General features: G+C 33.4%; 7 protein-coding genes, 1 non-coding gene and 1 pseudogene across 23 annotated transcripts; 5 read left to right on the top strand and 4 right to left on the bottom strand.

Moving 5' to 3' along the window:
* The first annotated feature begins 2,826 nt into the window (after positions 1-2,826).
* On the top strand, positions 2,827-12,996 carry LOC100809979 (polygalacturonase At1g48100). 4 transcript variants are annotated; one of them, XM_041005337.1, is made up of 8 exons: positions 2,828-2,981; positions 7,021-7,204; positions 9,947-10,443; positions 10,733-10,900; positions 11,017-11,061; positions 11,147-11,354; positions 11,461-11,542; positions 12,251-12,996. In XM_041005337.1, exons 3-8 carry the CDS (start codon positions 10,030-10,032, stop codon positions 12,756-12,758), a joined length of 1,425 nt encoding a protein of 474 aa, XP_040861271.1. In that variant the 5' UTR covers positions 2,828-2,981; positions 7,021-7,204; positions 9,947-10,029; the 3' UTR covers positions 12,759-12,996. The 4 variants fall into 4 exon arrangements, with proteins under 4 accessions (XP_014617367.1, XP_040861271.1, XP_003534803.1 ...); XM_014761881.3 differs by lacking the exon at positions 7,021-7,204 and having other exon boundaries at positions 2,827-2,981; XM_003534755.5 differs by lacking the exons at positions 2,828-2,981; positions 7,021-7,204 and adding an exon at positions 7,211-7,561.
* Positions 12,997-14,752: 1,756 nt separating this feature from the next.
* LOC100809442 (uncharacterized) lies at positions 14,753-17,316 on the top strand. 5 transcript variants are annotated; one of them, XM_026123662.2, is made up of 6 exons: positions 14,753-14,898; positions 14,995-15,070; positions 15,189-15,233; positions 16,031-16,128; positions 16,278-16,330; positions 17,053-17,316. In XM_026123662.2, exons 2-6 carry the CDS (start codon positions 15,017-15,019, stop codon positions 17,127-17,129), a joined length of 327 nt encoding a protein of 108 aa, XP_025979447.1. In that variant the 5' UTR covers positions 14,753-14,898; positions 14,995-15,016; the 3' UTR covers positions 17,130-17,316. The 5 variants fall into 5 exon arrangements, 3 of the variants coding, with proteins under 3 accessions (XP_025979447.1, XP_003534802.1, XP_040861270.1); XR_415835.3 differs by having other exon boundaries at positions 14,754-14,898; positions 16,278-16,421; XR_005886493.1 differs by having other exon boundaries at positions 14,754-14,898; positions 16,278-16,441.
* A 1,401-nt stretch (positions 17,317-18,717) lies between these two features.
* Positions 18,718-24,039, bottom strand: LOC100795777 (probable boron transporter 2). Of its 4 annotated transcripts, none has more exons than XM_014761878.3 (13): positions 23,976-24,039; positions 23,234-23,522; positions 22,896-23,023; positions 22,600-22,792; positions 22,324-22,462; positions 21,999-22,164; positions 21,515-21,681; positions 21,214-21,387; positions 20,927-21,022; positions 20,593-20,730; positions 20,007-20,326; positions 19,625-19,892; positions 18,718-19,235 (listed from the first exon to the last, which is right to left on the bottom strand). In XM_014761878.3, exons 2-13 carry the CDS (start codon positions 23,335-23,337, stop codon positions 18,957-18,959), a joined length of 2,172 nt encoding a protein of 723 aa, XP_014617364.1. In that variant the 5' UTR covers positions 23,338-23,522; positions 23,976-24,039; the 3' UTR covers positions 18,718-18,956. The 4 variants fall into 4 exon arrangements, with proteins under 4 accessions (XP_014617364.1, XP_014617363.1, XP_014617365.1 ...); XM_014761877.3 differs by lacking the exon at positions 23,976-24,039 and adding an exon at positions 23,728-23,969; XM_014761879.3 differs by having other exon boundaries at positions 22,941-23,023; positions 23,234-23,985.
* Positions 24,040-32,058: 8,019 nt separating this feature from the next.
* On the bottom strand, positions 32,059-35,442 carry LOC100808895 (YTH domain-containing protein ECT2-like; annotated as a pseudogene). The gene is made up of 6 exons (XR_415833.4): positions 35,307-35,442; positions 35,155-35,228; positions 34,642-35,070; positions 33,753-34,160; positions 33,400-33,612; positions 32,059-32,822 (listed from the first exon to the last, which is right to left on the bottom strand). The product of XR_415833.4 is annotated as a YTH domain-containing protein ECT2-like (transcript).
* Positions 35,307-41,242, bottom strand: LOC100808365 (protein WHAT'S THIS FACTOR 9, mitochondrial). Of its 3 annotated transcripts, none has more exons than XM_041005333.1 (5): positions 40,241-41,242; positions 38,555-38,629; positions 37,606-37,814; positions 35,992-37,464; positions 35,307-35,416 (listed from the first exon to the last, which is right to left on the bottom strand). In XM_041005333.1, the coding sequence occupies exon 4, from the start codon at positions 37,330-37,332 to the stop codon at positions 36,115-36,117; it is 1,218 nt and encodes a 405-aa protein (XP_040861267.1). In that variant the 5' UTR covers positions 37,333-37,464; positions 37,606-37,814; positions 38,555-38,629; positions 40,241-41,242; the 3' UTR covers positions 35,307-35,416; positions 35,992-36,114. The 3 variants fall into 3 exon arrangements, with proteins under 3 accessions (XP_040861267.1, XP_014617361.1, XP_040861268.1); XM_014761875.3 differs by having other exon boundaries at positions 35,320-35,451; XM_041005334.1 differs by having other exon boundaries at positions 35,359-35,489.
* Positions 41,243-42,089: 847 nt separating this feature from the next.
* Positions 42,090-49,137, bottom strand: LOC100807830 (DEAD-box ATP-dependent RNA helicase 40). 2 transcript variants are annotated; one of them, XM_006586803.3, is made up of 8 exons: positions 48,974-49,137; positions 47,574-48,802; positions 46,285-46,506; positions 45,859-45,927; positions 45,054-45,323; positions 44,603-44,953; positions 43,796-44,073; positions 42,090-43,600 (listed from the first exon to the last, which is right to left on the bottom strand). In XM_006586803.3, exons 2-8 carry the CDS (start codon positions 48,774-48,776, stop codon positions 42,496-42,498), a joined length of 3,498 nt encoding a protein of 1,165 aa, XP_006586866.1. In that variant the 5' UTR covers positions 48,777-48,802; positions 48,974-49,137; the 3' UTR covers positions 42,090-42,495. The 2 variants fall into 2 exon arrangements, with proteins under 2 accessions (XP_006586866.1, XP_006586867.1); XM_006586804.3 differs by having other exon boundaries at positions 47,574-48,797.
* Positions 49,138-53,285: 4,148 nt separating this feature from the next.
* Positions 53,286-56,764, top strand: LOC112997745 (solute carrier family 25 member 44). Of its 2 annotated transcripts, none has more exons than XM_041005332.1 (6): positions 53,286-53,556; positions 53,843-54,212; positions 54,698-54,870; positions 55,324-55,465; positions 55,634-55,793; positions 56,274-56,764. In XM_041005332.1, the coding sequence occupies exons 1-6, from the start codon at positions 53,489-53,491 to the stop codon at positions 56,312-56,314; spliced, it is 954 nt and encodes a 317-aa protein (XP_040861266.1). In that variant the 5' UTR covers positions 53,286-53,488; the 3' UTR covers positions 56,315-56,764. The 2 variants fall into 2 exon arrangements, with proteins under 2 accessions (XP_040861266.1, XP_025979445.2); XM_026123660.2 differs by having other exon boundaries at positions 53,287-53,556; positions 54,674-54,870.
* MIR1516B (microRNA MIR1516b) lies at positions 56,541-56,691 on the top strand. Its single transcript, NR_048822.1, has one exon. It is a non-coding gene; the product is annotated as a microRNA MIR1516b (primary transcript).
* Positions 56,765-57,486: 722 nt separating the features above from the next.
* LOC100789436 (ADP-ribosylation factor 2-B) lies at positions 57,487-60,444 on the top strand. Its single transcript, XM_003533063.5, has 6 exons — positions 57,487-57,752; positions 58,632-58,782; positions 58,931-59,001; positions 59,743-59,862; positions 59,935-60,053; positions 60,166-60,444. The coding sequence occupies exons 2-6, from the start codon at positions 58,635-58,637 to the stop codon at positions 60,260-60,262; spliced, it is 555 nt and encodes a 184-aa protein (XP_003533111.1). The 5' UTR covers positions 57,487-57,752; positions 58,632-58,634; the 3' UTR covers positions 60,263-60,444.
* Positions 60,445-70,370: the final 9,926 nt, after the last annotated feature.

Genomic DNA, 70,370 nt, shown 5'->3' with positions numbered 1-70,370 from the left:
CCATATATATTCTTATTAGAGAAGGAATCCACATTTAGCGGTCAAATACATGTGTCTCAAATAGATATGTGTTTGAAGGAGGATACGCTTGTAAATAAAAAGTAAGAAAATCCATAATCATGATCTTAATGAGATAGTGACAATTCAATAAATATTCCTAACCTAAAGTATCACAATATATCTCAACTCCCATAACACATTCATACACCAAATATTCATTCAACTTAATTAAAAATCATTTTAAAAAATCAAAATCAAATAAGGAACCAAAATGAATTAATAAATCAAATCAAGAATATATATATATATATATATATATATATATATATATATATATATATATATATATATATATATATATATATATATATAAAAGATCAAACAAAATCCTCTCAACTCCTAAAGAGAGGGGTTTAATTGAACATTTAAAAAACAAAGAAACAATAAAGAGAGAAAAATGAAAAAGGATTGAATAAATAAAAAATTAAAACTGATCCATCATATCTTTTCATTTGATTATTAAACTATTATGTATATTTATCATACACATGGCACATTTTTCACAACCAATTCAGCACCCACCCATGCGTTATGCTTTCCATTTCGATATTATTATATTATTCTATATGATATGATTAATGTATGAAGGTGCCCTCCTAGGAATGCTATGCATGTTCATGCATAACCTGATTACTTTCGGCCCTTATTCGACACCTGGCTTAGTGTCTAAAATGGCTATGGCCACTATGATCAAGTATCGAGAGCTAATATTGTTGATGATTACAACATGTTATCCTTCATTCATTCGAAAAAAATATAAGATTGACTTAATCATAAAAAATGATAAAAGAAAAAAGAAAGAAAGAGAGATTATATGTTCAAATATCTTAAGTGACATTTCTAATATAAGTAATAAATTAATAGTTGTCAATAAAAAAATTATTTTCCATTTGATAGTCTAAACTTTGAAGCCAAATACAATAAGCCAAGCAACATGTATATCAAGTTTTTATTTTCTAATATTTTTTATTAATTATAGTATTGGTCCGTATTAATTTTCGTCAAAAATAATAATTAATCTTCATTAAGCGCACATAATTAAGGTAGACAGTTTTAGTTAGTATTTGAACTCATATCATTTGATTAAAAAACACAAACTACTACTAATTGTGTCAATGTTGATTTTCTTTTTATCAATACTATTTAATTTAATAACTAATAAAAGTGAAAAACGGAGCAGTTTTCTTTTTGTCCCACAGGATAACCATCAATCAGGATGTATGACTTTATGACAATAAAAAATGCAAAGAATATAATGTTGCCAAAATATATCCAACACAAGTCGTGTCATGGAATTTATGGATCCCATTCACGCAACATAACAATAACAATAAAATAAAAAATGGGGTTACCTAAATTCTGGTTGGATTCTTAATTTTGTTTTCAAGAGGTGGGAACGGATCGATCGGTATAAAATTTCTTTCATGGGAATTGTGGTGCTGTTTTCTGTACGTACGAGGCATGCATGTGTGAAAGAAGCATTTCATCGACCCAGTTCTTCTGGGCTGTTAGGTGGCACCTTTTAAACATGCATGTTTAACAGGGGATGTGCATATTCCTTGGCTTTTATATTTTGTTTTCAGACTTTACCCTTGTTTTCTATTGAGATAAATCATTAAAGAGTTTTCTTCTAAAGGTTTCATTAAAAAATGAAATAAATAATCTAAACGTGGATTTATTCATGTAATCAATCACGACTGGTGAAATAAACTTCAATCATATGAGTATTTTGTCAACATGAAGAATAGTAGATTCAATTCATTCAAATTCGACTGTTTCACTTGTTTAGTCTTGCTTTGCATCAGCCTACAAATTTAAATGGGTTTCCTTTTCTATGTCCACATTCATCTCGCGTAGTCTGTAATTAAACAAGCCAACCCATGGATCAATGATAAGAAGAAGAAAAAACTAACTAAGTGCATTTACATGGTGCAACCTGACAAAAAATAAAACATGTTTGAATATTGTAAAGTTTGAAGAACTTTTGAGAGCTTTTCTAATAAGAATTTTCTCGATTTTCAATAGAAAAATTCTTAAAAACTCTTTTAGCTTATATTCAAATAGGCCCAATATATTTTGTTCCCGGTCCTGGGCCAATTGCATTGGCATAGAGTTGATGACACTAGTACTAATTGCATTTAGATAGTTTTCATTAAAAAATTCCATCCAATTCCTTACTTAATATATTATTTTTATACAGCGACACTCATTAATTTTTAAGAACTACGTGTGCCTCTTTTATTTGTGTATGTTTCTTAATAAAAAAAATAATGTAAATATAATAATGTTAACTCCAACGGAAGGTCGGCATAACTATTTTTAAGATTTAGTTTCACAATTAGGCCAATTTAAATGATGCAAATGTTTTTTTAAGCAAATGCAAATGTTAAGATACTAACTATTATACAAATTATTAATTCATCGTATCATAAATTTTAATATGTTTCGGACATAATGTTTAATAAAAATAAAACTCATTATTAATTTCTTTTAGCAGTACACATTAAATAAAAGCTGTACTTAATTTAAAATACTACCGAATAATTGATTCTACATGCCAATCCGCACAAGGTTTGCGAGTCACTGTCCTACAAAATACAAATGCTTAGTAAAAAAATTAAGTTACTACCACTCATCACTTAATTAGAATATTATCATTGATAAAAGGATTAATGCCTACTAAAAGCATGGACGAGACATCACGTCAAGTATTCTGCCTCTTATGTGATCCAAAACTATACATCTTTCACATATATATGAAATAACACTTCATGCAGTTCATAATTAGTACTACAAATGATGTTTAAAAAATGAATCGAAACACAGAAACATTGAGTCATTGATATGTTGATTCTGCAGCTTCTCCCAGAGGTATATATAACAATATAACACCATCCTTGGGCTTGGATAATGACTAACTGGTACGTCTGAGTGACTATTTTTCCTATTTTTGGTGAAACAAATATATATATGATTGACCATGATGAGCATTTTCCCTTTGAAAGCATATATAGTGATCTTCATAAGCATCTGAAAATTAAGCTATCATCGTAAAGTATGACATTTGTTCAGAAACAAAATACACCCATAAGAAAGTTATTAATTACTACAAAAGAACCGAAAATGAGAGGAAAAACTTCTATTAGATAAGAGATTTCTTATATATTTTGTGTACCCTATTTGAATGCACTAAATTTAATACGCATCATCAACACACCCGTGTTAACAGAAGTTTTCTGGTAGGGCAAAATAATCCACTACCAATAACGGGCAATGTTGCTAATGGTATTAGCAATAATGTCCTCAAGTTATAACATTTTAAACTTTTCGAATAGTTTTGTCTACATACATGATAATATCCTCCACTAATTATTGTGTTGCTAATTTGAAGATTTTATATTATTTTTATCTGCAGCTATAATGGTTTGTATGTAATATAGGTGCAATGAAAAGAAACAAAAAATAAATTTTAAAAAATCACATTTTAAGATAGTTATGTTGAAAATCGTCTTTGAATGCGACTTATTCTAAGATGGTTTTGAAAAAAACGGTCTTAGAATGTGGTATATTCAAAGACGATTTTTACAACAGAATTGTCTTAGAATAGACCTCATTCAAAGATAATTTTAGAGTCATAACCGTCTTAGAATGACTTAGTTCGAAAATGATTATAACATCTAAACCGTCTTAAAATATGTCACATTTTAAGATGATTGTGAAATCGAAACTGTCTTAGAATATGTCTCATTCTAAAATGGTTTGGATGTCGTAACCGTCTTCAAACTAGACCCATTTTAAGACAGGCCGGTGGGAAATCGTCGTTGTAGGTATTATAACATTCAAAATATTAATTGCGATGACGGTCCAAAACCGATGTAGTATACGTAAAATAACCTTCATAGAAAATAACTTTTTTAGTAGTGACACCACAACTCAAATGTTATTGTGATGAAATCCACAACTCATATGGAGTATATAAATAACATGATTATAAGTTATTAGTTATATATAACCATATGTTAACTTTAATTTCATAATTTGAGTGATGATGATAGCTGGATTTGTTTTTGGGCTTTAGTTAAGGCCCACCCATTTTGAACTACTTTCATTGTCCAATCTATCAAAGTACCAACACATTAGGGGATTTTCTTCCTATACCCATTATTTTTCCAATACACCTAGCAATGAGAGGGAAAAATAAAAAATATCCTTATATATAACCACATATGGATTGAGGCTTACGAATTTATGAATCCGTAAGAGGACCTGTGACTTTTACGTTATTGGTATAACGCTCTACTAAGTTAATAGGTCAATTATGTTAAAAAATAATTAACGTCGTTATATATAACACTAAAATTTCTATTATATATTTAATACACATATAAGTTTACATAATAAATTTTCTAATAATTAATCTTGATCTAATAATGTATTTTTTACACATAAATTGTTATTAAGCCTATGATTTTTATTTAAAATTTATATATGTAAAAAGATCAAAATTAATTGTTATAAAATTTATTATGTAAACTTATATGTGTATTAAATATACATTAGAAATTTTAGTGTTATATATAGCGACGTTAATTATTTTTTAACATAATTAATCTATTAGTTCAGTTAGTTAGAGTATCATGCTAATAACATAATTATCTTTTAACATAATGGGTCATATGAATTGTCAAATCGTAAGGTCAATTGGCAATCCACATGGGTATAGATTATCCAATCCGTATGTGTCCATATAGATCGGCCTCACGGATTATCAATCTGTAGGCTATATGAAGAAAAGAAAAAAAAAAGAAACGAATAAGAAAAAGTAAAAAAGGATAAAATTAAATTTTTTTAAAATATGTTAGGTGTAAAAAAAATTTGAATGATGTATGAAGAATCACCAAACATGAGAGCAGCTCATGTAATCCCCTAGAAAGTATTTCCTATATTTTAGATAGTGTATTTGACAAGTCATTTTAATATTTTATAAACTGATTTGATTAAAATAAATTTATTTAGTCCAAAAGTTTATTTAAGTAGCTTCTGATTTATTTTTAGAAGTTTTTTCAATTAGCTTATAACGTATAAGTTAATTTTTTCTATTTTTATATTGGCTATGATTTATTTAAAATTCTTTTTTATTTTTTTCAATATAGAAACCATTTTATTTATCATGTTACTCTTGGTGGTGTCATGTTCTATCTTTCATGCCTTTTACTCTCACACCAACATATATAGTGTCATTCTTGGGTGGCGAGATTCACGACCAACTTGTTAATTGCTACTCACAATGTTAAGTATATACATGCAGTATTCTTTTAATCAAAACACTTTTATGAAAACCCTAACACTATGTTTGGATGAAAGATAAGATCAGAAAAAGAAAAAAAAAAGAGAGGAGAGACATCAAGAGGACGGGAAATTAGAGTAAAAATAATGTGAAAAACGATGTATAATTTGAATGAGTAAAAATACGAGAGAACAAGTTTTTGGTAGAGGCACACGTATTTGGACACAACAAAGAGTAAATTGAAACATATAAAATGTTAAGTAAAAAAAACTCTAATTTTCCTTCTCTTAGTATGCTACGACCTCTTCCATCAACAAAATTGGCATCTTACAATATAGTTTGACATGTTGTTTCCAAATTTTCAAAGAGTGCAGTCGCCACAACTGTTTCAAGGCTCCTTTGAATTGCCTAGAGACTATTGAGCATAATTTTTTAGCCAAAACATGCCTTACCCTGAGAAGAATAAAATCAATATTTATTATTTTAACTACTTAAAAAATGTAAGTATATATTTCAACTAGTTTTTAGCTTTTTTATTAATTAAAAACTTGTTTGACAGTATAACAAACACATTTTTTTAATAACTTTTAACGTTTTAAAAACATTACATGAAACTGTGTTTTTTTAAATGGTAATTTTTAATTTATAGTTTTTTTTTATATTTTTTCTTTTTTTATTCTTAATATATTTATTAAATTTTTTAATTATCTTTTTTAAATAAATCATGATTTTATTACTTTTATGTCATTTTATATTTTTCTGTTACTTACAATTAGTTTTATTTAACAATCATAATTTAATAAGTTAATTTTTTAATTTTTAAGTAACTTTTCAATTAATTTTGTATAACGATAATTATTTATTTATTTATAATTGTTTTAAACACAGATGTTGACAAAACTCATCAAAGAAAAATAGATATCCTTCGTGTGCTTGCTGGATTTGTTCATTAGAGAAGGCAAAAACCCCAGTAAACTTGGAACACGTAACATTCCAGCAGCATTTCCTCTAGCTGGTCCATCTCGATCAGCCTCTTGGTGCTTGTGTTTAATTAATTAAAACTCTGATATGAAAGCAAATGCAAACAAGACTAACATTAAACTAATGGGTTTATACTTAACAGGTCACGGAATCAGACACCAGAATGCAGTGTTTTATTGCTGATCTTCATATGCTGTCCACATCACTGTCTCAAAATTACAGCCTCAAAAACAAAGCCATATGAAAAAACAATTAATCTCATTAATTAACTTTTTAATTAGTCCCTCTCTTCCATTCGCCCGTGACACAAACTACAAACTCCACCCCGTGAATTCCCACCTAACACGTGTCCCCTCTTCCTTTCTCCTCCTCATATTGTGATCTCAAACTAAGTGAGAGCTAGCAAAAAAAAAAGAACACACACATGCACTCTTTCTTGGATTTCTGCAGAATCTGCATGTGATCATAACATTGTGTTGGAACTGTGAATATGATACATAAAGGATTGATATAAGACCTAAAATAAAATTAAGATATAATTTTTATTTTAAATGTAGGTTATATATTAGTTCTTTTTTAAAAATATATAACTTTTTTATTAATATATGAGATATTTTTGCCTAATAAAAAGTAATAATAAATAAATTTTTTTGATAGACCTAAAATTTAAATTTTATTTGTTTTACTCTTAGATGGCTTAATAATATATTAACACACTCTCCCTGGTGTCCTGTCAATCATGGTGGCATTGGACCCACGCTTTGAAGCAATGAACCACTAAGTTGGCGAGTGAGGCGCGTGAGTTAGACCCTTTGCCACGTGGCGTGAAAGAGAGCCACAAACTATGCTGTCACCTCATCAGAGCATCATAAAAAAGTGCACCCCCAGAATCTCTCTATCTAGTCACAAACTTTTGCTGTGTTGAAAAAATTGCTATGGTTGATTTGTTTTTGAACTCTCACCTGTGATTGTACACACGTGACAGGTTAAGACAAACGTGAATGCATGCACAGCATTATTATTTCTTTACAGTTTACACATCGCTAGTCTTCTATCTCTTCTATATAAAACCCCACTCATACACATATTTTACATATAGCAACTCATATTTACTTAGACATACACAATTACACATAGTTACAACTTCATATTGTTATGTAACTTCACTACCTAATTGGATGGTTATTACAGCTAAGAAATAGAAGAAAAAAAAACTGCACCATTCTTCATCAGGTGAATCACTAAGTCTAGTTGATTTTTCAATGTTGTTTTGTTTGCTTAAATGGTCACGTATAAGAGATATTGATATAAGGGGATATTGGTATATCTTGGTTTTTATGAGGTCACTTTCTGTGTCCTAACTTTTTATCTCTTCGTGTGTCTGTATAATTATCTTGGTTTTTCTTTTTGCATTAAATCATATGGGGTTTGATTCCACCCGTGAATGCCTTAATTCTGTTGTCGCGTACCAAATGTGTGCTCCTTGCTAATTCATAGCCACAATGAGCTAAACAACAACAAAGAGTCACGATATGGATTGGTTTTAAATCAAAATCACATTCCTCCGATCTATACACACTTCTAGCTTTTTCTTTTTCTTTTACATTTTTTAATCAAACTATTAATTGTTCTTTTTGATTTAAAGGACGAGAAGGAAAAGGAGCAATAAATATATTATTTAGTTTATATTGGAGCTAAATAAAATTATTATATCCTTACAATAGACAAATAAAATCTTTTAAGTTATGGATAATTTAGTTCAATTAATTTTAAAAAAATAAAGCTTCCTTTCAAATCTCACATAAAACAGAGAAAGATTTTAGCCTCTTCCATTTCCCTCCCTTTCTTTTCAAAATTTTAAACCAAACAAAATAAGTTCATAAGAATCTTTCTCATCCTATCCATTCCTCTACAATTAAAAATGTTACAAAAGGATCTTTCTCTCACACACACTATGGTCTACGTGTGCATTTTTGAGCTGGTGATCAGAATCAAACAGCAAATAATTTGGTAATAAGCAATATAAATGGGTGTAGCAGTACATTGATTAGTATATCTGTGATATCTGAATTGCCTTAATTAGAAGTAGAAATCATCAAGGGTGAGAAAATACAACATCTTAATCAGAGAGTTATTAGTTGATTAATTTAGCAAGCAAGAGAAAGTTTCTAATTCATAATTAAAATGGAAAGATAAATTTTGTTTGACTCAAACTAGAATGGTGGTTGTGATTCATTATGTAAGTTCAATTGTTTTTTGTGTCTTCCTATGTGGCTTCATATATTCACAATTCCCACGTACGATGCTTAGCTTTATTCTTATTTACTATCTGCTGCTCTGTTATTTACAGATCTTGTTCTAACTTATAGCTATAATTCACATGGAATATCTCATAGTGTTATTTATGTGTCGGTTAGGTCACTTCCAAGGTAAAAACCTACAAAAGAAATATGTCATATAACCGGACAAAATATGCTAAAAAAAAATCAAATTTTCATAATTAGTTTGACAATTTTCTTGAAGAGTATATATATATATATATATATATATATATATATATATATATATATATATATATATATATATATATATATATCACATTGGCTTCTATTTCTTCTTTATTCTAATTTAACATATGTTCAGATTACACTAAAAATACTCTCTTTTCTTAAAGGGTCAAATATTTTGATCTAGTTAATTATTAGAAAAGAACTTATTAATCTTGTGTTTTGACCTAAGCTCTAATCTAATCTGTCAATAATAGCTTGTAGCATTTTCTATAAATAAAATTACAAAAGACGTTAAACTTATAGGCAGACAAGTAGTCAAGAAAGTTTAACTCAATTAGTTGATTATAAAGTGCATGAGTTATTGAAAATTTCTTGATACCTATTTTTTATTCCTACTAATAAAAAAATAGTTAGTTCAAGTAATTCAAAATGCCATGTACCTTGATGTATTACAAGTAAGACATTTCTATCTTTGAGAGCTTAATTAGAGGAAATACTGGTAAACAGAAATGGAATTAAAAAAAAATAAGGAAGAAAAAGTAATAGAAGTGTGGACTGTGGTTAGTGCTACCACGATTTTCTAGAGAACTTGAGCCTCAAAGGAGCTGAAAATATACACTTTTTTGAAAATTGTCCAGATTGCAGTAGTTTCTGAAAACAAATTCACAAAATACAAAAGAGAAACTAGTGGTGGTAAACTAGGTCCAAGAAGCAAGAAGAGAGTGAAGGAGGTATCATGTCACGGACCACAAAACACTGAACAGATACAAATAAAAATAAGAAGCTTAGCTAGCTGATCATAAAAATGAGGTTGGAGAACAAAGAGACCGTGGCAGGGTTACTACAGAACATTGACTCCAAGGCCTCTAAAAATTGTACAACTGTTTCCTTGAGACAGTGAATCAACCATGATTCAACACGTGTCCATCTCTTGCTATAGAATTTATAATATTCATGAACTATATCTATCTTCAATGTTTTGAGTATAAATAACAACCTTTGCTTCAGGATAGTTCTTACTAGGCCAATCTGCTTCCAACCCTCTACATTTATCTTTGTCAATATAACATTTCTGAAGCTGGACTTTTTTTGTATTTTCCATCCACAGATATCATATTTGAGGTTTCACCTTTCACATTGGTGGAGACATTGTTAGTTAGTGTCAGAAACTCATAGACTTGAGACTAAACAATGAGTCTCATTCACTGGTCTTTAATCTTATGGATCACCATGATGATGCTTATTATCCATAATTTGGATAACGTGGAAGGAAGATACCACTATCACAGGGGGAAGAAGAAAATTTCCCCTGCTCCTACACCACCAGAGGACTCTCCTTCTCCACCCCCTTCAAATTCCCCAAGTGTTCCCTCTGACCCTTATCCCAATGATCCTCCTGGGGACTCCCCTTCAGGCTGCATTTTCGATGTCAGATCCTTTGGTGCAGTTGGAGATGGTTCAGCTGATGACACTGATGCATTCGTGGCAGCGTGGAAAGAAGCTTGTGCAGTTGAGTCAGGGGTTGTTCTTGTTCCAGAAGATCACTGCTTCAAGATCACTTCAACTATCTTTACAGGTCCATGCAAGCCAGGACTAGTATTTCAAGTAAGAATGCTTGTTCAATTTCATCCTTCTTCACATCATTTTCCTTTTGCTATTTGTTATTGTTTTATAACATATAATATGGTTGAATGCAAATGTGAGTAAAAAGTTCCACATTGTATAAAGATGGACATATTGAGTAACATATAAGTAGCAAGGACTCGCATACATAATGCCTTAAGATTTTGAGTTGGATGTGGTGTGAGGTTCACTTGTGTGATTGACCTGTGTTCTATTTCTATATTACTAGTAGTACTAATGTAGCTCACTAACAAGGTTGTAATGTAAATAGGTGGATGGTACTCTAATGGCACCAGATGGACCAGAATCTTGGCCTAAGGAAGATAGCCACAGCCAATGGCTTGTGTTCTATAGACTTGATCAAATGACTCTTACTGGGAAAGGAACCATAGAAGGCAATGGAGAACAATGGTGGGATCTTCCTTGCAAACCTCATAGGGTAATTAATCATTTCACCAAGCATATAATAACATTTAAACCATGACATTTATTGTTGTATTTATTTAATGCTGAATGAACTCAAACTAAGTGCTAATGTAAAAATTGGCATTTCAGGGTCCCGATGGAAAAACTGTATCAGGACCATGTGATAGCCCTACAGTGAGTGAAGTACTCAGAACTCTTCATACATTTTTTTTCCAACCCCGTGAAACTGTCTTAGAATTGTCTCTCTTTTCAATTATAGATGATACGGTTCTTCATGAGCTCCAATTTGGTGCTGAGTGGGGTGAAAATTCAGAACAGTCCTATGTTCCACGTGAAATTCGATGGTTGCCAAGGAGTACTCATTGATAAGTTGTCAATTTCTTCGCCTAAACTCAGTCCCAATACTGATGGAATCCACTTAGGGAACACAAGGGGTGTTGGGATATATAACTCCATGATAAGCAATGGTAAAAAAACTAAAGAACAATGTCTCACTTTCTCAATATAGTAGTTTGCTTCTGTTTTTATAAATGTCAGAAAAATTGTTTAGAATAATCTAATTTTTTTGAACAGGTGATGATTGCATTTCCATTGGACCCGGGTGCTCAGATGTGGACATAGAGGGTGTAACTTGTGCTCCTACCCATGGTATTAGGTATGCTACATAAATGTTACATGATTAATCTTAATGAAGTTAAATTGAGTTGTTAATTATTTGTATTAACTACAAACTAATGATGATTAATGTATAAATAAAATCAATAAATAAATAAACCCAATTGGCGCTTGTTATTAGTATGATATAGTGATTACTGATTCTAGAACCATTTCTAAAAGCAAAACGAATGAAAAGTGACTTCCACCAATGGCATGAGGGTAGTAACTCTCCAAGTTGTACCCCAAGATTCCAACTAATCTTCAACAACAAATATTAAAAGGCTTTACCTTTCAAAAATGATCCCAACTGAAAGGCAGGATCACAGGAGTTATTTTTATATTTTTTTCTTCTTTTAGTGATCTATATAACTATATTACTTTAACAGTTGGAACAGTTGAAAGTTCAAACTGCCCATCATTAATATGACAACAAATTCTTCATTTCTGTCCCCTCATGACTATAGATCAGAACATTTTTTTATCCGCATTAGAATGTTAGTTTTGTCGGAGATCGAAGCGACCTTTCTTTCCTTTTCTTCTCTCTGAACCATCTAACTCATCTTATATCTTCTCCCCAGAGCAGAACATTTTATTCCTTTGCTTTAATTAGACATACCAAAGCCAATTTGGACTGTACCAAGTTTCTACAAAGCTAATTTCAGCATTTTTTCACCAAATTCTTACACTGTTCATTTCATTTCCACAGCATTGGAAGCCTAGGAGTGCACAATTCTCAGGCATGTGTCTCAAACTTAACCGTTCGCAACACCATCATAAAGGAATCAGACAATGGCCTGAGGATCAAGACATGGCAAGGAGGAACGGGCTCAGTGACAGGCCTGAGATTTGAGAATATCCAAATGGAGAATGTGAGGAACTGCATCATCATTGACCAGTACTATTGCATGTCCAAGGAGTGTCTCAACCAGACATCAGCTGTGCATGTAAACGATGTGACATATAGGAACATAAAGGGTACATATGATGTGAGAACACCTCCTATACACTTTGCATGCAGTGACACTGTGGCTTGCACTAACATAACACTCTCTGAGATTGAGCTTTTGCCATACGAAGGGGAGCTACTAGATGACCCTTTTTGCTGGAATGCTTATGGAACTCAAGAGACCATGACTATTCCTCCACTTGATTGCTTAAGAGAAGGTGAGCCTGATACAGTTGTGGAGCTCTCAGCATATGATTGTAGGAGTTAACATGTCACATTAAATTCATATATCATATAGTACAGTTATAGAGCAGAGAGTTAGAGACACATTGTTGTGGGTTGTGATTGTGGTCTTATGTTTTGTTACTTAGGATTCGTCCCTATTTGGGGTTTCCCCTAGTGTGTGATGAGTTACGAGATATAGAGTTTAGTCTCTTTTTTGGGACCTACATTGTAATAGCTTGATTGTAATAGCTACATTTATATATGATGATAGGTTTTAAATATCATATTAGGTTTCATTTCAAACGAGTTTAAATTTAAGAAATGAAGTTCATAGCAGAGTCATTACAAATAAATTTAGCTTGAATTAAAGAGAGAAAATTTTAAACCAATTAATTATTGAAATAATTTAATTCTCACATAAAATAGTTGGATTTTCCATTTTTTTTAAAACCTGAATTAAACCAACTTAATAAAAAAGATTTAGTTTGATTTGATAAATGATATTACAAACAAAAATAAAATAAATTTGTAGTGTAAGTTCAAGTTAAGTGATTCTAGTAACCATCTTTTCTTACTCAAATGTATGATTTGGATTAATTGTGATTATAAAAAGGAAAATAATTTAGAATAATTGGTTTGAGTAACATGTCAGCATACTCTCTTTTTTTCTGAATAACAAATCACGAAATTGATACTTGAATAAATGGCCCGCTTGTTTAAATTTTAAGAAAATCATTTTTTCAGGATGCAAATAGAATTTTTTTTTCAACAAATAAATTTAAAAAACTACCCAAAAAAATATTTGAATTTCATTAGATGGATTTGGTTTGAATCCAAGAATATACTAGTATTAACTAAACCGGATCTATGCAAATAGTTTAGTTAAATTTTAAAACTCAATCACATTAGAGACATCAGGCAGTAAATAGCAAGAAAGACAAGCCATGTCTTATTCAGAGCATCCACAATGGAATGGAAGTAACTTAACGAGTTGCTTGTTAAAAAAATATTATTTTGTCATGCACACGTATCATTTTGAGTTATTTATAGAAATAATTATTATTCATGAGTTGTTTAACAAGAAAGAAAAAGAATATTTGTGAGTTAAACATTTTTTTAATAAAAACTCTCATTGGAGAGAAAATTAATTTGATTGTTTAAGATAAAAACTCACAATGTTCTTTTTATTCTAGAATCATGACCCATTTTATAGTAGATTTTTATTATTGACAAATGTTAGTTGGGTTAACAAATAAGAATCAATTTTACCTTATAAAATTATAATACAATAAAAAAATAGATATCAATTATTAATTATTTTATCTTCACAATGAAAAAAAAATAGTTATTTCTCGTGAAGATAATTTAAACACAATAGTCTATTGACTTTGAAAAAATAGAGGAAAAAGTGAAAAATTTGATAATGCACCCAAAAGGCTATTGCTTCCTGCACTTCCCAATTATTTTTTTCACTTCCTTTTTGCCTTTCCTAATGGTCAATCTGGAATGCAAAATTACATTCCAGAATGCACTCCCTTTATTGGCTTTTGGAATGGCCAATTTGAAAGGTTAAAAAAACATTACGGAGACAGTGCAGGAAGCAACAGCCCACCCAAAAACCCGCTTGAACTACCCACAACCCGACAACCCAATGGGCCGTGATTTGGGAATCGGCCCATGTCATTAGTGCATTTTGATTTGGGCCTTTTTGCTAATCCCTAGGGAATTTCTTTGTACATTTTTTTCTTGTAATCGTAAACTTATGAATTCACAAATAGTTTACAACTTGTAATCCGTAAGTTTAGGGATTACAAGAATTTTTTTAAAAAATAGTTTACAAATTAGTGGCTTATAAGATTTTTTTTTAAAATATTTTAAATAACTAGATTAATAAATTAATTAAATTATAAAATAATTAATATCATTATATATAATACTAAAATTTTTAATATATATTTAATATATATAAATTTATATAATAAATTTTATAATAATTAATTTTGATTTAATAATTAATTTGACATGTAAATTTTCATGAAAACTATCTTTAAACAAATTAATTACTCTTCTTGGTTTGTAGTATCGTAAAAACGCGAGTCGTTTCGCAAACGCAGAAGAGTGTTTGCTCGTAGACACACCGCGGAGGACTCAGAGCTAGTTGATCCTCATAATCAGTCTCTCAGGCAAGTGCCCACCATCCCAATTTGTTTATTAAACCATGTTCACTTTTCTGCCTTTTATCTGTTCGATGAATTGCCTCTGTGTTTTTTGTTTCGCAGACTCTATCGTGTCATTTTGAACATGCCGTCTCTTCAAACTGCACTGCCTCCTGAGCTCGCCAACAATGCCACTAGGGTCAGTCTGTCACATACCAAACCCCCTTCTACTCCTCTGCTTCCCTTTCAATTTGTTTTCTTTCTAAAAAATTATGCTTTTTTTTTTTTTTTTACTTTTATGCCTTTTTGTTTTGTAGCTTTACCGTGAATGCCTGCGAAGAGCTAAATATATTGGTCATCGGGTACGCCATTCTCTCTATCTTCCTTTCAATCAGATTCACTTGTAGTCAGCATAATTTAAATACAACATATATATATATATATATATATATATATATATATATATATATATATATATATATATATATATATATATATATATATATATATATATATATATGGGAACCCTCACCATGGTGAATTTTTCGCTAATCAAGTTGTGAGCCTCATGTTTGCGACTTATGTTTTCTAAAGTTTAGATTTTGTGATTTAACACGTTTGGCAGATACTGATCCTTTGAGTACTCAGCATCATTTACTTCATCTTTTATTTTTATGCTTGTGATGCTCTTTTCATCCATGCTTATGGGGTGCTTCTGCATTGAGGTTGCTGTCCTTGTGCTTCTATGCTAGTAATGCACTCTTTTTGCTGAAGCACTGTATTTGTTGTGTTCTGTTTGGATAAAGTTTTCCTTCAACACTCAGTTAGGAGAAGAAAATAAAAAGGTAAAATGAATTAAACTTGTCACATAAGTTAAATTTAACATGTGCACTTCAACTTTTATAGAAATTCTCTCATCGAACTCTTCCAAGGTTGAGGTGTATAAGTTGTTACTAACTTATAGAAGTTTGATTAATTTTATTTTTCTTCTTTCATAAGTACTTATAGAGAAGTTTATCCAAACAGGGCCTAAGATGTGTTTCTAACTTATAGAGAAGTTTATCCAAACATAGAAGTTTAAATATCTAAGCTACATACATATGTGATGAGACTAAGATATTTGAAACTGATCATGCTGTATGCCTGCTTGCTGTTGCAGAAACATAACACGGAGCTTCTTGTTGATTTGGTGAGACAACAGTTTAAGAAAAACATGCATGAAACAGATCCCGAGAAGATTCAGAAGTTAAAGGATGAGTAAGCTTGGCTCTAGTATATTGCATTTATTTTGTACATGTTTATTTCTGTTGTTTTCTTTTCCCTTTTCTTTGATTCCTTTGCCCTTCATCAGCTGCAATGTAATTTGTTTGATTACTTAAATTGTAGTTTGGTTTCTGTTTTTGTAGTGCTGCGAGGGGGCTTATCAATCACATATTGTATGAGTCAGAGCAAATGACAGGTTCTAAATTCAGCAAGAGCAAATAACCTAATTTGCTTTATCCCAAATGATCCAGTTTATCCATCAGTTCAAGGTTTGGCAGATCAAGCATGTAAAAAAAAGCCTTCCAAGGTTTTATGATGGTTATTGGTCATGTTAAAATGTTATTTAAAACAATTGTAAGAAATAGGATGATGGTTTTTTTGCCGGTGCTATTTTTCAAATCCATAGTGCCCTCAAGATTCTTAAAACTACTTTCTACTTTGTACCAAATGATTCAGTGTCTATCAATTCAACATTTGGCAGCTTATGAATCCAGAACCCTGTCTCCTCGTGGATGATTTTTTTTTTTTTTTTACATTTACCTTTGAAGAAGTAACACTGATCTCTTTGGCTTTTTTATTTTTCAATTTTAGTTTTCGTTTACATTGAGAAGGCCTTGTGTATCAAGCCTTGTGTATGATACACGACAAAGATGCCAAAGTCAAAATCTAAGCCAAGAGACTGGCATTATTAGGTTCCAATTTTCCATGCATAATACATTTCTACTGTTTCTGACTTCAAGGGATTGTCATTTGTGAGTTTCTGAAAGCTGGATTGCTTTAATTTTTAAAGTTTGGTAAAAAAAGAATTCTTGCCTTTCTGTGGAATAGGTTTGTCACATTTTATGTTTGAGTTTTATATTCTCCATTAAGAGTACTTAACTGACAAAAACATTTCTGAATGATTTTTTCTATTGACAGAAAAAGAGGAAATCCTTTTACAGTCAAACCAAGCCAAAGATGTTGGAGTTGAAGAGTTAGTGACAGATGGTCAATGAGTCTACTAGTTGTTTTCTCAGTTGTCTCGGTTCAGCATCTTGTCATTATTTTTTAGCAATTCTTCAAAAGTAACAGGAGATTCCTTTTCTAGGCTATAGCGAATCTAAGATGGAATAAGGTTTGTATTATTCAATGACTCATCTTGCATACCGAGGAGTGGAAGCTATAAGAGTTACTTTCCTTCAACATTTTGTGCGACTTTCTAAATTCATTTGTCAAAAACTGCGCCTAGAGTTGTGTCTCCCGAAAGTTTTATGCAGAGAATTTTTTCTGCCATGAATAATTCGATGTTACAATAACTACATGGCGAGTGCTAGGAATAAGATGCCTCATGCATAATTCCCCTTCAAAGTGAAGGGCACATCATAAAACAAAGTTGGAGATGGACAAAAGAAATAGAGAGGAGATTAGCAAGCCATTATGGCGATATGATATATTTAGTAAAAAAATTATTTACTCGTGTAGTCCATATAGTTAGAAAAACTTTTGTTTAGGCCTTATACTTAAAAACATCCCTTTTCATTGCTATATATATAATCATTTTTAATCTCTTTTAATCTTTGTCATAACAACTAAAAGAAATTAAAATAATGTATAAAGACTAAAAGAAATTAAAATAATACACACAGAAAAGAGATTAAAAATAATACGTGTAAAAACTAAGAAAATGTTTTTAATATAGGAACTAAAAAGAATTTTTTTACATTTATAGCTACCAAATAAATAATTATACCTATAAAAAAACTCAAAAGTTCAAATGTCAATGGTAGATAAATTATTACAAATCCTAAAGATCTAGTATATTTTAAAAACTTAAAATGTCAATGGTAGATAAATTATTGCAAATCCCAAAGATATAGTATATTTTAAAATTTTCAAATGTCAATGCTATATAAATTGTAAATCATAAACGAATAAATTGATTTTACATAATACTTAGCATGGTGTTACATAGAATTTTCATTACACCAAAGACAGGATTATGTTAACAAATATTTGTAAGACCTATAAGATTAAGGTTAATCATATTTCGAGAAAGGACAATTTCGTTAAAAGAAACTTCGATATCAATAGCATAAGTGCATAACTCTCTAAGGACATCTCCAATAGGAGTGCTTATATGAGTTACTTAATTTTAAATAACGTTACTTAAGTTTTTTTTTTTTTCACAAGAGCATATGACGTGAAGTTGCTTAATAACATTACACCATAAATAACATATTTTCATGCATGGTAGGACCCATAAAATTAATTTAAACACTCACTTTAACAATCTTAACATTGAAGTAATTTTTGTTTAGTATACTAAAATCTATATAGAATTGTAAGGCCCACAAAATTATGATAAATGTTATTATAGATGTTCTAATAGATCATTTGTTAGGTTAATGGTCTAGTTTGTTGTTAGAATAATTGTTTTTGCTTGTTAATAACAACTTACTCTAGGTCTACAAAACTTGTCTCTTTCAGGCTGTCCCCTGATAATTATTTTACATGAATGATTATTTTTAGAGGTTTATTCTGATTTGAACAATGACAGATTTACGTAGACCTTTTATCCGATACACAGTTGATAAGATGGCAACATTTCAATACCTCCATAATTGCATTACCAAACAAATCATAGACAAACTGTTCTAACAACTTTTTCTTTTTTTTAATCATAGACATTAACCAATCTTGTTACAAGTCCATGCACTAAAAATTCATATTGTAGCAATTACCTTTGTGAAGAATCAGAGGTTAAAATGAGTGAGGGGCATGCCACCTTTGTTGGCAATCCTTGTATTATAGGCATAAGTACTAATAAAAGGATGTATCAGTGTTCAACCACCTTTCCTCAAATTGGATGGCCTAACTTCTGCAGGGCTAAATGATCCTCTCCCAACACCTCGAGGGCTTTGATTTCCTCTGAGATGGCTTATCCGAGGGCTGTATACTTTATCTGTGAGCCTTGGACTTGTTAACTCTTGGGATAGGTTTGGAGTGGATTTCATCACCTTTGGACTGCAAACACGTCTAACCTCACCCCGGCTTCGAGTAATTATTCCATCTAAAACCTCTCCATCATCTGCAAAGGAAGCTGTCCTGCTCAAGTCCCCTTCCTGAAGACACAGATGCCAATTGTAAAAACCATCCAAATGGTTATCAGTTCAAACCATCCAAATGGACATTGAATGCCAATTATAAAAAAATGTTGCTTCATTTGATGCATTCGAAAGTGTGAAATGCCTGTTTACAATGATGCAAACAGGTTCCCAGAATTACTCTAAGCCGTGGATTGACCTCAAAGAAGTTATGCACAAGTCATGTTCCTAAGAAATATAAATCATTAAAGAACTACTTGCAACTATTGATATTCATGTGATTTGTATCATGAAAGTCATGTAATTCCATAACATATAAGTATAGATAGTTTCTTTTTACCAAGAGAACCCCCCCTAGTATGTAGCTAAATAGAAAAGTGAACTTGGCTCTAGTATTGAATACTTACAGTCACTAAGTTGAATGGTAAAGCAGGTACTTCTTCATATTCTGCAGCATCTAAATCTTGAAGGTGTGCTCCTTTAAAAAACTTGGGCAGAATGTATTGCCTCACAGGAACCAGAAGCATGATCATCAATGGGAATAGAACCCCAGCTGTTGGAACCCAAGTGATACCAAAACAAACAAGCAAGTAAGCAGTCTGGAAGGCTGTGAATACTGCAATTGTCTTGAATGGTACAGTTTCCACATAAGTTGCATGGCACTCCTCCAAGACTCTTTATAGTTATTTAAAAAAAAAAAAAAAAAAAAGCAGCAGCAGCATGTCAGTTAATGCAACTTTTCTGAAGAGTGAAAAAAAAGGCAGGAAATGTTTAAGATCATATTCATACTTGTATCTTCTGCTTGGAGCAGTGAAAATTAATAAAATCCGTTCCCAAAACTGGTTGCCAGGTAAGTTTTCAATGGCCATGAAAGCAAAATATCCCCAGAGTACAGAAGTTGGAATCTTTTTCAGGAAAGGCATTGCTGCAACACATCCTCCTACCATCAAAGATTGCAGCAGGTTGCTCACACGCTGTTCTTTGACCTCAACAGGCAATAAGTCATCAATTTCCTTCTCAATGTCAAATACTGACTCATCAACTGGAGCATTTATACTCCCCATGCTTGATGCCAATTGAATAGTTGACTCTTTCAACTCTTTAAGTCCCTGTCAAAAAGAGTTTGGGCAAGGATTGATTATAACATGATATGTCACTACTTGTTTGAACTAGAGGAAATATAGGAAAATTTTCAGTTAAACCATTAAAACAATGATATGATGGAAGATTCTCTTTCATCAGTTTTAGAATAGAGAACTTTCAAAACGTAAAGCAGAACTTAAGAATTATATGCCAGAAAACTGTTATCAGTGATCATGTCATATAGGTAAAAGGGAAAAGGGAGAGTGATAAAAAGACCACAAGCTCCACGTACCTGCGAGGAAGGTTCCTGGTGAACTAAAGGGGTCTGCATCTTCCAGTAAGCATCTTGCATACCTCCATATACTTGTCCCAAGCTTTCTAGCTTTTTCATAGAACTTCGTGCTGTTGCAACAAGCCGGTTTCTAAGTAACTGCAAATCAACCAAATGTAAGTATGATGATAGTAGCAGCGCACTTGTAATCATTATGTATTAAGTTTCTACTTTCTTCTTTAAAGTTCTAGGTCTACTAAAGAGTGTAGTAGTGGAATTGTATTGGCAAAATTTATGACAGTAAAGCTCTATAAAAAGAAAGAACATGAAACATGCAATTGTAATTAATGCCTACCTGGTGCTTCAATGTAGCTAAACTTTTGGTATGCATTGGAGATTGTGGAATGACACCATTTGACGGGGGAATTCCAATTAGACCGCATATTATAACCTAACATTTATTCAAGATATCAAATGTGTCACAATCACGGATCACATTCAGCTTACAGCAAATCAGGAGGTCACACACAATGTCATCTCAAATTCCAAAGGGAAAACAAAGAGCATTGGGAAAAAAGGCAAATAACCAAAACAATTTTTTTATAAATCAAAGGATCAAAAAGAGCAAGGAGTATCATGTACCATGAATCCCAATAGAAGCAAATCATAATGGAAGGAAGGGGGCTTTCTTAAGTTGAACTCTTTCTGCTGAGCAAGCTGAGATGCCACACTATGGTCAAAATAATAAAGCACAGCAATCATTGTTGCTGGAATAAAGGCTCCAATAATATAGAGAACTGGCACATTCAGCATGTCCTGTTGGTGATTTTGAATATTTCATTTAAAATTTCCATGGAAGAAATTAGAATATATAAAATGAAAGAGAAATTTCATCATCATATTTCCTAGCGCAAAATAATTAGGACTTATAAACTAATCATGCCTTTATGACGGTCCAGTTTTCAAAGGCACCAGAGGACCATGGATTTGGACTGAAGAGACGCCTAGGGATTCCTTTTGGAATACTTCCAGCTGGAATATAAGAAACGGCAGTCCACAATAGAACCATCAATGGTACACCATAATCTGCTATGAAGCCTCGTAAACATCCTGTAATAATGGGAATATAATCTAAGAACTACTGAAAGTATGAAACATAACGGGAAAGGGTCAAAAGATGAGTTGAAAGATGGGAAAGGGAATAAATCAAATACATAACTTAAAGCACCTCACAGTACAAACCAAAGTCAGTGCCATGCAAACTACTACTCCTTATTGACTTCTATTAAATACTTCTTGCAACAAAGAATGCATATCTGATATTTCAATGGAAGAATATAGTATTTTATGCTCTCTTAAGTCATATCATGTTGATTATGCAAATGCACATGTGATATGGAACCTCTATAAAGTTTCACTAGTCTTACCTGATCCATATCGCCAAGACCTTGCTTTTCGGCTTCTCAATGCTGTATGTAGGAGGCCAAAGGACAGAACCAAAGAAAACATGCCATTTCCAAATCTCCATGAAGATTGAAACTCGGGTGATGTTAGGTTTGCCCTCTCAGGTATGTGAAACTCATGGATGAGTCCCTGTTAAACCCAATTAGAGAGCATTTTTATCAGTTGAATTGATCTTCCTCCAATGTTATCATAAATCATTTTATATTTTCATTAACCACATAATAATTTGCACTTAAAAAATTCAAGAGTCAATAGCACTATCAAAGAAAACAGAAAGACATCTCTTACTCTAACAGCCTCTTGCATGAAAAGCATTGCAATAAGAAGGCCAAACAGTTCCCCCGCTAGGCGAGTGAACCTGTTGATGATGGAACAAGCTCCTAAGATAGCCAGTAGGAACAACAAGATGGCAGTCCACATGCATACCCTGCCCATACATCAAATACAAGAGGCAAATAAGTTTCTTTTATAAGGCATCATACAGACAGCAACTCTTCATAAAAATTACAGCTAAGAACATAAAATGATGACACCACTTCAAATATGAAAGTGAGGAGACTATACCATCCAGTCCATGCTAGAAAGAGTTTCGAACCCAATTCTGGTCTACTTTTCGCAAAGTTAAACATAAATGTATACATAATTACGGTTGGTTCTGCTACTCCAAGAATCAGCAAAGGCTGGCCTCCAATAATAGAGTGTATAATTCCACACAACGCAGTAGATGCTAATGTTTGCACTGCAGTAAGTACTCCATCTGGAAATTGTTGGAACACAGTAAATCAAATTTGAGGTGCACTATATCGCTATCTCTTCATTTGTCTAATTACCTATCTTATCATAAGAAAAATATTCCATACATGGATAAAACCCAAGTATGCGGTATGAGTAAACAAGTAATGTACCCGTGTCTCTTTCCAACTGTTCTCCAAATGAAATAACAGGAATTGCTGATGCAAAGAATATATATGTAGTAGGGGCTAATATCCTGAGAAACAGCAGTTCAAGCACCAAGTTAACATTCCAATCAAAAGAAGTATGGAGTTGCCAGACATTGCTCACAAGTGTAGTAACTTTAAAGGAATACTAACTGAATTAAAGCAAAACCTTTCTGTCATTCAAGCATATTTCATGCTATCAAAATCCACTATCCTAGGAAAATAAGTTACAATCTTTCCTAGCATAAGAAAAGGTGTACCTGAACCCTGCCGTGAGACCACCAATCCAGTCTTGCTTGTAACACATCAATCTCCCTTGAAGATCATTTTTAATTCCACGAAACGGAACAAATGTCTCTTCCATAGTTTTCTTAACCAGAAGCTATAGCCAAAAATCAAAACTTTACAAGGATTTATAATTTTGTTATGCTTTAACAGCAGTTAGATTTGCTGAAACAGCACTGTACATCAGTACACCACTCAATCTTGGCTGTTAGCAGTGCATTTTCTATGAGCAACTGAGGAATGAAGAACAATGGCCACACACACCTACGGTAAAATCAGCAAGCAATTACACATCATTAAGATTTATAACAAGATTTATATGAAAACAAACCCCATCAATGGTACCCCAGTGGCAACACAACAATGCAAGGTTGCTTATCTATTCTAGCCCAAATAAATATATGGCACAAACTTGAAAGTTACAATAAATAGTCAAAGCTTAAAACACATAGCAGTGAGTGAAAAGTACAAAAATGACAATGTGGGTCAAAAGTGGAGAAAGGAAGGTCGTTCGTCATTGCAAAAGAGCAAGCATTGTAATGGGTAAAGGAAAGGGGAATAGGAATATGCCTGGTAAAGGAAAAGCTAAGAAAACAGCCAAAATAACATGGTGGGTGTTTGGAGGGAGGGGATATTTGGTGGCTGGAAATGCAATGTATGATGAGTATGACAGTGCTGAAAATGAAGGGAGAGAGAGAGAGAGTTGGTGAAAATTACAGTATGGTATGGTTTTGGTGGAATGAGATGAGATGCTGCATTTCAAATTACATGATTAGGGGAGACTGCCATGTTTTTATATTTTCACTTTATATACTTTGTATTATTTATTAAAATTTATTAAACTACTCACAAAATAAAATCATGATTTCTTATTTCTCATCAAACTAATATTTTTCAACCAATTCAGTACATTTTGAAATAAAGTGATACATCACTTTATATTTAAATCAGAGATCAAATCTCAAACTTTAGTCAAAAAATCTTAATTTTAAATCATTAGACAAATAATTTTTAACATTTGAGAGACTCTTTAAATAAAAAATAGACTAATGAAATCGATTATAAAAAAAGATTTAATATCTTGTAAGATGATAATTTAAGACTTAAATATTTTCAGTGATTAAAAATGTTTAAAAAAAATTGTCTCTAAAAAGATAAATTATTAAATTGTTCTATACTATTATAGTTTCTATTAATCTTCATATGATAAATAATTAAGTATTATGGATTTTTTCTTATAAACTGAAAAACTTGAATCCATATTACATAAATTTGGCAAGAATATAGACATACACATAATTCACCGTATAACTTTGTCTCCAAAAGAGGGTATTTATGAAGAAAAAAAAATAAGACCACCAAATTTTATAAGTTTCAATAACAATAAATTTCTTGCCTGAAAAAAAACTATAAATTTCAACTAACAATAAAGTACAATATATTCAAAAGAATGTCTAATCAATATTATGTTATTATGGATGAAATTAAAATTAGATTTCTTAAACAATTATATTTTTTTATATTACTTTTATATTTTTGTTACATCATTTATTTTACATCATGTTTTTCCTTTTTTTCTTATCTTTTTCTATTTTTGTCATTAATTATCTCTCTCAATTATTGAAAGAATTATAAAAAAAATACGAATAACATTATGGGTATTACTAGATAAAAAGAAGAATCCACATAAATTAACAAGTCTCAGATGAATTGGATATTATCACCTTAGATTTAGATTTGCTTACAAGAAATTATAACGATGTGAGAGAAACTAATTTACCACAAAATAACGAACAACTATTCAAATAGATGTTAGAAGAGGTATGCTTTGCGCGTTATAGAAACATTAATTCAATGTATATATGAGCGCGTATCTCATCGGATCTAGAGAACAAATTCTTGTCGTTTAGAATTAGGGCTTGATGTTTTGGATTTTTCTTTTTTGTACAACTTGATGTTTTGGATTAATGTAATATTCGTATGCATGTAACACTCGTTTTGCACCTAGATCTGGGGATGCAAAATGGCAACGGTGCCACGTTGCAAAACGAATAGGAAAACGTCATGAATATACCATTAGGTAGAGGTTTACAAGTACATAGATTTCATTTCACCTAAATATTTTAGGTTTAATTATTATTTTAATATCTGAATTTGTGAATGTATTTTTTTTTAAGTTCTTAAAATTTTAAAATATTTTTTTAGTTCTTGAATTTCGATAAATTGATATTTTATGATGATTTTTAATACTTTGTGGTAATTTTTTTAACACTTTTTTACAATTTTAAAATGTAAATTCAAGCGACTAAACAATAAAAAGTTAAAATAAGTTTTTTGTCCTCAAATATGAAAATGTTGACAAGCTGATCTTATAAAATTTTTAATATATTTTTTGTACTCACAAAATTGAAATGTGTAATTTTTTAATTCAAAGTAAGATTTGAACATCCCAAACATATGTGCTTGGCCTTTTTACATTGGTTTAGATGCACAATGTAAAATATATCACATTTTACATTGGTTATATACATAACTGATATAAAAAATTATTATTATAGGTTCGGATTTATCCAAACTTGTGTCTAAGTAAAAAAAATGATATATTTTAATTTTATGAGGATGAAAAACATTAAAAATTTTATAATAACGAATTTTGAATATTTTTATATTTATGAAAATAAAAAATATATCTTAACCAAATAAAAATTAATTTATGACAACTAAAAATCATCACAAATTATCAATTTATTATGTCAGGGACTAAAAAATAATTTGTCAAGATTTAGGAATTAAAAAAATCTTTTTAAATTTCAGGGACTAAAAAAACACACCCCAAATTAATGTATTTTATACATCTTTTCTCAAACTTTTTTCTTTAAAAAAAACTTACAAATTTGTCTTCTACATTTTTGTTAAATTGAATCTCAAAAATTTATCAAAATTAAGACATATCTTAATAATAAAAAAGATTTACGAAAATATTTATATATAATTTATTAATAATATTTTAACATCCACAACGAAATTCAAACTCACATTCTTAAGAAATATGAATTTGATCTTAATAACTAGATCGACTTTTTTTTTTTGCAATTTGATAAATTTGTTAATCAAGTTTTAATTTCACCTTCAATATTTGTTGGACAGTTGTGTCCCAAGCCAATGTTACAAGGACACATGTAAAGAGTCCACATGTGACATTTCATATATGACGGTTTCTAGCGTGCTTACTAGGTCTATATGATATGAAAGTTTTTTCATCCGTCAGATCCATCTGTCATTCAGCATTAGGTGTAGACTCTTTTATTTATTACCATATTGTATCCCACCCACACACGCATAAAACATTTAAATTTTTAAATGTTCTAATTTGATCATTAAATTTTCAAAAATGTCTCAATTAGGTCTTTTATGTCCAATTAAGATTGACATCATTGAAATTACCACTAATCAAACATGCCATGTATATACCAACTTAACTTGATCCTAGGGAGCGCCTTGACCCCTCCCTTCCTAGAAATCTTTTATGTATATATATTAAAAAATACTAATAAATAAAAAAATAGATTTTTTAGTTAATATATATTTAATTTTCTTCTAATATTACATCATACATCTAGTTTTACATATAAATTAATAATAAATAATTTTGTTAAATTTATTATTTATTAAATAATTATTTAAATAACTATGTAAAATAAATACCACCCTCTTTAATACACTTCTAGATCTGTTAATGGCCGAAAGGTACCTAATTGAGGTATTTTAAAGATCAAAATTTTAAGAAACAAATTAATGTATTTTAAATAGTTTAGAGATAAAATTATTATTTAAACCTATTATATATTCATATTATTTGTTTTTATTCATTTTTTCTAACAATTCCAACTATTTCAAAATACTGCTCTTATGCCTAACAATTGATTGATTATACTTTCAAAATTAAATTAATTGAATCAATAGAAGCATACAACGATCACACAAAAGATGGGCCGAAATAATGCAAATTCATATTAAAATACACATTCGAAGTGTTTAGCTCACGGCTCGTATGTGCAGGTGGGGCCGTCATTGTACGTATCTGTTTCAAATTAATTTAAATAAAGGCCGGTTGTGATATGGTGCGCTACAAGGGAAGAGAGTCTACATCTCACGCTAGGGACATATGGATCCGACGGGCCAAAAAACTTTTGCACCCTGCATGACCTTATTGACCTAGTAATACTCTCTCATCTTATGTTTAGGAAATCAGTTTAATTTATTAAAAAATAATAAAAATTATAATAAGTTTAAAACCTTAGATATAATTATGATCTTCAATATATCAAATAAAAAACTCTCTCCATCTAAAAAAAAACGATAATAAGATGATTTGATTAAGAAAAATTACTAAATTAATTATTCGTGATTATTGTCTAAATTTCACTATGTTTGATTTATCAATTAATATAGATTCAATTATTTTTAATAACTCCGATAATTTAATATATTGTATTTTTAATGATGATTCATATTTTATAAAAATGCTCTAAAATTTAAATTTATATCTTAAGTCTACATTGGCACACTAAAAACCCTCTACATATAAATAGAAGTGTGTTTATGCCTCATGTTATTGTTAGGACAAAGTTGGGAGAATAGAGCAGAGCCGCTGAACCCTGGAATACTCCGTCCTCCTTCTAGCATCCTCTCGACATGAACAAATATCAATCTATATATAAATACAATGTAAAAAAAAAATACACTATGAATATATATATATATATATATATATATATATATATATATATATATATATATATATATATATATATATATATATATATATATATATATATATATATATATATATATATATATATATCAAATTCTTAGTTTCTTAAAAAAAATTACAATCTTCTCTTACCTTCGTGGTGAGTTGTAAACACAACAAACATCAATATTTTATTTTAATCGGCAAAAGAGAATATATTAATATCAATTGGTACAAGGGTGAGTACCAAAAAAACCCATTTACATGAGATTCAGAGGCAAGCTAAAGGCAGAACAAACAACAATATTCTGACTTTAGAAATATGAAGAATTGTTATATTTTACATTTATAGAATAAAACTGATGCTACAAAGAATGATTATAAGAATATTTGTTGGAAGAATGTCATCTAGAAGAAAAAAAATTGTCAAGAATGAATAAGTTATTGCTAGTTATTCCATATTCAATGTTATACGTAATTGATTTGTTCCACAAAATCGGTGCATGCTTAAAAGAAACAGTTTCTTAAAAGTTTAAATACAAACATTATCACTAATCAAGTAAAGCCTACATAAGTAGAAGAACCCTTTTGTAAAAAAAAAGTAGAAGAACCCATGAACTTCCTGTTAAAGATTTTGTTCGAAACATGGTATTAAGTTCACAAGTATTATTCCTCCTCTAAAGTTCATTGAATCAATTCTTTTTTGACATTTTGGACATTCTAATTTTTATCGAGATGTGTTAGAATGGATGGTTAGACAAAACCAAATACACGAAGACGGTTGATATTTAAGACCGTATCATTAATGAGAATTAGCTAAATTTAACTCATAGAATGAGTCAATGTCTGGGACTTTCAGTCAAAAATCAAGATGATACACCAGCCCCCCTATTATTGTTTCTCACTCACCAATTGATAAAAATATCCTTGTCTTCTAGCCTATATACCTAATAGCCTTAGCACGTTTTCATCCTCTCCTAATATTATTATTACGTATTGGGAAAACATCATTTTCTTTTATGTCCAGAAAAAATAGTGCATGTTGTATCTAGCATGTACTTCAATAACTCAATATGGAAAGAACGGTTCTCTTATTTAATATTCACGAGTTTGGTATACCTCCCAATGTATGATTTGATTCATCAAAATTAGTGAGAGAAGAATAAAGAGACATCAAATACGGATTTGTATTTTTCATTTTTTTATATATTTGTCAATTTGCATGCTAAAACTACATTATTTTTTTACAGATTGTATATTGGAACATATCAGGAAAAAAAAAGCTAAATAAATCCTATCCATACAAATGGAGATATTTAGTCATCTCAATTCTTTCCCAACAGTACAATTATTTGTATTATGGATCAAATCAGAGTTTTATTCACAAGAAGACATGCAAAATCAGATATTGAACAAGACTACCCCTCTTCCTTGTCAACTTGTACACACTCAGAAATTCAGAATAGAGAGTATTGGTGACATCACTTTCAGTTACTAATTATTTTGTCTGGTTGTCACGCTTTACTTCTACTCACAAATAACGTGAAAGTAGTTTATTCTTTCAGAGGAACTCACCAATTGGTAGATCCTTTCTTTGATAATTGCAAATTTGATGATCGCATGTGATATTCCAAATTCCAATTGAAGCCAATCTCAATTTTGTGGACTCACTGGCTTCTGAGAACCTTAATTAATTAGGCATTAGCTTCGAATTTTTAAAATTTTCCCTTTAGCTAACCGGACCATCAATCTTCATGAATAAGGGTACAATAATAGTGTCAGGTATCATAACAATCAAATTAATCAATTTGTTGAGACCAACGAAACGTGACAGGATAGGTTTAATTTGAGATTTTGCAGAAAAGAAACAAAATTAAGCTTGTTATTATAAATGTTTTGAATGGAATGCTACCCATACCAAACCAATTCCTTTATCAAATGATGACATTTTGCACATGTAGATTTTCTTTTTCAAAATTAAAGAACTGTTTTATAGTACGAAATGTTACAAAGCAATATGTTAAGAGCGTCATATATATCGCTAGGGTTTTCCACCCACTGTTTATGTAGCATGTGTTTAATCGTGTGTGTAAGTATAGTTAATTTTTATCTCAAAACATTGATGGTAAAGTGTGATTATAAAACTATTTTACACCAATTTATTATCATTAAATTTTAAAGGTAACTGTGTACAATTATTTATATATAGTTAATATTAATTACTTTTAAGGCACATTTAACTACTCTTAAACATTTTTTTGGCATCAAACCTACTATTAGGCATTTCAATAACCTTACAGTCAGACAAAGTTAATTACCATTAGACATTTTAATATCCTTACGGCATTATTAACCGCATATCATAAGTATATACAATCGTGTTTATTTACTCTTATTTACATGCGAGATAAAGTTAACTATATTTTCATATGTAGTTAATTAACCTCTTGTAATAGTGAACAATTTCATGACCTTATTAATCACTTGTGATACAAAGTTAATCACCATGCATTAAACATTTTAATAACCTCATCACACTAGTACTATAACACTATCAACCACACTGTGAGGCAAATATAATCACCATTAGATATTTCAATTGTCTCATGACATTATTAACCACTTATTGATAATCATATATAAACACGTTCATTTACTTTTAACCACTTGTAAGATAAAGTAAATCATATTTTCACTTAGGATGAATTTGAACAAAAGGTGTGTCATACCAAATCATGCCAAAACGTATGCACATCAGATAAGACATAGAAGCACATAAAGACCCCTCCTTTACAAAGTTTCAATATAAAGTCCCCTCCTTCTAAATGTCAGCACCGCACCACAACTCCAAAGTTGGTTAATATATAGGCCGCTTCAAAAAACCTTCTCGACACAACAAAAGTCACTGTAATAGTTCCAAATTTCCAATGATTGACAATATACGGCTTAATAATTCGAAAGCTAAAACCTTCAAAATTTTTTACTGTGCCAAGATTTTTTTATGGAAAGCTGAACAATTCTGAAGCTGCCAAGCTTACTCCTTCTGTTGACATTGATTTATATCTCAACCCAACTGAAATTTTTAAATAACTCGAAACAGACGAGCCAAAAAACCCAATCTTCTTCAATTAGCAAAATGCTCACCAGTTGTTTATATAATATATTTGCTAATCATAGATATATGTCTCCTATTTTATTCAATCACAGAAGTCAGGTTTAGCAGGAGTTAATCCCTCAGAATGTAGCGAACTAAGGCTTGAATTTCCTGTTATCTCTGAAAAAAGATATTAAATATGGACACTTCTGCTAAGGGAAATTCAAGCGTTAATTTGTAAAACCAATAATGAAATTATAAATTGTGGGTTGCATTAATTTCTTAAATTTTCAGCGAGAGAAAAATTACAAGAACCCATTAGAATCAAAATGTAATTAAAAGCATTGAATTGTGGTGAACTCAAGTTGCTGAGAAGTATCATTGCAAATCACGCTTCAAATTTTATATATTATAAGTAAATAAATTTTTTATTTACTTTTTATTTTGGCTTCAAGAGTTAAAACAATGATAATTGTTTTCTCACTTGTCATTTTCATTTCGATTTTATCTGAACAAAATTATCAAACAAGACTATTTCATGCATTCTTCCTTTTCCTTATTAGTTTCTTCCAAGAAAGCATGTAAAACAACTGATGTGTTTCTGATCAGAAGCTAACCTATTTTCCTCCTCTTAATTGACTAGGTGTGATAACTGGGTGCTACTTTTCAAATCATTAAAGTTGTCTATCAAAGAATTCCATCAAGTTGATGAAATGGCAATACTGAAATAGACTTTAAATAAACCAGATACGGTTATACTGTCATCTTAAAAAGCTCATTTAAGCTGTAACTCAACAAATGTGGCCAGAAGTTTTCACCGATTTCTCAACATATTGAATTAACAGACTCACCCCTTGCACGTTAACCACCAACAGGCTAAAAGCAAAAAAAAGGGGGGTTACATTATCCTATAGAAGCTATAGAAGTCAACACCCGCTCAAACACCCACGATATATAACAGCCTTGTGCAAAGCATCATTAGCAAATGAAACGAAATGATCAAGAAGAAACTCAACTTCCCAACTGTAAAATACAAGTGGGCAAACAATAAACTCATCTTTTACCACAAGACTAACACCAGATGTTTACCACAAAGCTAAATTTAACGATGTGATTCACTTTTAACAGAAAGAACACCTTTTCCCGGTTGCAATGCCATTGCATCAAGTGGGATACTGCCAACCTTCAAGAAACCAGAAGGCAAAGCAAACCCATTAACTTTTACCTGCATTGAGCCTTCCGTAAGAGCATCACCTTGTTCTTTATTACCATTGCTGACAGAGTGCTTAGCCTCAACTTGTTTGGGGGCAATAGTGACTGAACCAATCTTTAAGATAGAAGAAATATCTTCTTTATCCACAGCAATTTTCTCAGCTTTCTCATCATCCACATGCTTGATGCCAGTGACATCAGAATTACTAACAATCTGGTCAGGGCTTGAAACTGAAATCTGTTTGAAGCCATCAGAATCATCCTTGGGCTTCAAATTCTTCTCATAATTGTCTTTTAGTAAATCAACAACAAAATTCAACTTTTGGGGAGCTTCTAATACTGGTACAAATATTGGACTATTGAAACTCTTGACTAGCAACTAGGCTTTCTCATCCTGCATGATCTTTTGACGGTTTTCATAGTACATAAAGTCATCAAGCAAAGATGTCTTCAGTGTATTATTTTTGAATATTTTCAGCATTTCCAAACCTTTCCAATACATTATCTGCAAATAAGCAAGGGATATTAAATAATCAATGTAACAAGTTTAAGCAATAAAATAGACAAAAAGGATAATAAGCTACATTTATTGAAGTCAAAGCAAAACAATAACTGTATAATAATATTTAAATCCAGCATTAAAACAAAGATATAAAATGTGATGTACAACAATTCACCAAGTTCAATTGAATAAATTCATGTCAGAGATCATGCACACTACACTTCTTCACCCATTCAAACAACCATCCATTTCTGTAGCAAGATAGTTCAATCAAATCTACCAATCCAAAATGAATGCAATGACATAATTTTTTACTTCTGCTTTCAATTCGTCAAGAAACTAAACTTAAATCCATCACCAACACTTCAGTTATCCAAGCATTCATGAGAGAAGACAAACAATTATCTGACTCTCAACAATTGATATAATAGAATAGTACATCAGATAAATTGCATCAATCTGTTTTACACAGAACAGGCTCAGTGCAACTCTACTCATGTAATAACTTACACTATTAAAATGCTAAAAGAAGAACCTGCCATTTCAAAACTTATTAAAAAATTGAGCAGAAATAATATACCTCTTGTGTGTCTCTGCTATTAGTTACTGGCTTATTTTCATTGTTCTCCAGTGTAATGTGCCTAAAATTTGGATTTGGTACATCTTTTATGATGTGCCACTTCAAAGGAAAGCTTCCACTCCATTTATCTTGCTGCCAAAAGTCCATATTCTTGTTAAAATCAACTGTACCAACCATCTCTGCTACCCCACAGAACTGCCCACTTGCATTAACCTGCATTGAAAAAAGCAACATTACATAAGAAAAGTCAGTGTGATTAGCTTGCATATAGGTGATAGAGAATAGAAAAATATAAAATTATAAAGAACCAGGATCAAAACTCATTGAACATATCATTGATAATGAACACTCACAGAAAAAAATAGGAAAATAGGGCACACTTCAGACTTTTCAGCTGCTATTTTCTTTGCATCCTCATAAGCATTCTCCAGCTTGTTTCCATGAGGTGTTGATGACCACACATTATATTTAATGCTTTTGTGCACATCATCCTCACTGTATGATTTTATAACAAAAAACTTTGCATTTTCATAGTCAAGGGAAAAGTCCTCCTTATTGTATTGATCAGGATATATGACAATGTTCCCCTGTTCATTAGCATCTCCTGCCATGGTTGTATAGGCTTTCACAGACAGCTGATGTTTTGATCTACTAACTCTAGGGCCTTGATTTTGCTCACCCAATACATCAGAGCTCCCATTTCCACCATTTGGTACTACTTTGCCATTGTGAAGCTTTGGCCTAAGTTTAGCAGCTGCAGACTGTCCATTAGAATTAGATCAAAAATCAGAAAATTCAGTATTTGAAGAAGCTATTTCCAATTGATGATAAGACATAACATTCCTAATAGAAATTGTAACTACCAAGTTGAAATGAAGAACCTGAGTTTCTATCCTACAAAAACAGAACAGTATAACAATCAAACAATTTTCAAGAAAAGTAACACTACGATAGAGGAAAATCCACATCAATTATCAAACCACCAGACATCATGAACAAAAGTTTAGCTAGGTTTTATTGATATGAGGATCTTCTAAAAGGCCACAAACTAATGCTCATCTAACCCTTGCATCCACATGTGTATTTATGAACAAAAATAACACATTGATCAGGGAAACATTAACCAAGTATAGTAGTAGTAGCAACTAATTTCACTCAGAAATGCTAATACTCATTTAACAATCTGCAGTAATGATCAGGAGAACAACTAAAATGTAATCTAAATAGGAGTAAAACTACTACCCGATGAACAGCCGGCAAAGCTAAATTGAGAAATCTACTCCCATCATAAGCTCTCGGCCTTTCTGATACCCTGGCCAAGGAACTTGTCTGATTTGATAAAAAATTTGAAGAATTCCTAGGAAAGTTACCAGAAGCTGAATTGAACTTATGTCTCAAACCTCTTCCATCAGGTTTACTGACAGAAGCACTGGCTCCAAAAAAGGAATCTGCAGAACTATCAGAAAAATTGTCTGGTTGAACAGAGGGAATATAACCAGGTGCAGAAACTGGACTTTGATAATTGGGGAGGGTATAATAATGTTGTCCTCCTCCAAGTGAGCCATCAGCTCCAATCATAGCACCAGGAATGTAAGGATTATATGGATTGTATGGAGACTGTGCATATCCATAGTTATAATATACATACGGCAAACTTTCATTTTGTGCACCCTGAAAAAAAACCAGAAACATAAAAATCAGCCACTGCCCCAACTTAGGATATAGAGTGAAACAGAACACAGAAGTTAAACTTACCATGAACTGAATATTGGGACCATCTACACCAAAAATCCTATGGTGGTCCTCCCATTCCCCGGGTGTTTCAAATCCTAAACACAGTGAATAACAGATAATCAATATTATGCACTGTCAAAATAAAAGTAACAATATGATGCTTTTATATTTACCTGTACAGTAATACCCATAATTGGTGGCAGCAGGGTAATACACGTTCTGATAACAAAAATACTCTGGGGCTCCTTCATTAATCATGACCTCAGTTTGTTCAAGATTTGGGCTTGTGAAGTGTAAATTTAAATCAGCACCTTCAATCTTAAGTTAAAGTGATAGACAAATTATTGACTATCATGCTACCTCAGGGATGAAGATGATACACACAAATGATTCATATCATTAATGGAACCCGAAAACATCAAAAGCTCAAAGAACAGAAATTACAAAAGATCATCAAACACAAGTTTAACACATTAACTACAGAATACATATTGATTAAAATAAAGAATGTCACACAACAAAATCAATCAACTTCAACTATGAGGCATATCGGAATTACACAATTTCAAGGGCAATAAAGAGACCATATCTACATGGTAGCAGGACAAAAGTAATCAAGTTAGAAAAGGCTTTAAAACATGTTATGACTCGCCAAAAAATAAATATCAGTTATTGACTTATGGTAGGCTAATAAGTACAAGCACAAAATAGAGTATAGCAGCATACATAGCCACACGCCCACACCACATACATAAAACATTTAAAACACCTAAAAATAAGCAAGGCTAAAGAGTTCAAGAGTTAATCAAGCTTTTTATTGAAGCTAATCACAATCGTGCGTAGAGATGAAAAAAATACCTCAAGGTTACGATATCACTAGATGTGCTGGTTCATTTTCAACTTCTGCTTATTATCAGCTACTTGTTTCTTTCTCTGTTTGTAAAAATTTCATGTTTACCTCAAGTGGTCTGGTATAAATTTTCACGCAACCTGTTCCAAAGAGCAACTTGCCATCTCATGTCCCTTTTCATCTAGATCATTTGAGTCTATATCCAATTTTGCATTACTATTAGAAAATCGATTATTCACCCTCCTGTTCCTTAAAATCACTTCTGATTTCTTCATCAACTTGATGTATTTCTTCCTGACCCTCAACAGAGGATGCTTCTCAATAGCTGATTTATTGCTGTAAGCTTCCTTTAGAATGACTGTACAAGTTTTGTTCCTGAAAGATAGATAAAACATATGGGGATGCCGCTCAAACGCTCTATGAACTTTCTGTGGCAACCCAAAATACTTCTCGAGGCAAAACAACTTCTTCCTCTCGGCTGAATGCTCGACAAAAAGGGAAAGCAGTTCGTGAAGAACTCCCACAAGTCTTTTATCTGCTATGTCAGAGTTTGGATCCAAGTTTGAAAAATAATCGTAAGGTGAAATATATGGAAGCTTCTGAAATTCATTTAGCCAGTTCTCAATCTTCCTCCTCAACCTTAAACCCTTTGATGGAAAAAATGGAAATTCAATGGCTTCCATTGGACCCCCAGAGTAAAAACCACTTTTCATTGCATTTCTCTCCATTACAGAATAAATCTTTTCTCTGCTTTCAAGAGCCAACCCCTTCAATCCATCTTCCATCTCTACAAACCTGAAAGATTCATCAAGAATTTGCTCCGGGTGCTGCAGAAAATCACTAGGCAACCCCAAATACCACTGCATCCCTTGAATTATCTTTAAAGGTAGAACATGCTCTCTGGTCATCAATATCATCTTCCTCAACCTGGACCTTAAGTCCTCCCTGCATTCTTCATATACTCTCTTCTCATCCCTGTCAATCTCAGCAACTTCCGGTGTCAACCTGAACCATGGAAGATTGTATTCAGGACCCGTAAACTCCTCAAAGATGGATGGATACTGCCTCATAAACCTTGCAACCTTCATGGGAACATCTAACTCTAATCCCCTCTTTGACACTGCAGAGATAGGAATGCAGCCATTGGGATCCCGGACAATGCAGTTTTTGAGGGCAATGATAGGCTTGAGCTGAATGGAGTAGTGGATGTGCTCAATTGAGTCATAGTATGAATCCTTTTTCCATTTCATATACATATTCACATAACTGTATCTCTGGATGTGCAAAAAATGATATTTAAAGGAGAGTTTGATTGTTTTGACTGCAGGTTCCTTAAAGTTGAAGAACATTGGAGTGAATAAACTTCAAGGCAGCAGTTTTCAGCGAAATGAAGTGGTGAATCTAATAAAAAAAATACTTGGGTTTGTGATTGACAACTAGTTCCTGAGAAAGCTTAGTATTATGTAGGAAGAGAGTTTGACCTGAAGAAGATTAAGGGAATGATTCAGTCACAAATGGAATCAAAAAACAAAACCTCTAAACCAATAATGAAATAAAGTTTAAACAAACATGATGGCATAGTTCAAAACAGAGCTAACAAACAAAATTATTGTTTAACTTACAGCACTGGATGTGGTGGTTGGACTACCCGGTGACGATGTCATAGGCGGCGGTGTTGTGATTGTGAGGAACCGGTGGAATGTGGAGAGAGAAAGGGTTGGAGAAAAATAAATCCACTGTGTAACAACTGTATGCATTAGATAACCTAAACCATAGTATGTAGAAACACTTGCAAACAGCTCCCGTAACCTGAGGATTGATACTGTGAAACCTAACAAACACGAAGGATAATAAAAATACAAAAAAAATGAGCCACAAACAGCAGCATGCCAAGAGGACTAAATTAAATGTAGAAACAATAACAAGAACCGCAAGTTCAGTATATCAATGAGTTTTACGTCAGCTGCCAAAAGCCTAACACAACCATCCACCTTTTACCCAGACTCAGCACCGCCAGTGAAGCCACAGAAAGAGAAGTAATGTAGAAACAGTAACAGACAAAAAAAAAGTCTTCGGGAAAAAGAATTTCATTACTCCCTCTGATCTTTTTTTCTTAAACATCACTATATCAATCATATATCAAGTAAATTCCATCCTACGAAAATGAACCAGTTTGAATTTCTAAACACCATTCCCTAATTTACTTTTCTATATGGATAACTAGGAACTTATTTTTGACTAGGCATGTGTACTAGTGATGCGTAACAATGAAGAGGAAAATTAGTCTTCTAGAAGAGGAAAATACTTGTGAACATGATTAAAGCAAGGAAGATCATTATACTATATATACATGGAATGAACATGATTCGATTTTGAAATTAACGATTCATATACAATGCAAGAAAACATTCAAACAAGGCCTATTTAAGAAAAAAAAAATAGTAATAATAAATTCCTTTTATTCAATTTTGCTTTCAAAGGGAGTGGGCTGCTAGATATATATTAAAAATGAAAAAACATGTAACAAGGCCTGCTTATGCATAGTAATTAGATTAAGGGAGAGAGAGAGACCTTTTATAATTGCAAGGCTTATAACAACTCAGTTCTTGTACCAGTCTCCGTTTGATACTTATATGACCTTGGTATCTGTAGAAAGAAAACAAATTTAAGTGAATGATTTCACTTAAAACAGGGCTGTATATTTCAATTTCCTATCAATTTACTTGAGGTTAAACACGTATCAGATTGCTCAAGTCGTGTGACAAATAAAAGTTCAGTACAATACAACAATTAAAAAAAAAAAACACATATCAGATTTGTGTTAAATAATTAAAAGACAAAAAGCCAAGAAAAAATGACGTTTATTATTTTGAAACTAAACCCAAGTTGGGAGATTTCTATTCTACCACTCAAATGACAAGACAATATTGGGTTAGATGATGTAATATGCAGTTACCATTTTGTACGATGCTGATTGTTGCATCAATTGTAAGGTTGCAGGAATTAACTGGTTCTATTTTTGAGTTAAGGTAAAGTTCACAGGTTTCCCCATTTCACATTTTTGGCCTAAAATTATCCTTTAGACACACTCCCACTCATGTGTAGTCTCTCTCATTCTCACCAACAACACCCCTGGAGCACATAACATTTTTTTTTTTACGATACCCAATTAACTTAACATAGTTACCCCCACAGAGTACTTTTCAGATTCAACCTACCCTTTCTTTCTAGCTCCTATTTTTTTTTTCTTCGCTACACCTATTCTTTCTTCTTCCAATCAATTCGAAAAAATCCAACTTACCCCTTTTGTGTTTTGGGGGGATCAAGTTCCTTGCCAACTATCGACCCCGATCTCTTTTCATTTTTTTTGGTATTACTAGCCTATCCTTCGTAAATCACACTAAAGCAGAGCACCCAACTATGGCAAGGCCCCCTTAAGTAAGGGTTAGGTTAGTCAATCCGGCCCGAGACGCGTTCGTTGACAAAACCGCCATAGGAATGGAGACCTTTCAATAGAGCGGAGGCAAACTGATAAAAAAGAGGCCCTACTCACTACAAACGAATACACCACAAGATCGAACTGCACTCATGCCTCTCCCGCATCAAGTTGACCGACCCCCTAGGTAGTTCTTCTATCAATCATGTACGTAGGTAGGGTCCTCCATTCTGATTGGTATATCATGAAAAAAGAAAGCCATTTGCACCAGGCGCACTGCAATTTCCCTTGCCTAGATGTTCGCCTTTCTAAGTCAAGTAATGGTGACCCGCCGAAGACTGGAGCCTCAACACATGTTGACGAAGACCCCCGAACTGAGGGGACGACTTTCACTCCCCGGAAGAAGAATAGCCCCGCTCTCTAGCCGACTGATCCCGTGGATCATATAACTGGGAGGGAACGTGTCACATTAGAGGTGAACGATCAGAGATGTCCGATAATTACCACGATGAGGCTGGTCCCTCTTTGATTTTAGTAGACTAAGCTATTACAGCCATAATCACTCACCCTACGAACCTAGATACCAATGCTCCCCTCTATTTGAACTCACCCACACCGAACACAAGAAAGGATCATGTCCCTTTGCTTTGACCCTTCAAACCTATGAACCTCAGAACCCCCAAAATTTATCCACCGAACACAGGACACTCAAACCTCTGAACCCTCATCTTATCCAAACGAAGCACATAACAAAATGAAATTCAAACCAACATCAATAGGATTGTCATACTAACATCAAACAAAGCAAAGATGAAAAGAACCTTGCTGTTATAGTTTTCCCCTAACGAACCCTTGACGGCAACAGTTATCACGGACTCAGGTTGGTGCGGAGAGGCGAACTGACGAGCGCGGCGTTGCAACCCAGGTCACGGTGGCAAGGCGCACTGCTGCAGCTGAGGCGCTGATCACTGAAGCGCGCGCCGTTGCGACGCTGCATTTTCCGGCGGAGAGTGATGGTGGGGTGCGGCGAGAGTGACAGCGGGTTAGCTCGAGGGTTCCTTCATCAATACTCTGTGAAGCAGTGTACTGTGTACTCTCTCATCTTCAATAATATGTAACATCATGATGAAATTATATTAATTTTGTGCTAGTATGCGACGGAAGTATGAAATATTTTCCTCCCCATATTAAGATGAAAAAGATAATTTTGTCCCAAAATAGGGATGGAATATAAATTTCGTCTCAATTTAAAAAATATTCTTTTAAAAATTTTTGTGACGGATGTTTGTGGCAAATTCCATCGTAAATTAAAATTTTCGGCACCAAATATTTTTCTGTAAAAAATTTCCATTCTAATTAAACTTTTTTCTTGTAGTGAGTGCCACTTCTTCATATATTGTTTTTCAGCATTGGCATCATCATCAGCATCCAGTATAAGCTAACAGGTTTAGATGATGAGGAAAAAAGTAAAGTAAATGCACAAACAAAAAAAAAAACATCGAATATAAAGCAATGTCACAGAAAATCCAGTACATGAGAAGCGCATAATCATTTGCATGTAGCCTACATAAAATAAAATCTATATAGAAAGCAGAATTAAAGACAACACTCGATCGCACACCTAAACCAGGTCACATAAGCATTGTTATTCAACAAGGGACTCAATGTGATTCAGATTCCTAACAACAATTTCACCTAACAAAGAAGCATTGAAATTAAAACTCTCAACGATTCGGTCTCCAATGCTGAAATCTTTATGCTCGCTCTGAAGAAACACAAGAATTAACTGAGGAAAACGAAAAGAAAAAAAAAACGCGGTTAGGTTAAATGAAAATGAAAGCAAAAGGGCGTAAGAAAAGAGAAACGCAAAAATGAAGATATTTTACATAAAATTAATTAATTATATTAATTATTAATTTTGACATAAAATAAAATTTTAAAGATGATAATATATTATGTAGATATTTTACATAAATTTACAATAGTATATAAAGTATGAAAAAAAAAATTCCGTACATTGCACATGTACCAAATCTAGTTTTTCCAAAATCTGAATAAACATAAGAAACTATGTACGAACATTTCTAAATTCTAATCATCTCTTAAACCATTTACAATTTTTTAAATTTAAAAATAGAAATGCTTCACTCTTGGCCGGTAATTTCTCGGTTCAAACAGTTCTTTACTAAGCAAAGAGAAGCTAGGCAGCTACAAAATGGTAAGAAAAAGTTATGTAAGCACGGTTTACTATAGGACAAAACTTAGATCCAATCCAGTTTTTTATGTGTTTTGGTATTGTCCTCCCATCAAAATGGGAATGGCAACTCAATAACCTACATTGATCACCGATATTCCAATTCAGATTGGAAAAAAAAAAAAACACTTTACAAACTGCATCTAAGTTTCATTTTGTAAAATAAAGACTTGAATTATTTTGTAAAATAACTTGAATAAATATACGTAGTTATTAAATATTAAGTCATGTTGGAAACACTCCCAACTTTTAAAAGATACATTTCGACGCATCAGATTTGGTAAATTAAGTTTTCAATTTTAATATCCTTTTATATTCAATAGTTCGTTTTTATATTCTTTTACAAATGCCCTACACTCGTTAGCAACAGCCGAAAAGAAACGGGAAAGGCAAAAAATTAAACAATAACCCCAATGTCAGGTGACTAGAACTCTAGCCGAGTACAAAACAATAATTGATTCCGCTACAATTGTTTATCCCAATTCCACAACTAATACTACATATGAAATATTAAATAATGCCCTCCAATTCAACCAACCAGACATTTGCATGTTCCCTTGGCAAATAAGCAAGCTTGATGAGCCATTACAAATTGATCAAAATTAACCACCTGCGTTACCCAATAATGCTGCAGTATATCATATTAGAATGTTCACTCAAATTTCTTACACCAATACCCCTGAATGAACCTCTTGCCACAAGGTAATCACTATTTAAAGCCAAGCCAAACTTAAACAAAAGCGGAAAGGTTAACATAACCACCAGTCCACTCTGAAGACAAAAAGTTAGAATGTCTTTTCAAAAAAGAATCGAATCAGGGCTCTAAATATCAGAAACTGATTGATGACTAAGGTCTGCTACAGCTTCTGGATTACCTGGATCAGTGCTACTAACAATAGGTTGCTGCTCCACTTGTTCAGTTCCCAAAAACGAATTCCCTTGTGTGCCAAGACCAGAAGACACGGGAAGCATTCTTGGATCTGAAGTTCCTACTTCATGCGCCCTGATATCCTTTTGATCAGGAAGTTGTTGATCTGACCTATCACGCCTATCATAACTGGGGCTGCGGCTACGACTGCGGCTGTAACTTCGACCACGGCTACGGCTACGACTACGACGTGGACTAATACTACGGCTATAGCTGCGACTACGACCACGAGACCAGCTGCGGCTTCGACTACGGCCCCTGCTCCAACTCCTGCTTCTACTTCTGCTACGACTTCTGCTGCTACTTTTGCTATAGTCCCATGTTCGGACTCTTTCAGGGCTACGACTATGACTTCTGCCTCTACCTTTGGAAGAAACATCTCTTCTATTGTCAAATCTTCCACGTCCACGACCTTGTCCACGCCCCTCCATGTTGTACCGATCATCCATACCACGTTCACCCCTACCCCAACCAACATGACCCCCACGAGGGCCACCGGATCCCCTACCCCTGTTGCCCCTACCAGGAAAGAAATCACCTCGCCCACCTTGCCCACTACCTCCATCCCTCATGCCACCACGACCACCAAAGCCACCGCCACGTCCACCAAAACCACCATCCCTAATGCCGCCACCACGTCCCCCAAAGCCACTGCCACGTCCACCAAAACTGCCATCCCTCATGCCACCTCCACGACCACCAAAGCCACCACGACCACCAGTATCCCAGCGCCCACCACCACCACCACCAGAGTCAAATCGACTCATCCCACCTCGATCCTTTCCAAAGTTTGATGGCCCACGCAAAGCCATCTGTCTTAACTCTGGAAGCACGTGCTGATTAGCACCCTCTAAAACTTTGATTAAATCACCCGCATGTTTCCAGTCCTGCTCAGAGAAAAAGGTATATGACACTCCAGTAGCACCCGCCCTTCCAGTTCTTCCTATACGGTGCACATAGTCCTCAATTCCAGTGGGGAAATCATAATTGATCACCACCCTGTATCATGGAAAATTCATAAAATTCAACTACAACGCATCATCACACAACTCCTAAACAAAGCTAAGGCCATAATCTGCTAAATAAAAGGAACATCATTATCTAGCACATGCAAAAGTCATACAAAAGATTTCATAATATGACCTATTCATTTATATGCTTGAGTATAAGCACTCCAGACACAAACAGGCTAACCTTATATCCTTAATATCAAGCCCACGTGCTGCAACATCAGTCGCAACCAGAATTGGTGACTTCCCAGTCCGGAACTGACCTAAAACCCAGTCTCTCTCACCTTGAGACTTGTCGCCATGAATTGCAGCAGCCCCAAAAGTCCGGCCAATACTACGAGCAAGCTGGTCACATAACCTCTTTGTGGAACAAAATATTATAACCTTAGAACCCCGTTCTTGGGATCTGAGAATCTGCTCCAAACGCCTCTGTTTCTCCATTTGTGGGACAACTTCAACATACTGCCAGTTTACAAATTACATATATGCAAGGCAAAAAAGAATGTAAATCACCAAGAAACTAAAACAAAAATATTGTTCTTCATTTGGAACATATTACAGTAAATTCATTCAAAGAGAGAAATAAAGATGGATTATTTAACTGATTGCAAATGAAAGTCAGGATACAAGATAATAACATTTTTTTTTATCGGCACAAGATAATAACATAATGACCATGAATACAACCAGACCTAAGCTCAATAGATAATGCCATAAGGCACAACAAATATATCCTAGAAAACGACAATTAAGAAAAGTCATTCACACAAATTAATGCATGCAACCAGACCTAGTCTGTATTTTAATTTCTGTAAGCAATTACACATTTTTTTCTGTAATAATGCTTGCAAATATATTTTCTATAAGTGAACCATTACCACATACTTGCAGAGTGCACTAAATGTGACAACATTTCCCCCTCCTCCAAAACAAGATAAAAATAGAAGTACCATCAATTTTGATTTTAAATGAATGGCCATTAATTAAATACCTGTGTTATAGCTTTATTTGCAGCAAGCTCATCCACATTTCCAATGTTAACCTGGACAGGATTAACAAGAAGATCACTAGCAATTTTTCTTACTTCTTTTGGCCAGGTTGCCGTGTACATGAGAGTTTGTCTGCGAGGTGGAATCTCATTCACAATCTTACGAATTTGAGGCTCAAAACCCATGTCAAGCATTCGGTCAGCCTCATCAAGCACAAGGAGTGAAACTTGCCCAAAGTCAATTTTCTTCATTTCAAGTATATCGTTGAGCCGACCAGGTGTGGCAACAACAATGTCTGCTCCCCGGTCTAACTCTTTTAGTTGAAGGGCTTTAGGTGCTCCACCGTATAAGCACTACAAATGGAAAAGAAATCAACAGATGCACCAAATGATTAAGGCAAACATTAATAGATTAAAACTCAACAAAAAGGAAGAGATAACACTTGGGACAAACCGTGCAAGAGACTCGCGATGATCGGCCAAATTTGATGACCTCATCTTGGATCTGTGTCGCAAGTTCACGTGTTGGAGCCAAAACCAAGACAGTGGGGCCATTCAGAGAATTATTACGTCGCTGTCTAAGAAGAATGAAGGCAGGCATTAAGTAGCCTAATGTTTTCCCAGAGCCTGTTTTGGCAATTGCGACTATGTCTCTACCTTGTAGTGCAACAGGCCATGTTTGAGCCTGTATTGGTGTTGGACTTGAGAAACCAGCAGAATATATCTGAAACGAGAGTATATGGCAGCTATCAGATCAATGAATGGTGCACAAATCCAATGCCTTTTGATTTAGAAAACACAAAAATGCATTCAACTGTGAGATAATTTAGCAGACAAAAAACAAAAGGACCCATAGGTTATGGTTGCTTACTGAAGCAACTTGAGGCAATTAAAAAAGGCAAAAAAGACATAAGAGGCAGAGCCAATAAGCAACAAATCCCAGGTCACACAGAAATTTGAAGAAAGGAGGGCCATCCACCCTTATAGAAGATGCCCAAGAAAGGCTCCAACCCATCCCTTTTGCAGGCTCCAAAAATCAGGATAGTAGTTGCACGTGTAATTGTGCCAATAGCAGGTTAGCAGTGCAGCGTACGACATATGCTCCTGCTCTGGAGCAGATATCGCACCTGCGACAAGCGAAAATAGATAAGTTTAAAAGTAATTTTAAGTTAAAAAATGGGGAACAGGAGTAAAACAATTTCTTTCCTAGGAAGCACCAATGCATACAATACCATACAACAGGAGAACAATAGACTTACCTCTCTCAATATCTCTGGAGGGAACCCTGTAGCGTCAAATGTCATGAAAGGAGGTGGAATGTTGTCACCCTGTCCAGCAAGACATAAATATTGATGAAAAGAAAATATAAAGATATACAAAAAATATAAATTTAAAATAAAGTCAGTCATTCTACAGGGAAATAAAAACAATAGAACCACAACCATGCCGATTATCTGTCACAATATCCCTTAACAGTCAAAAGCAGATCATATCATAACATACATACATATACACGATTTTCAGTTTGATTTTGAAGCATCTTAACTGTTTGCAACATATGATACAATTACAACTAAATCATAAAATCAAATATGCCTAGGGTCTTGTAAAAGCTTGGTCGGTATGCTATTTGTAGTAAGATACTAAACTAAATTTCATACACAACTTCCAATAAAAGTACTGACCGTAGCTGTAACTTCATGTTGCTGACAGTAAATTTCAGCCGGTGAGAGATCAGTAGCATCTGAAGAACCCATATAAGGAGGCCTCATTGAAGGGTTAGTAGAGAGAGGTGAAGGTCCTCCTATTGGAGGAACAAACATGCTAGGCACGGCATTCCCAGCAATACCACTTCCATTTCCACTTGGCATTACATTTTGAAAAGGAGCATTGCCAATCCTCATATCCTGCAATGATGTTTTACAGAAGCATAAAATGGAAAAATATTGAATTAGGATAAAGAACAAGCAATATTTGGGGGGGGGGGGGGGGGGGTGAAGCTTTGTAACATGCATTATCAACACAAAGATCAAAGATCAAAGGCGCCTTTAAAGCACTCAGAGGTTTAAAACCTTGAGGTAAGAAATACAAAAAAATTATCAACATTAGAAAAATGAGTAATATATTTAACTATTTTGCAGTAATATGGCATATTAATAAGAAGTTCACCATAGAAAACCACTAGTTCCTTGTGCTAAGTGTCTCTCAAGGAGTGGAATATGTTATTTTAGACATGCTGATTATTTAAGCCCTTTAGCATCACTGTTGGCAAGTTGGATGCTTGAGTTTTTAGAGGTACCAATCAATAAGGCACTAAGGCATGTCTTAACTGGTCCAGAAAGATGCACCACTGGTATATAATTTGGATTGATGCAAAATAGTTGAATATCATTTGAGAGAATGGAAGGAGGGAAGCTTTAACCTTATATCTCCTGGAAGGAGGGATGTTGGTTGGAGAGAAAATGAGAAGTATACCATTTTTATGATTGCAAAGCAAATAATAAGTACGAGGAGGGGATGATGGAACACATGTAAATTTTGTGCCCTCACATGAGAAGAAAATGAAAGTGATTTTTTATTGAAATGACACATATAGTATACCTATCAACTTATCCACCCACCATTACATTCAAGGGTATAAAAGTCATTTAACATGAATAGATATTTTCTTTCCACTTCCCCAAACAACTCTATTCTTACTTATTTTTGTTCTGGGGGGAAGATGAATTTCGGCCAAGTGCACCATTGCAGCAATTTCACTGAGAATTTGTTTTTCTAGAAGGTAGTGAAGATCAAAAGGAGGTTTCCATTTGTTAAATCAGTATTTTAAACAGTCAATGACATTTTATTAGCATTGAAACAACTTTAAAACATCATTCTAGCAATCAAATACCAGCACAAATAATACAATAATTAGTTAAAGATTGAAAAGTGAAGCAATGGTTAAAAATAATACTAGAAAGAAAAAAAGTACCTGCTGATTTCTTGGAATCGGTATTGGAGTTATATCTGGCTGCTGACAACCCATTGTTGACATATCTTTGGTAGAATTATAGTCATACTCATTCCCTGCTCTACCATGTAAATTATCCTCGTGACCCATCTTTTGGCCAGCAGGGTGGACATTGGATGGATGACCATGCATCATGCCTGGGCTCATCTGGCTATGAAAGTTAGGACCATGTTGGTAATATAAATCAGATCCAGAGGGTGACTGTTGCATACTGCCAGATAAGGCCCTGAATTGCTGTGGTTGGCCAGCATTGACACCTACATTAGGCACTTGACCAGAACCAACTTCAGCAGGATTGTTCTGGTTGTTCTGAACGGGCAAGGCACTCCTTTGTGGATAATGAGACAGCGAATGTCCAACCTGGCTTCCATTTTTAAACTCCGCTACCTCTACCTTTGGATATGTAGTTTGTTGGTTTTCAAAGGGCTGACCATGCATGTTATGCTGAACCTGCTGAGAGTTAGGTTGCCCGGGTGATACCATGTTTGGCTGAATGTGCTGGGAGTTTGGTTGCCTGGATGTAATCACATTTTGCTGATACGACATGTAATGCATGTTTTGGGAAGTGAATTGATGTGCTTGTGGTTGTACAATATGAGAGCCCTGATCCTGAGGCATTCCTTGCCCAAAATGCTGGGAATGGATCGCCTGCGGCGGCATCTGATGATGCATTTGCTGTCCTTGCGGTTGCATCATTGGCTGCCTGGCTTGATGTCCTTGAGGCTGCTGCATCATTTGCTGCCCGTGATGGTTCTGCTGCTGTGCTGCCTGGGCACCCTGAGAGGACTGCTGCTGAGTAACATGTGCGATATGGGGACTCTGCTGCTGCTGCTGCTGCTGTGGCAGCATCGATTGGCCATGCTGTTGGGCAAGATGCTGTTGCGAGGATTGTACTTGCAGCATCTGCTGCCCGTGCTGCTGCATCATCCCGCCAGGCTGCATTGTATGAGCCGCTGGTATAGGCGCCAAGCTCGGCGCAGAAGCCACAGGCGCAGGCACAGGTGGCGTCGGTTTTTCGTATTGTGTAACATTGGTTTCAGGATTCCAATAGTATAAAAGACCAGTGCTGCCATCAATCAACCCCTTCCACGGTTGAGGAAGGGTAGGGTCATCAGGTGCATATCTGGGACCAAGCCCAGTAGAAGCTGCCTCCGCCGTCGCCATAACGAATTACTATATCTATCTCTACACTAAAAAAAACTATTCTTCAAACACAACATTCAAATCCTATAGAGATTTTAAAAAAAATACCTAGCGAGATTGAATTTTAATCAAACACAATCAGAATCTAACGGTTTAATACACGACGAACACAATCCAAAATTATGAACCCTAGAAAACAAGTGTGGAGCGAAACATACCTTAGGTTTTTGGGTGAGAATCTATGAGGGTGTGTTGTTAATGATGATCGAGCATGGTGATGCTGTGTGTATCTGAGGAAGAAAAAATTGGGTAAACAAGAAAAGGCAAAAACAGAGGCAGCTTTGGTTTTGTTGAATGCAGATGGGTTAGGGTTGAAGAGAATGAAGATGTAGATTGTGAAATTTAAGCTGAAATTCGGTGGACCATACGATTGGGAAATCACGGTTAGTGGACGGCTGCGATCTTCGCTTGTTCTTGTGGGTCCGCTGAATATTATTTGGACGCTCCTGATCGTCTTCGTTTTCCAACTACAAACCTTTGCCGGTTGATTTTGTTAAATATAATATAACTCCAATGAGAATAATAGAGAGAGAAAAGTACAGGGAGAATCACAACAATGTGTATTCTTTTCTGTAAAAATAAACTTATGTACAAAAAATATCTCGAAGATTACAAAAGATCATAAATCTTAATAACATATATAAGAGAAAACATTTTAAACCTTAATAATGTATATATGGACGGTCATAATTAGATTATTGATAACAAAATCAATGATTTTCACTTTTAGTGCATCCAAAGCCACAGTGTTATGTTTTACTTTAGGGTAAAAATATAGAATTCTAATTATTAATTTTTTATTAACTAATTAAACTCGTTATCATGTTCATATACAAAACTATTAATTTCTCTAATTTAACTAGTATTTTTGTGAGTGCAATGCAGCATAGGCATTTAATTTATATATTTACAGTAAATAAATATTTTTGCAGGTATAAATTATAAATTATGCTATATATTATAATCATGAAAAATATGGTTAATATAAGAGACTCTATTAAATATGGTCAATTATATTTTTCAGAATAAATTAATTATCAGTAAAATTAATAGATATTTTGTAATAATGTCATCTAATAAAAAATAAAAAAAATTAAATATATAAATTATATTTGAAGTTATTGATAAATAATTTACATTTTGATAACAGATTATTTCAAGGGTTGATAATTTCTTTAAACATTATTAAATTTAAAAATAAAGATTAAAAGATCAATTGAAAAAGACATATTAAAATCTTTAAAACGTTATCATTGAAGAAAAACTTCTAAAAAGTACTCTTATTAAAAAAAAACAGCTTCTAAAACATCTCTTGTTTAAAGTATCTATTTTAAATTATCTATAGCTTCTAGTATTTTAGCATGTTAAATACACATAATAAATATTTGTTTTATATAACTAAAATTTATAATAAATAAATACTTTTGAATATAGAAATCATACTATAATTAAAATTTATCATAAATAAATATTTTAAATATATAAATATATTTTAGATTTATGATAAATAATTTATATTGTAATATAAGATTATTTTAAACTATTAATATTTAATATATATATATATATATATATATATATATATATATTGAAATTGAATTTTAAAATAAATATATAAATGACAATTTCACACAAATAAAAAGTTAAGAAAATAATTCCTAAAAGTGTTTGCATTGAAGAAAAGTTCCTAAAAGTAAAGATATTTATGGATATACGTCACTTCCAAACATAAATTGACTTAAATAATTTAGGTTAAATATTTTTGTTTTTAGGTCCAATCAAAATCAATTTATTGAATTTTGTGTTGGATCACAGGTTTTAATATATGAAAAGTTATGTTCGATAAATTAATTGGTAACTGAAAACTAAAAAATAGATTATTAAATTATAAATATTTGATAAAACTAATTATTGAAATAGTTGAAAAATATAAAATGATAAAAAAGTAATAAAACTATTATTTATTTTAAAAAAGTAATTAGGAAAATAGATAAATATATTAAAGAAAAAAATGGAAGAAATATAAAAAAAAAATTATAAGCTAGAAGCTACTAAAAAAATGTGTTTATTGAACAATTAAACAAGTTTTAAAACTAGAAAAAAAAAACTAGAAGTTAACTAGAATGTTTTGTCGAACATAGCCTGAGCTAATTATTTTTAATTAATGATATCATAACTTCAAATTTTATTTTAAAAATTTCAATTGAATTATTTGATTTAAGTGGTAGTTGTATTTAATGACACTACTCATCTTTTCAAGGGATAATTTTTCCCACCAACAAGTATAGCTTATCACATTAATAATCTTTACTATAAATAAGGGTATAAAAAAAAATTAACAATTAATGCAATTAAAAGTGATCATATGTTTCTTATACTATTTTTTTCTGAATATATGTTTCTTATATCACTATTAAGAAACAATAAAAATGTTCTCATTTGTTTTTTTATATATAGGAATAAAGGTAGTAGTTCTCAATGATATTATAGTTGTTGTTCTAATTTATACAAGGAGAATTATAAAAATATATCTCATTTTGGTGTGTATTTTTTGGTTAGACACTTTTACCCTTACTTTTTATTAAATAACTACTAGGTCAAATGATTTTTTATAGACCTTATTAGTATTGACTTAACAAAGGAAAAAGTTTTGCAATTAATAAGACTATAAGTGTCTTTGTACATAAAGATGAAGCCAATTGTCTTACTAATACAATATAAGTTCCATTTTATATATAGTTATGCAAATATACACTTGTATGTAGAGTTGGGCAAATGGGCTCGAGGCGGGAACCACCCATAAAACCCAGAACCTGCATTGTATATGGGCTTGATTTGTTTAACCTGCTTTAAAAGTGGAAGTCAAAGATGCAATGATTTTAATGGTTTGCAACAAACATTTAGAGACTACCTATAAATACCAAAGAATAAAAACAATAAAACTTCGCTTGTGATCTCTTTTGTTAATATTGTCTCATTCTATTTTAGTGTCTAGACAAAAGACTTGAATCAAATATTGTACACTTACCTTATTGAGGCATTATAGTCATTGATCTTACTATTATATTTTTTTTATAGTGAAAATGATGTAAACTTAAAAGGCTTTGTGTTCAAAGAATATTAGACAATTGCTTAAAGAAACAAGTAAATAAATACTTGTGATTGAGCCTAAAGAGACCTGAGTCAAAGAATACTTGTAGTAATTATTCCACTAGTGGAATCATTGGTAGAGTATTAACGACTGAACATAGTACTAAGTTAGAGCAAACTAATATAGAAATATTTGTTTTCTCATCTTTCCCTACTTTTATAAGTTTGAATATGTTTTCAAACAAGTTTATAAACCTAACAGGTTTTATAGTTTACAGTTTCAAAATTTGAATTTGTACCATAACTCAAGCTAAGCTTTGGGATTTGGTATTCAAATGGCATGGTCAATTGGCTTCATAGAGTAAGTGGTAGAATCTAATTCAAAGTCTACTTATCTTTGGTCTAGCAGGGTTGTGCGCGCGCCTTCTCATGCTTGTTATAAGTTGTTTTCAGTGATCAAATCTTTCAAAAGTTCAGTGATCAGGATGTTCGGAGTCATGCTTTAAGGAAGGGAAACCAAGTTGTTGATGCATGATCAAAGTTTGGCATTTCTATTAATGTTATTTCTATAATTTTTTATATTTTATTTTGCCTTTTATTTATAATGCTGTAAAGGCTAATTTAATCTTGTAGTTCTTAATAATAGTTTATTGTTGTGGCAATAGCCCTTGTTTATATATATAAACAAGGGAGAATTCTTTCGTATGACTGATTTGAAAAATTTATAAAAACACAATTCAATCTCTCTTATTATCTTTTCTTTTGGATAAAAAAAATCTCTATTTCTTTTTAGTTTCTTACATTAACTACGAGTTAATTACTCACTCTCATGACTTATTCATCTCCCTCCTCTAGTCCCTTTCTCTCTCTTTTATTTTATTTTAAAAAAATGTACAAATTATTTTTTCTACTATATATAGAAGCTAGAAGAATTAAATTTTATGATTTTTATTTGCTTTGTTTTTCTGTAAATAAAATCTCAAAATTCATCTTGTTTATAAAAGAAAATGTTACCCTCATCACTTTACGAATATTTACAACTCAAATAAGAGTATTTCTCATAAAAATACACGTGTTATTGATAAAAAAAATATCCAACTATTTTTTAAACCTAATTTAATGAGATAAAAATGAATAAGATAAATTATAAAATAAGATAAATTAATCATATATTTTTAAAATACAACAATTTATTTTATTTTCATGAATCATCACCAAAAAAACTTAATATTCAAATTTAAAACAATTATAAAAAACATAAAAAATTCAATTTAAAATAAACAAAAGGACTAACCAAGGTGAGAAGAAAAATTATTTAATTAATTATTATTTAATAAAATAAAGCAAGAGAAATCTCGTCCCCTCGGAATATGGCTCGAACATTCTCCCCAAGCGGTTACCCCTTCCAAATAGGCAAAATACAAACTTTCATTCAAGCACTTGTAGTTCTTTCTTTCTGTTAGACACAGCAAAACACAAAACATTGTTCGTTTTCATATTCATAGAAAGCTAATTAAGCAAAGTAACACCGAGAGAGGGGTTCGTTAAAACACTGTTATTTGTTAACAGTACTGTTCGTGGCCATGGAAGCAGCTGAGCCTGCCACCGCTCCTCAGTTGGCCCTCGCCGACACAGACATCAACTGGGACAGGTACTTACTCTGTTATTCGCTTCACTTACTTACACTTCAAAGTTCAAACCGGTTTCTTTTATCGGCAAAATGTTAGTTCGTTAGAATATTAGTTTTGTTAGCATAGACGATGGATTGATTGAACCCGCGATCTTTCGTCTCTTTCATTCTCTCTAACTATTCAAAGTTCAAACCTTTAACTCTATACTGCATTCAGAAAGGTATAGGTATATATGACTTGAACTTGATCACGAACTAAGTTGGTTTTTTTTTTTTTTTTTGTGGGTGTGTGTGAAAATGATATTAGGTTGGATAAAACAAAGTTCCACATGATTGGCGCCATTCTCTTCACCGTTCAATCAGCGCTGCTCCATCCAACGGCGGTGGTGAAGACGCGCATGCAAGTGGCGGCGGGGTCGCGAGGAATGTCGGTGTTCAGTCACATTCTCCGGAGCGATGGCATTCCGGGTATCTTCAGAGGCTTCGGCACTTCCGCCGTCGGTTCGGTGCCCGGTAGGATCCTCGCTCTCACCTCTCTCGAGGTCTCCAAAGACATCATCTTGAAACACACGCAAGGCACTCACATTCCAGAAGCTTCACGCGTCGGCCTCGCCAACGGGGTCGCCGGCTTGGTCTCCAACTTGGTTTCTTGTGTCTATTTTGTGCCCTTGGACGTGGTACTTCATTACACGTTACTTTTTTCTTTTTCTTTTGATTGGGTGCTTGTTAAGTTGGTTTATGTTAGTTGGGTCGTGGGGGTTCACCAGAACAAGTTGGAGTACAGGGGTGATGATGTGAAGTGTCACAAGGGATGAAAATGAAAAAGTTAGACACCATATAAGTGGGAGATTTTCACTCATGGATCATGAGTAACTATATATTTGATACCACTCTTTAATCCAAAACCTTAAAACTCAATTCAACTTTCGTGCGTTTCTATTCAATGTGAGACTTCACCTTACACTTATATATTCCAACAAGTCTCAAATCTCACGTGTCATTACCTTTGTCTGTTTTCTTTTACTTAATCATCTTTCATGATGGTTTTGTTTGATGTTTGTTTTTCTAGATTTAGGGGTTTCGTGTCTTTTTTTTATGATTTTTCATGAATGGTTTTGTTTGATGTTTGCTTTTTTAGATTTGTCAGAGGTTGATGGTGCAGGGTCTTCCAGGGACAACGTTTTGTAGAGGGCCACTTGATGTTGTTCGTAAAGTTGTGGAGGCTGAGGGGTTTCGAGGCTTGTATAGGGGTTTTGGATTAACAGCTCTAACCCAGTCACCTGCTTCTGCACTTTGGTGGGGTTCATATGCTGCAGCACAACACCTCATTTGGAGGTACATCATACATGCTGTGTTCACTTACTACGATCTACTAAAAGGGTGTTTGGATCATTATATGAAAAGCTTATCATTAGCTTCACTTACAAGCTTATTTTAATGGACAAAACTTGAACTTAAGTGGAGCTCCTTAATGTTGTTCTCTAATCAGAATTGGTGTTCTGTCTCCATACTTAGCCTAATAAATGTTAGATAGGTTATTGAGCTAAAACTCCAATTCTGATTAGAGAACAACATTAAAAGAATTTAAGGAATCACTTCTAAGTTTTTGTCTTATTTTAACAAGCTCACATGTTTATCAAAACAAATTAAGAGTTAAAAGCATTTATAGGAAGGTTATCAATTATAATCTACTTTCATTGGCCAAAACAAGTCCATTTAAGTTTTTCCAAAGGCACCCTAAAGACTCTAAAAGATGTTTCCTTCTTGTGCATGATTGTTGGCTTTTAGGAGTTTGGGCTACAAAGATGATACAGGGAACAAACCTTCACATATGGAAATGGTGACAGTTCAGGCTACTGCTGGGATGGTGGCTGGTGCTTGTTCCTCTGTTATCACTACTCCCATAGATACTGTAAAAACACGTCTTCAGGTATGTGAAATGAAACTCTTGTTTTTAGGATTTTCTGTTGTTAAAGAAGGAAGGGATTTTTAGTAGTTTAAATTGGGGTTGATATTTCTGTCAAGGAATCAGTTGGTGCTTATTTTTTGGAGTGTTTTTTTTTAAACTGTATTATGGTTGTTTTTTATTTGATCCAAGGTTATGGACAACTATGGTTCTGGAAGACCATCAGTACTGAAGACAGCAAAGACTCTCCTTAAGGAAGATGGTTGGTGGGGATTTTACAGGGGGTTTGGACCAAGATTCTTAAACATGTCACTTTATGGAACAACCATGATTGTTACTTATGAACTGATAAGTATGTCTCCTATTGCTTATTTATTTTGGCACCAATACTTTTTTGAGAATGGTTAGGTGATATGAGGAGCCACACGTCCCTTTACTTGGTATATTATTCACATGAAGTGATTTCAGCTTTCTGTTATTTGGGGAAGCTCTTGATCTTTAAGCAAGCATTTGGCTTTAGTGATTTTGTTTGTATGTAACATCATTCATGACTGTCTTCCTCGCGAATGACTCTGTGTGATTCGTGTGCTGAGAATGTTTATTGAATTCTGTGTCAAAAACTTTAGCTGATTGGCTCTAACATATATCTTGTTTTTCATTCTTTCATCTTGCATGTGCTATTATATGCAAAACTGTCTTTGTAATGATCCTGACTCTGAATGACAACATTATCTTTTAGTAACTGGTCTATCCATTCTAAAGAACGTGACGCTTCATTCTTAGTTATAAAGTTAAGCCTTATTTGATTTCTCATTTAAACCCCTTTTGACAGAGAGATTATCAGTTCAATCAAGTCTGAAGTCTTTTACTTAAGAGATGCAACTGCACTGCAAGAGCAGAGACAGAGATTCAACACATTTCGTTTTAGCATGTCTAGCTTGTGTTCACGAACAACCTATTGATGGATACGTTCAACCTCAAGCAAAGGCCTGATCAGTCTACCCTTTTCTCAAAGATGTGGCTCCTTTTCTATATTTTTATTGACAACATAACTTTTGCTTCTTTAGAGCTGCTACACCGGAATTCTTGTTTCTTTTGTGATTTGTTTTGAGTATTTGGGTGGGGTGGAATATAACTATATAAGTCATAAGTGCTTCTGAGAGCTTCTCTACAGAAAATATACAACTTTTTTTGGTAGAGAAGTTTTGAAAAGCTCTTAAAAGCATTCTACCTTTGTATCCAAACAGCGCTGGCATTACTTGTAGTACACAGCCCAAAAAATCCGGGCAATTTTGCAGATAATGTAGGATTCCTGATGGAACAGATTTAATGTCTTCCTTGTCATTATAATCCTGTCAAGTTCTTTTTGACATTATAATTCGTTGTTCATTTTCAAATTGAACAATATATAGGCATTGCTAGAATTCTATAGGCATATTACATAAAGTAACGTTGTGTATTTTCAAATTCTGTTTCGGGTTTATTTTCAAATAATAAATTGCATAGCAAATGCTCTCCAAATTCGTTGTTTATTTTCAAATTCTGTTTGGGTTTCTAATAACCTTAAATAAAATGGCTAATGTTGTTCTGCATCCTTAAACTTGATAAACTAGAAAAGTAGAGCTAGGCTAAGGTAAACGGTTCACAACATAATAGAGTCCAATTCATACAATGTGAATTAATCAAACTTTTTTGTGCAGCCAGAACTTTTCTTTATTATTTGAAAAATATTACCCTAGCTTTTCTTATATATTATATTAAGCTAACTTTTTAATTGTTCGATAAACGTTACATTGTGTTCCTTATAAGGGAGTTGATGTAAACCTTTAAAAAAGAAATGTTTGTGCAATCTCGTGAAACTTAATGGATGTGAATACAATTTAGTCTTTTAAATTAGTTTTACTAGCTTCTAAAATAGAAGAGTTGGATCATGAATGTCATTGAAAAGAAACTGTACTAGACAAAAACAAATGAAACTATACATTATAGTTGAATACTAATTATTTTGAGTTAAATTAAATGTAAAAAAATAATTAAATTAAATATATTAGGTCAATTTACTTAAGAGAGGATTGTTTGATGCTTATTTTTTCTTTCTAGGAAGAATTTAACTCGTTAAAAAAAAAAAAATAGAGCTGGGGAGAGTTTTGTTTGCCCGGTACAGCCCAAATAGGTGGATAAGTCCAAAAAATTCACTCCCTCACACTTATTTCCGATTTTGGCGTTACCGTTTTTTAGAAAGAGTGTGTTGTTTTTTTCTTTTCCTGAATCTACATCTCGGTGGACTTCTCTCTCTTCTCGTTCTAATCATGTGAGTTTGTCTCTTTTTTGAAATATGAATTCAATTCCTTTCATATATTTCTCGTTTATTGTTTGTAATGTATTCAATTTGAATTTGTGTATAAGATTTCATCGTATTGATCAAAGCATGGTCCCATTGTGAAATAAATTTCTTTATATGTTAACGATTTCCGGTTGTGACTCGATTGAATTTTCTTGTAAGGAACTGAATCACTTATTAGCTGATCTATGAATTGGGCTTCCGTGATGTATAATGTTGATTATATAATTCATGTTACATTCATTCTTAAGATTTTTTAATCATAAAGAATTATTCACTCAAGGGAGCAAATCACTTTTTTAAGTTTATTTATCGTTCTAAAAGTAAGAGAGAATTTAGATTTAGCATTTGCAATTCTTCCCTATGTAAAACTCTCAAGCATTGTAAATCATGGATTTTTTGGTTTTCCGTGATCACTTAGGTTGACATTAATAAGTATCGCTTTCGAGAGGGGAAATTATTATATGAATCAAGTCCAGTACACGGCCATAGTTCTATCAATCTCCACATGATATATAACTGTGTTTTTTAGTTTATAATGAAATTCGATTGAGTATCAAGTAGAGATTGATGGGAACCATGATAATTTTTAATTCAAGACTATCTAGTAATTTCTCCTCCCACCTTAGCTGGTGTTATGTGTAAGTTTTGCTGGTAGAACTTACAATAAGGCACTTCATAGGAAAATATGAATTTGGAATAACACCAGTTACTACAAATAATATTGCCTATCATTATCATGTTCATAAAATTTTAAGTTAATTCAAAATTATTTTACTATTATGATGTCTATCCTAGATCTTGCATTTGATGCCTAACTCCTCCACTTTGGGGTTATTGTAATGGCAGATAATGGGGTTGTCCTTTGGCAAGCTTTTCTCAAAACTCTGCGCTAAGAAAGAGATGCGAATTCTCATGGTTGGTCTTGATGCTGCTGGTAAAACCACAATATTGTATAAACTCAAGTTAGGGGAGATTGTCACCACCATTCCTACTATTGGTATGTTTTCCTTTCTATCTTTTGTGATGCATGGAAATACTCACCAAAGTTTAAACTATTCAAGAATTTGTATTGTTGTTTTTCATGCTTTATTTATAACATTAATGCTTTTTTTTTCTATCATGTTTACATGATTATCTATATACAGGATTTAACGTGGAGACTGTGGAGTATAAGAACATTAGCTTCACTGTGTGGGATGTTGGTGGTCAGGATAAGGTGATCATTGGTTGAATCATATGTCAAATTCTCTCTCATTTAATTTTTTGAGTGCTTTTGAACTTTGACATTAGCTTCACTAGTTAACTGTGATAAAAAAGTTTGTCCAACACTTCCCATTTTATCTTACAGCCATAAAATGTTGTAATTCGCATCATAAAAGTGGTATTGTAGAATAGTAGAAGTTATAGAATTTAGAATTCTGTATAAGGATATATAGTTAGTCCAATTCCTGCACAAGAAACCAACCCTCCAGTTAGAAAAAGTGACATGAAAGATTGTACAAATCGTAAAAGTATGAAACAATAAGTGTTATGCTTGAGCTGCAAGGATGCCCCATTTGTGTGAGAGAGTGTTTACATGGGTAAGGCTTCTTGCAAGATCATGATGGCACTCTGAAATTAAACGCTAGAGTTATATATTCTTGTACAAGTGATTGCTAGATTACATTAAACTATGATTTGCTACTTTCTTAAAGTACATAATTGTGGTTCATGTATGTCGTGGGTCTAGATAAACTTCTAAAAAAGTACTTACAAGAAGAAAATAAGATAAAATGAATTAAGTTTCTCTCACAAGTTAAATGAAGGAACCTGCATATTGTGAGAGAGGTTTAATTTATTTTAACTTCTTATCTTCTTCTCCTACGAGTAAAAATTTATTGAAAGCCTTAATTTATTTCTATCAACAATGATGATGCAAGAAGTAACTAGAAATTCAGTAACAAGGGGTTGGTTTCAGATTCGACCATTGTGGAGACACTATTTCCAAAACACACAAGGGCTTATTTTTGTGGTTGACAGCAATGATCGCGACCGTGTTGGCGAGGCTAAAGACGAGTTACACAGGATGCTGAATGAGGTATTTTTGTACATACATGTATGTATGCATAAAAACTTCCCTGCTAATTTGATTTTTCGTTTCCATGAACAGGACGAACTAAGAGATGCTGTGTTGCTTGTTTTTGCAAACAAGCAAGATCTTCCCAATGCAATGAATGCTGCTGAAATAACTGATAGACTTGGCCTAAACTCTCTGCGCCAGCGCCACTGGTAAATTAAGTACTCAAACTATGACATACTAATTACTAACCTTTGTCTATACAAAGAAGTACTCAAACTATGACACACTAATCAGTCCTTAATACGTGTCTTTTTTTTTCAGGTATATTCAAAGTACGTGTGCTACTTCTGGTGAAGGTCTATACGAGGGACTAGACTGGCTTTCAAATAACATTTCAGGCAAGGCTTCCTTCAAATGATAGAATTGTGTTCGTCTACATCAAGATTTGTTGGCGTCAGTGCTGTTGTAGTTTTATGATCTTTTATTACCCTTGGTGTGTTGTCTTGTTCTTCTTCCTGTCTAATCTGATTTCAATTCAAATAAATACTATTGATATGCATTCCTAATATTTATTTTTTTAATTAATGACATCTTGATGTACATTACCTTCTTGTTCCATGCAATAGACACTACTAAGTTTTACCTTACGTGTATTGTATTGTTTAATATAACATTATCAATAACATTGGGATAATATTAAGAAAGATGGTAGAAAATCCTACTAAGTGATTAAGCATGCGTGTTGGGTTAAAAATCCTACTAAGATGGCGCCATTAGACAAATCATGAGAGGTAGAATTAAAAAATGGGAGAAAATTAAAAAAAGAAAGGAATGATTTAAAGATTAATAACTTAGTTTGTGTATTATTTGGTGAAAGATTACTAGTTTGTGAATACTAACACCTTATTATGAGTCATTGTGACGTGCCTTGATCCATTGAACCATCTCACTGTAAACAGATAAACGACAAGACATGTTTCAAATTGGTAGGAACAAATGCAATTAATTTGTACATCTAGGTGATGAGAAACATTATAGATCTAATTAATTTTCTTAGGATTGTATTTGCTGTTGAACTAACATTCTGAGAAGGGACTCTTGCTTAATTTTAAGTCAATTTGACTCAAATCAATGGGAAGCTCAATCATTAGTTGAATTAAATCATTGAATTGATTTTGATTTTCAAAGGAAAACTTTGACTAAGTTCAGTTTAAGCTCTCTAATTCAAATCTAGAAGACTCCGCCTTGGTGTTAAGTAAATTAAAACATGTTCACAGAAATTTCTTTCTTTCTTTTACGTTTTTTCAATTATCTCTGGTCAAACCATCATCACCATCAATCAATCATTATTATTCTTCAATTCCTAGGCTTTGTTTGCTTCCCACTACTTTATTTTATTCTAGATTTTTTCCTTGGTTTCTATACTTCAAACTAGGTTGTTACCTTGGTAGGGTTTGGATTGTTTTTGTCATTTTTATACTTTTCTATTTTTTTATTTTTTTATTTTTCTATTTCTTTAAATAATGAAATGTAACTAACAAGATTTTTTTATTTGTACATGTGTAATTTAAAAAAATTTGCCCACTTAAAAAGTAGATATTACGCTAGTAAGATGAATTGTTTTAAAATGAATATAATGTAAGAAAATATAAGAAATAAAAAAGAGAAAATAAATTAATATTAATCTTATTTCTTTAATTCTTTAATTTTTTTATATTATTCACGATAAAAAGAGAAAATAGATATTATTCTCGTAATACTTGGGTATTTTGTTACATATGGTGATATTATTTTTTGTGTGATAATGTTATAAACTATTTATTGTTCCCATTATAATTTTTTTTTGGATCCGTCGCTAAAATTTAATTATATTTCTTGAGATGAATTTTGTTTTTTAATAAGTGTAATGTGAAATGGAAAAGAAAGTCTCCAAGTTTTAAAACATTACATTGAACAACAAAGGAGGGGCAAATTAAATGTAGTGTGTTCTGTGTTAGTTTGTCTACAATATTTTAATATATATATATATATATATATATATATATATTATATTTTGAGAAGGAAGAATAACACATATGCATGTATGTTTTATTATCCACGCGTGTAAATGCTACTAAAATCTACACTGTAGTTATAGTACGTATTATAATGTAATGCAATAATATAAATATTGCCCCGGCGCCCTCAAATCTCTCTTCTATGATATATTTCATCGCTATTTATTGTGTGTCATTATTCTTGTGATAAAATAAAGTGTAAATCAACCAAAGTATGAGTTCAACAACTGTAAAATAAGATTTAGATGACTAGTTAGTTAGTTGAGCTAGTGTAATTGACATGACTTTTGAGTAAATATAGGATAGTAGTCTTCCAACCAAAACATAAAATAGTAGGATATGTATCATAAGAAATTTCTCCATTACCAATGTTATAATAAATCTAACTGAATATCTTCTGTTAGAATGTCATACAATGATAATACCTATTTTTTTACTTTATTTTTAATATTTTCAATATATATATATATATAATCATACGAGCTTCCCACCAAGCACTATCATCACTATTGATTCACTCTCAATTCTCTCAAATTTCTCACCATATACAAAACACAACACATTGTCCTGAACTAATCTTGAGTTTAAAATTTAAATATTTTAATACATTAAATTAAAGATAAAGATATCTAGATATTGTATTACAAAGTTGTGATTCTCCATGAACATTAACATGATTTATTTTATGTTGAGAGGATCAATGTAATTTTTGTAAAGTTAGATGTAATTATTTTCTTTTGAATACTATTATTATATTTAAATAATAAAAAATATAATCATTATATTTTTTATTTGATGCAATATCAAGAAAAATAATGAAGAATAAATACATTATTAATGTTTTTTTTACCAGAACAAACCTAAATATTACTATTTCTTTCGCTTTTAAATATATTCTCAAAATATAATATTGTCATACTAAAAAATTTAAAAATAAAAATATTTATACATTACATTAAAACAACAATAATCATATATAATATTATGTATAATTATCATTTTTTAATATTTAAATAATGATAAAATATTTCAACCATGTCTTGCCAACAACTAATGAAACAAATTAAACCTTTTTTCCCATATCAACAAACCATTAACATCTGATGCCAAAACGGACTACCTAATTGATTTCTTAAATTGCATACCTACACCAGGGTTCAAGTTTAGATGAATATTTGCGGAGTTGATTATCCCTCTCGAAAACGAAGATTTGAAGTGGTCTATAATTTAATGAGTACTTGGTATAACTCACGCATTCATGTACAAACCTGTGCAGACGAAGTAACACGAATATCTCACGTAGTCAGTCTATTACGTGTGGTTTCTGAGCCCATCGAGATGACCCAAGAATTTCGCTATGTGAGAACACACAAAGATCACCTGGAGTGTCAATGAGATGGATACATGTGTGAGAGGAAGTAACTGGAGGTTGGGTTTTCTCACCGTCTTGGTGTGATTGCCATAGGAGCATCAAATTCCAGCCTTGGTATGATTCGCACCATAGTACGGAAAACATAGTGAAGTGGCTCCACGGTATGGAATTGTCGTAGCAAAGTATGTAATTTTAGATATGAAATTCGGCAACTTATTTAGGACCGTTATGGAGGCACGCGAGGATGGTGAGAGTGTTGAGGAGTTTCAGGCACTTGTATATTTTTTTCTTGTTGTATCTTCAATATCTTGCATTGTGTTTGTGTTTTTTATTTGTGCATGATATTGAGGAGTGCATGTAAAATATCAAAATTTACCCCTAATCATAAATATTAGTGATAAATTTACCTCTCATCATAAATATTAGTGGTAAATTTTACTTCTTTTTTACTTCAATATCTGCATTTTACCATTTCGTGTGTGTTGACCACTGTGTTTTAGACAAGGTGAGAGAAATGAGAAATATTAAATTTCATGTGTAGGATTTTTTCATATGCAATGATAGATATTTACTAGATAAAAGGTTTTTCACATCTGCAACATCATTTACGATCTTTGAAAATTATCATGAAAAAATTTGGGATGACACTTTTGTGATTAAAAGGATCCGTGGTTTATTATGTTTGTTTGTTTTTTAGAGCAACTGTCATGATTGTATTGTTTTCTCTAGAACCAATTACTCCTTAAATTTCGTTCTCAATCATTGAATTGCTAACTCGATCTGTAAATCTTTGTTATCAATGGAGTTGCTCACGCTCTAGAAGGGTGGCTCCAAATTATCCTTGTTTCAATTGTTTAGCAATGTTCCATCATGTAATGCTCAAATGATTATGAATGACATAGCTGTTTACGCTGGAATTTGGTAAACAACCGCTAGTCTAAGTTAATTGCTTGCGAGACCAACTAGTGAATCTCAGGAGCATGTCATTTGCGTGTTTGCTTTAAACATAAACCGTTAATGTTCATCATTGCAACAAACACTCACTGGTTCGAAATTTGCAGAAAGTAAAATTGTTTAACAGAAATCGAAATGCTGGAAGTAACTAGGCAAGGAAAGGAAAATTGCAGAATGTAAAGGAGCAGTGAGTTCACTCGATCGAATGAACCATTTAAAAGACAGGAATTCTAAAGTGAAGCGTAAATTGCATTGCATTCGAAATGTAAAGTTTGCAGAAATTTAAAATGGTTCACAAACAAACATACATTCTCCTTGTGTACTCGTTTCTCTCTGCGCTGGATACTTTGAGTGTATAAGGATTCTGTAGAAATGATTTGCGACCCCGAAATCTAACTAAAAAACTGCTATATATAGACATTCGAAAATAAACTGCCCTAACGGTCGAACATTATCCGAATGCCAAGTGTCCTGCCACGTACATCTTACATGCACATAACTGCTCCTTAGAACGGTTATCCATCTTGCTCGAAGTTGAAGCTAATTTTGTGAAGTTGTCAGAAATTGTGCTAAGTTTAGAACTCCTGTTGCCTCGACTTCGACTCGATCATACACCAATTCGAATCACCCAATGATTCGAAAGCTCTCTTTCTTATCCTAGCCTTGTACTTCGCAAATACCTCCTTGAACCTGGGAATCCCTTTCAAAAGACTCTTCTCTCTTTTCGATTCAAACAGGTCCTGACCCTACTCTTGCTCTGTAATATGCTTCGAACCTCGAGACGACATCCAATGCATACTTAGAGCATATTTTAGCCCGTCGAAAATATGGGCTAACAAATTGCCCCCAAAAAATGTCTGCTTCGATTCGAGATCGAAGGAAGATGAGAAGTTGACATTTTTTCTCTTCTTCTACCAGCTTTCCTGAAACAACGTCACGATCGCACGTTCACTGTGTAACCGTCGCCTCGATCTCCATTACCCATCATTAATTCCATCTTTCTAGGCAGAGTGGGACACGTGTCACGCTGGGGAGTCAAAAGGGAAATCTGATGTGATTGATTTCTGACCCTTGATTCTTATTATATTATTTTCCCTTTTTTAAAGTAAAACCTTCATAAATAGCGCCAAAAAACCCCAGAGAAACCCCTTCATCTTCTTTGCTTCCTAAACCCCGAAACCTTTCTTCTTCTCTGCTCCTGAAACCCTTCTTTTTCTTCCTTGCTTCCATTATTTTCGGCGAAACCTTCCTATTTCCAGATAATCGTTATTCCTCTCATCATCAAACTCACCGAATCTCTGAGTTCTGCCATTGTTCTCCGTGAACCCAAGCTCTCACTCACTGATTCTATCAGCTACCCAACCCTTCACGAGAAAATCACCCTTTTTCAGATTTCTCACAATGTCGCAAGGCCAAGCAGTTCCGTTTGCTGGGAAATGGCACCGTTTTACAGTCAGGAACGACGGAGAGAAGGTGGTTCCAGAACCACAAGGTGACGCCGAACACACAGAAATCTGGGAATCGGAGGTGATGATCCCTTTCGCAGTGGAAAGGACAGTTTACGCTTTCGGTGGACCTCTGCCAGACCAAGAGTCACTCTCGAGTTCAATGAACAAGGTATTCCCCTGCTACCCAACTTGCGAACCTAGGATTTTTTATAGTGAGCCTTACAACTTCAATTGTTTAAGCAAACCCCACAAACTCTTTCGATCCGCCCCGTCAATAGCCCATAGGGATTACATACCTTGGCTTGATCGAGTCGAACAAGCGTATGAGGATTTCTGGAAGACATATGGCATATTTGACTTAATACAATTCTCTCGATTTGGTCCTGAATATCGACCAGAAATGCTGATAGCAGCTATGCATTTTTTCGAGTCTTCTACCAACACCTTTCAATTTAAATGTGGTATGATGACCCCCACTCTCTTAGACGTAGCCGCTCTCACAGGCCTTAGGCCTAGCGGAGAAACTTATGATCCTACTAAATCTAGTGATAATATTAAGCTAGTATATAAGGAGAACACCTTTTCCAAATATATAGCTGAACACAAAGGATCGGTCGAAGAGGAAGTCTCTGATGAAGAGCATGTAGCCTTCTTGACCCTATGGCTATCTCACTACGTCTTTTGCACAAAATCCTTGCAAGTAGCCAAAAGATTTATCCCAATGGCAATACAAATTCATGAAGGTCAGAGCTTTGGATTTGGACGCCTCTTGTTAGCAGTACTATACGAATCGCTTGGTGAGGCATGCGATGACCTGAAGAAATCGAAGGATGGGTCTTCCTTCTTAGTATCTGGGCCTATGTGGCTTCTCCAGTTGTGGCTTAATGCCACTTTCGAACAAGAAATGGGATTAATAATCCCACAAGACTATGCTGAAGAAGTTGCCAATCGCTCGATCGAAGGCCAGAGAGTACTTCGATTAACACCCAAGACCTTCGATCAAAACCCACAAAAGCTGTTCCTCAAGTACATGAAGATTTTTCTGAGTTTTGACAAGTTTCTTCCCCAACATGCTCCATTCATTAGTCGAGAGGTCGGCCCGGCCTGGTTTACTGACGATTTTCCTGCTGTCGATCCGGACAATGAAGAAGAAGTGAATGAAATATGGTCATTTTACTTGAATCCACAGATCCTGTCCTGTCGTACAGGTGTTCAATCGAACTATTTAGGCCTGGTTGGATACCAACCTAATTTGGTTTCAAGACAATTTGGCCTTTCGCAGATCCGTCCCAAAAGCTTGTTCGAAGATCCTAGAGACGTCATAAGAGGGGCCAATCTTTCAGAAAAGACTTTCAAGAAATTTTTGAAGATTTCTCTTGATGAAAACTATAACCTGCATCCTTTTGAGTTCAACCATTCCCACTTCTGCACCATGGGATTTGTTACCTGGTGGGAGAAATATTATTCGGGCCGTTCGGTTGGAGACACAACTATCATGATCTCCAGACTTGAGAGTGGTTTTACACAACCAACGGTCGAGAATATCCGCTCAAACCTTCAAGCTCGAGGTACTAACTTACTTTTGATTTTTCTAAATTGATATGTATTTTTGCCTTTTCTAATATTCTTACTTTCAGGCAAAACAATCATGACAAAGAAAATTGCTGAAACGTCTCGAGCTGATGTGAGACCCAAGAAACCCACTGGGGTGAAGATCCAAGAATGGAAACAAGAAGAGAAGGTAACTCTTCTGAACTTATCTTTTACTCTTAACGTCTTTGCCTCATATTTCTTTATTTTTTCAGAGTCATAAGAAAGATGATAGCACCGAGACTACCACGACCTCAAAACGCTCGAAGCGTGTGGTCATCGAATTCGACGAAGAAAAAGATGCAAGTCTTATTTCTAATGTCAATATTATAATTCTTTTAAGTCTATATTCTGACATTTCTTTACCCTCATAACACAGGAAGAAGAGGAAAGACCTCTTGTAAGAAAAAGAAAATCACCTGAGACTTCGACCAAATCTGCTGACCAAACAGAGGCAGGCGATTCCCAGGCTCAAATGCCTAAGAAGAAAAAGAAAGTGAAGCAGATCGAGCCTGAACCTTCTGTGACGGTCGAGGGTGGTGAGCCAGTCAGGAAGAAAAAGAAGAAGACCAAGTCTTCAAAAGAACAAGGTGAGAATCAACCTGTTGACGTCCAACCACCTTCGACTGATGCTGGCGGCGCTGAAACAGAAACTACTCCCTCTATTGCTGAGATGGGCAACCTTGTCGAACAACCGGACTTACCACAAGAACACCCTACCGTCGAGGTATCATTCTTAATATGATTTTAATCATAGCTAATACGAAACTATTTGTTAACCTTTTCCATGACAACTCGAATCAGGTACAACAAAATGTTTCTATAGAAGAAATACCCTCATGTGCTCGAACCTCTCCTGCTCCTGAGACGGATGCAGTGAATGTTGAGGAACAGGGTGAAGGTCAAGGTATTGGACCCAGCAGTCCTCAGGGGTCGAGTCAAAGAAGTTCATCTGAAGAACACTTTTCCGATGAAGAGGCCATACAAGAGGCTGAAGCTGGAGGTTCAGACATTTTCCCAGCGTCTTCGACATCTAAGCTTTCCGCTAGCATAGGGATCGCAGAGGATACCTTCATTCAAATGCAAGACGAAGACCCTGCTGCAGCCCTTCGACTCCTGCTGAACACCAGTCAAGCCAACACCTCAAGTGAAAAGAATCCTGGTGCTTCGTCCTCATCTGATGCTGATATAACCTCTACAGTACGCCAAGATTGCCTGCTTTTGAAGTTATCAATGGAATACGCACGGGCAGACGTACTTAAATCCATTGAAGAGAACCCTTCTGCTGCTTTTGGGCACCTGAACTTTTTGAAGAAATTGCATAACCCCCTTACTTCTGATGAGATTCTGGGTAAAGTTATACAAATCGAGTCCATTATCGATCAATTTGCAAATACTGTGCAGAAAAAACGCGACAATGGCGCCAGACTCGATGCCCAGAAACAGGCACATATCCTTCTGCTCGAGAAAGCCCGAGCGGCTCAACGTGAAGTCGAGCGTCTCACCAAAGAAGCGAAAGAAGGATCTTCTGAGATCAAAGCCTGTGATGATAACATTTCCTCCTGGGAGGCAACTATTACAAATTTGCTGTCTCAGGTCGATGATCTAAGGCAGAAAATTGTAACAGAGCAGGCCAAACGCAAAGAACTCCAGGAGAAGGCTGCTGATTCGATTCAGAAGCTGGTTGCCGAAAAAGGGAGGGAAGGCCTGAAGGCCTTTAGTGCATCTCAAGCGGTAGCAGATGAGGCGAGAGCTATGGAGAGTGCTGACCAGGTTTTGAGCAAAGAGATGGCCACCTTGAAGAAACTATATGAGGACTTAGTCCTGCATTAGTAGAAGGAATAATTTCTTTATTTCGAATTCTGTATTTCGATTCTACTTTTGATGTAATACTGACACATGCCCTTTTGTGGCAATTTTACTGTTATCGCCATTTTTATGTTTCCATTATTTCTCTATTCTATGCTTATTTTAACTTCGAGCAATGTTGGTTTATATTTTTTCAAATATTTACCATTTATACTCAAAGTACGTTTCTGAGGGGTTAATTCCTCTAATTCATAAGCACCATTCGAATAGATCTGAATTATTTTAAACGGTCCTTCCCAATTTGGGGACCATTTGCCCAAAGCTCGATCCTTACTATCCATGGGCAGGATAACCTTCCAAACTAAATCTCCAACATTAAAAGTTTTCGACTTCACTTTCTTATTATAAGCTTTAGCAACTCTTTCTTTTTGTTTAGTCAAGACTTCTAATGCTCTTAATCTCTCCTCGTCTAAATCAACTAACTCATCTGACATCATTTTCCAATAATGGTCGATCGGAATGTCCATTTGTTTTTGTACTCTAGCTGATTGCAAATGTATTTCGACCGGAAGTATAGCATCGTGCCCATAAGTCAGTCGAAATGGGGTAGTATTAGTTGATTCCTTAGGAGAATTTCTACATGCCCATAGAACTTGATCTAACGTTTTATTCCAATTCCTTGGCTTTTGGGCAATGTGTTTTTTAATCAAGTTAATTACAATCTTATTGGCTGCTTCGACCTGACCATTTGCTTGCGCGTAATATGGTGTTGAGGTTAATAATCGAAAGCCAGTTTTTTGGGCAAATTCTTTCATTTTTCGTCCAGTAAAAACTGAACCTTGATCAGTGGTAATTGTTTCGGGAATACCAAATCTATAAATAATATAATTTTGAATGAAACTAATTACTGCTTCCTGATCAACATTTGGCAAAGGGACTGCTTCGATCCATTTTGTAAAGTAATCGATACCAACTATAATATAACGCTGGTTCCTAGAAGAAGCAGGCTTGATTTCGCCAATTAAATCCAAAGCCCATCCTCTGAAAGGCCAAGGTTTGATTATGGAGTGTAACTCACTAGCAGGTACATGCTGTATCCCTGCATGCTTTTGGCATTCCTGACAGCCTTTAGCAAATTCTATGCAGTCTTTTAACATCGAAGGCCAATACAAACCTTGTCGAAATAAAAGCCATTTCATTTTATGGCCTGCTTGGTGTGATCCACAAGCCCCACTGTGAACATGGGAAACTGCTAAGTATGCTTCTGATTCATTTAGACATTTTAACAACACTCCT

This window comes from Glycine max, chromosome 9 (genome assembly GCF_000004515.6).
Source record: "Glycine max cultivar Williams 82 chromosome 9, Glycine_max_v4.0, whole genome shotgun sequence".
Classification (NCBI taxonomy): Eukaryota; Viridiplantae; Streptophyta; class Magnoliopsida; order Fabales; family Fabaceae; genus Glycine; species Glycine max.
The sequence above is the reverse complement of the archived record's forward strand: the minus strand, read 5'-3'. Positions and strand labels throughout refer to the sequence as shown.

Coding starts and splice junctions, on each gene's coding strand:
- LOC100807830 (XM_006586803.3), bottom strand. CDS start 48,776: ATGGCGACGGCGGAGGCAGCTTCTACTGGGCTTGGTCCCAGATATGCA. Junction 45,324..45,858: donor CTCCAGAGATATTGAGAGAG/GTAAGTCTATTG, acceptor CTCTCGTTTCAG/ATATATTCTGCTGGTTTCTC. Junction 44,074..44,602: donor CAAATAAAGCTATAACACAG/GTATTTAATTAA, acceptor GTAAACTGGCAG/TATGTTGAAGTTGTCCCACA.
- LOC100809979 (XM_014761881.3), top strand. CDS start 10,030: ATGAGTCTCATTCACTGGTCTTTAATCTTATGGATCACCATGATGATG. Junction 10,444..10,732: donor AGCCAGGACTAGTATTTCAA/GTAAGAATGCTT, acceptor TAATGTAAATAG/GTGGATGGTACTCTAATGGC. Junction 11,062..11,146: donor GACCATGTGATAGCCCTACA/GTGAGTGAAGTA, acceptor TTTCAATTATAG/ATGATACGGTTCTTCATGAG.
- LOC100795777 (XM_014761878.3), bottom strand. CDS start 23,337: ATGGAAGAGACATTTGTTCCGTTTCGTGGAATTAAAAATGATCTTCAA. Junction 20,731..20,926: donor TAGCTACATTGAAGCACCAG/GTAGGCATTAAT, acceptor GTTGATTTGCAG/TTACTTAGAAACCGGCTTGT. Junction 19,236..19,624: donor TACCATTCAACTTAGTGACT/GTAAGTATTCAA, acceptor CTGTGTCTTCAG/GAAGGGGACTTGAGCAGGAC.
- LOC100809442 (XM_026123662.2), top strand. CDS start 15,017: ATGCCGTCTCTTCAAACTGCACTGCCTCCTGAGCTCGCCAACAATGCC. Junction 15,234..16,030: donor CTAAATATATTGGTCATCGG/GTACGCCATTCT, acceptor TTGCTGTTGCAG/AAACATAACACGGAGCTTCT. Junction 16,331..17,052: donor TGAGTCAGAGCAAATGACAG/GTTCTAAATTCA, acceptor TTCTATTGACAG/AAAAAGAGGAAATCCTTTTA.
- LOC112997745 (XM_026123660.2), top strand. CDS start 53,489: ATGGAAGCAGCTGAGCCTGCCACCGCTCCTCAGTTGGCCCTCGCCGAC. Junction 54,213..54,673: donor ATTTTGTGCCCTTGGACGTG/GTACTTCATTAC, acceptor TTGCTTTTTTAG/ATTTGTCAGAGGTTGATGGT. Junction 54,871..55,323: donor GCACAACACCTCATTTGGAG/GTACATCATACA, acceptor GTTGGCTTTTAG/GAGTTTGGGCTACAAAGATG.
- LOC100789436 (XM_003533063.5), top strand. CDS start 58,635: ATGGGGTTGTCCTTTGGCAAGCTTTTCTCAAAACTCTGCGCTAAGAAA. Junction 59,002..59,742: donor ATGTTGGTGGTCAGGATAAG/GTGATCATTGGT, acceptor GGTTGGTTTCAG/ATTCGACCATTGTGGAGACA. Junction 59,863..59,934: donor TACACAGGATGCTGAATGAG/GTATTTTTGTAC, acceptor TTCCATGAACAG/GACGAACTAAGAGATGCTGT.
- LOC100808365 (XM_041005333.1), bottom strand. CDS start 37,332: ATGTTCTTCAACTTTAAGGAACCTGCAGTCAAAACAATCAAACTCTCC.